The sequence below is a fragment of the Perognathus longimembris genome, chromosome 5 (assembly GCF_023159225.1).
Source record: "Perognathus longimembris pacificus isolate PPM17 chromosome 5, ASM2315922v1, whole genome shotgun sequence".
NCBI lineage: Eukaryota > Metazoa > Chordata > Mammalia > Rodentia > Heteromyidae > Perognathus > Perognathus longimembris.
In genome coordinates, this window is record NC_063165.1 from 51,633,904 (window position 1) to 51,698,349 (window position 64,446).

The 64,446-nt window shown below is 42.4% G+C and overlaps 2 protein-coding genes and 1 pseudogene across 2 annotated transcripts; 1 reads left to right on the forward strand and 2 right to left on the reverse strand.

The window, feature by feature from the left end:
* Positions 1-5,005: 5,005 nt before the first annotated feature.
* LOC125351825 lies at positions 5,006-5,785 on the reverse strand (annotated as a pseudogene).
* A 3,406-nt stretch (positions 5,786-9,191) lies between these two features.
* Wdr53 (WD repeat domain 53) lies at positions 9,192-24,257 on the reverse strand. The gene is made up of 3 exons (XM_048346870.1): positions 24,176-24,257; positions 12,472-12,967; positions 9,192-9,961 (listed from the first exon to the last, which is right to left on the reverse strand). Exons 2-3 carry the CDS (start codon positions 12,949-12,951, stop codon positions 9,359-9,361), a joined length of 1,083 nt encoding a protein of 360 aa, XP_048202827.1. The 5' UTR covers positions 12,952-12,967; positions 24,176-24,257; the 3' UTR covers positions 9,192-9,358.
* A 118-nt stretch (positions 24,258-24,375) lies between these two features.
* On the forward strand, positions 24,376-44,763 carry Fbxo45 (F-box protein 45). The gene is made up of 3 exons (XM_048346871.1): positions 24,376-24,965; positions 34,011-34,367; positions 41,651-44,763. Exons 1-3 carry the CDS (start codon positions 24,642-24,644, stop codon positions 41,834-41,836), a joined length of 867 nt encoding a protein of 288 aa, XP_048202828.1. The 5' UTR covers positions 24,376-24,641; the 3' UTR covers positions 41,837-44,763.
* Positions 44,764-64,446: the final 19,683 nt, after the last annotated feature.

Consider the following 64,446-nt stretch of genomic DNA (forward strand, 5'->3'; position numbering starts at 1 on the left):
AAAAAAAGAAGCACTCTGCCACTAAGCTAAAGTCCAGTAATAATTTTCTTAGAACACGGGGAAATGTGAACATAAAAGAAAACAAGGACAATAAATTAGATCACCAAAACAAAACTTTTGCTCTTTAAAACAGTCTATCAAGGATGGGTGCTGGTAGTTTATGCCTATAATCCTAACTGCTCACGTGGTTGAGATGTGAGGATCCCTGTTCAAAAAGTCAGCCCAGATAGGAAAGTCCATGAGACATTTCTCTCCAACAAACCACTAAAAAGCCAGAAGTGGAGCTGTAGCTCAAGTGGTACAGCACTAGCCTTGAGCACAAAGTTCAGAGACACCACCCAGACTGAGTTCAAGCCTCAGGACCAGCACAAAAACAAAATAGAGCAATCAAGAAGCTAAGTCTTGAGCTGGGCACCAGTGGCTCACACCTGTAATTCCGGCTACTTAGGAGGCTGTGATCTAAGGACTGAGGTTTGAAGCCAGTTGCAGCATTCTTTATTTTCAATTAATTAGAAAAAAGTTGAAAATGGAGTTATGGCTCAAGTGGTAGAATGCTAGCATTGAGTGAGAAAGTGGAGTCCCTCAGTTCAAGCCCCAGTACCATCACACACACTACTAAACCCCCTCCCCCAAAGTTAAGAAAATGAAAGGTAAGCCATAGTCTAGAAGCCATTATTTATGGAATATATATCTGATAAAGGAGTCATATCCAGGATAATGACAAAAACATTAAAAATGAACAAAAGCCTATGTGGTGATACACACACGAATCACAACACTCAGCACTCAGGAGGCTGGGGCAGGAGGATCTTCCGTTTGAGGATAGATAGCCTGGGCTACAGAGTGAGATGCTGTTTCAAACCCCCCCCCCCAAAAAAAAAACACAAAAAAATAACAACCCCAAAACACAGGCAGTTGGGCTAATGAGGTAAAAGATGAATATGGTCCCTATAATTATTGGCATGTATGAAAATACAATGATAAAACGGGAAGTGAGGAGAGTAGTAAGGGACAGTGATAGATGGGGTAGGAACATTGTATACTTGAGTGGAAATGTCTCAATGAAATCCTCCCCTGACACAACTAATGTATACTGATAAAAATGGTCAAAAGATTTGGATACATCACTGAAGTGGATATAGAAATGGCCAGCAAGTAAGTGGAAAGAAGCCTGACACTGATTTTTCAGTAGAAATGCAAATTAAAACCACAATGTAATACCTACTCATAACCACCAGAATAGCTAAAATGATAAAGACAGCACTGATGATGACATTCTGTGTGGAATTTTCATACATTTTAGGAATATTAAAGAGATTCAGCCACTTTGAAAACAGTATAGCAATCCTTATAGTTATAGTTATATATATGCTTAATATATGCCCCAGAAATTCCACTCATAGATATTTACCTAAAGAAATAAATAATGATGTCCCCACAAATATCTCTGCCCAAGTGTTTCAGCTACTTCATTTATTATAACCTGGATGTCAATGAGAACTATTTGAATAACTGGTATGTCTATACCAAACATACACACACAACTTGGTTATAAAAGAAACAAAATATTAAAAAATACAGTAGAGGATGCCCAACAGCTGCAATGGACATTGATGAAAGTAAACTAAGCAACTCAAAGAGGGGGGAAGGAAGAAATGAGATAAAAATAGGGATCAGATTATACTAAGCAAAGGGAAAGAAATGTACTTATCACCTGACCTGGAAGAAGTTGTTTTATTGTTAATGTTTGTAGAGTTCATAAGCATTGTAGATTAGGATGCCTATGTCCACCATTGGGAAGGTAAAAAAAATGATGAAAGCAGGGGGTGGGGAGAGGGGTTGGGAGGAAGGAAGATGGGAGAAAAATGAGGAAGGGGTAACAAGTATGACAAGAAATTACTCACTACCTTAGGCAAGTAACTGTAACCCCTCTGTACATCATCTTGACAATAAAAAAGATAAATATTAAATATAAAAAAGAAACAAAACTTTGATACATGGAACAAGGCCAGGTATCAAAAGTATTAAGATATGTGAACAAGGCCACACAAAAAATATTGCATGACTCGATTTGTGTAACTTTGCAGGAAAGACAAAGCAGAATATAGATCAGAGATTATTCATGGTGAGAGGTGGGAAACAGAATTGACTGCCAAGAAGCATGGGGACTTTTTAGGGTGATAGAGATATTTTATTATTTTTGTCATGATTGTAGAAATAGGTACATGGCTGTAAATATTTCAAAAGCTCACGAAAAAATTCTAAAAATATAAAATACATATTAACATGTTATAATTAACATATAATATACAGTATATACTATAGATTGCATTATTCTTATTGTCCCAGTCCTGTGGCTTGAACTCATGGCCTAGGCACTGTCCCTGAGCTTCATTTTGCTCAAGGCTAGCACTCTACCACTTGAGCCATAGCGCCACTTCTGGCTTTTTCTATGTATGTAGTGCTGAGGAATAGAACCCAGGGCTTCATGCATGCTAGGCAAACAGTCTATCACTAAGCCACATTCCCAGCCACTTTTTAGTGTTATTATAATAGTGATGTACAGAAGAATATATCTGTTATATATGTGTTAGACACACACACACACACACACACACACACACACACAAAGCCAGTTCTGGAACTTGAACTCAGGGCCTAGACACTGTCCCCCTACGTGTTTCAATCAAGCCTAGCATTGTACTTGAGTCACAGCTCCATTTTTGGCTTTAGAAAAAAAATTGGAGATAATAGTCACATGGCTCTATGACACTCATCTCCAATTAACTAGCAAAATGCCTTAGTGAGGCTGCGTATGTCAAGTGGTAGAGAACCAGCAGAAAGCAAAATAGCTCAGAGACAGTGCGCAGGCACTGAATTTAAACTCCAGTACTGGCGCGCGCGCGCACACACACACACACACACACACACACACACGAAGTAGAAAAGAAAACCAATCATCTTTGAGATATAAATTACATGAAATAAAATTAAATAATTTAAAAATATGAGTTGGGTGCCGGTAGGTTACATCTGTAATCTTAGCTACTCAGGAAGATGAGATCTGAAGATTGCAGTTTGAAGCCAGCCCAGCCAGGAAAATCAGTGAACTCTTTCTTTTTTTTTTTTGGCCTTGGACTCAGGGCCTGAGCACTGTCCCTGGCTTCCTTTTTGCTGAAGGCTAGCACTCTGCCACTTGAGCCACAGCACCACTTCTGGCCGTTTTCTGTATATGTGGTGCTGGGGAATCGAACCCAGGGCCTCATGTATACGAGGCAAGCTCTCTCGCCACTAGGCCATATCCCCAGCCCACTGAAACTCTTATCTCCAGTTAATCACCAGAAATCTGGAAATGGTGCTGTGGCTCAACGTTGTAGAGAGCTAGCCTTGAGCAAAAAAGCGCAGGGGCTGTACCCAGGTCCTGCATTTAGGCCCCACAACCAACAACAAGAAGCCTCAAAGACTTAAAAAAATAAATTAGGCTGGGCGCTGGTGGCTCATGCCTGAAATCCTAAGATACTCAGGAAACTGAGCTCTGAGGATCACAGTTTGAAGGCAGCCCAGGCAGGAAAGTCTGTGAGAATCTTATCTCCAATTAACCACCAGAAAAGCAAAAGTGGCACTGTGGCTAAAAGTGGTAGAGCAATAGCCTTGAGCTTAAGCTCGGGGAAAGCGCCCAGGCCTTGAGTTCAAGCCTCATGACTGACAAACAACAATAAGAACAAACTAAAAAGAATTTTTAAAAAATAGTAGGGATATCCATGGTTTCAAGAAGTCTAAATAAAACTGAGAATGCATAAACCAGTTTCTGGATGTAATTCAGAGAAATTTTGTAATTGAGTCATTTCTTCTGCCAAAGATAGTATTAAATTGTCAGATACCAAGGAAGCTGTTCTAAAATAGTGTCATGCCCATGACATGAGAGCTGGTTTGGTTTCTAGAAGCACCGTCTGCCATTATATAGTAATGTTGTCATTTTAGCAGCTGTAATTTGGCTTCTATTTAATATCAAGATTGGTTTTGATTTTATAGTTGCTTAAGAGCAACATACATAAGATGTTGGGTTTGGACACATTTAAGCAACATTACACTAAAAGCAATTTTAGTAATGTAAGTAACTATTAATTTGGGGCATTCTAATATTTTTTTCTCTTTAAAAAGTATGCAGTATACAAGCTTGAGTTCGTAGTATGCTAGAAATACTCAAGTATTCTTTAGTATCTCAGGTGATATTTGGCCTAGGGCAATGTTGTTGCTGGCAATCAGAGGGAATAGCAAGGTGGGAACCCATGGTCTTCTGAAAGTAGAGTAATGCTAATGGATATGAAGTTCCTTTGGGGGAAAGATATTTTTTTTTTCGGTAGTTTGTTGTTGTTTTTTGTCCTGGGCCTTGGACTCAGGGCCTGAGCGCTGTCCCTGGCTTCTTTTTGCTCAAGGCTAGCACTCTACCACTTGAGCCACAGCGCCACTTCTGGCCATTTTCTGTATATGTGGTGCTGGGGAATTGAACCCAGGGCTTCATGTATACGAGGCAAGCACTCTTGCCACTAGGCCATATCCACAGCCTCGGTAGTTTTTTTTTTTTAAAATTATTATTCATATCCACTGTCTTTGGAGGTATAAGAAGTTGACAAGGATGTCACGAACTCTCACATGGCTTTACATGCAGGGGTGAAAATCCTTGGTGTTTTCATCTTTATTTGTCCCATTGTTTTAATTTTAAAGTTAGCTCAAACCATGCACTTTTCTATTATGTTAAAGTACAATGAACGTAAATGAGTTTCAAGGAAACTTTTCAGATCCTAAGTACATCTTACTTAATCATAGAATTTAAGATAAAGTAAAATTTGCATTTAACTCAGGCATGAACTTTTGTGTGTATACGGGCAGGGGGTATGGGGGATGAATGGTATATACAATTTCCATAAAAAAAACCACAATCAATCCAAAGATGGACTTTCTGAGGGCAGTTGATCTGGAAATTGGAAGGGTAAAAAGAAAAACAGAAAACCTGTAACATGAAGAAAAATTCCTCAAAAATATTCTGAGGGTGATATACGACTTTAGAGTAGCCATAAGAACTTCCATCAACTGGATAATTTATTTCCCCCAGCTGATGTGTGAAGAAGGGCATTCCCACATAAGCTCTGTCACTTCAGCCTTCCTCCCACAGGCCTTAGTCCTGTTTCCAAAAGTGACTTCAGTGAGGATGTAAGGTTCATTACCCTACAGCTAACTTCATCCACTTAGCAGCAGGACTCTGAGGAGGGCGGTACAGGCACACACCAGTGGTAAGGGCCAGCTTGGAAATATAAATATGATATTGTGATTGTTGCCCTTAGTCAAGAAGGGTCTTGTTATCTGATTCACATTTAATAGCAAATCAGTTCATCATATGCAGAAACAAGTATCTTCTGGGTTAAGAAACTTCATCATGAGACTTGAGATATACTGGTTTGGAAAGTTTCCTCAGTTTCTTTTGGGTTCAAAATCCTCGGCCTTGTAGTGGGGTGAGGCTCATTGGAGGCAGATGAATTGGTCTTGGGTAAGGGATGTGGTAATGCAGAATTTCAATCCTGGTGGTGCATTCATCCATACACTGTTTAATCAGGTTGATGTCTGTGAGGTTCTTGTTTTTCTGGAACAGTGTTCTGGCTTCACTGAGTATATACTGCTTTTCTTTGATGATGTCTTCCATCTGTCCTGATGCAGCCTGCCATTTCCTTGCAAGTCGGAAAATTTTGCGATAGAGGCTAAGGACTTCCCATCATGTTGCTGTGGTCATCTTCAGACCCACTCTCTGTTGGCCTCCAACCCCTTTATTGCAGCTGGATCTTTCCCACTCAGTGGCTCTGCTTCAGTCCTGCCTTCCCTCACCCACAGCAGCGAGGCAGCCGCCGAAGGGCAGCTAGGAGGCGGTGCTGGAGCTTCGTCACAGCGGTGGCCGTTCAGGGGGAAAGATATTTTCTAAAATTAGGTTGTGTTGAATGTTGACACAGCCATCTCAAGTTAGTAAAAATCAGCAAAATTTACACTTTGGATGAATTGTATGATTTATGAATTATACCTGAAGATGACTGTTTAAAAATATACATAATTGTTGAGTTAAAATTTTTTTGTTTCCCAGTTATATTGTTTCTACCAGCAGTATAAAACAATTGCTGTTTCTAGTGTTTGAAAGAGCAATTGTCGGTCTCCTTTCTGACATATCAAAACATGTTAGGGAAGGGAAAGAAAAATGAGGGTGTAAGATATCACAAGAAATGTACTCACTGCCTTATTATGTAACTGTACCCCTTTTGCACAATACCTTCTCAACAAAATTTAATTGATAAAAAAATGCAAAAAAAATAAGATTGCACTACATTTAACCAAAGTCCATTAAAAATGTTTAAATTGTAAAACACATGCAAACAGTAAAAGTATTGTTTTTTAAGTTTAGAATGCTGGACATCAGTGGCTCATGCCTGTAATCCTAGCTACCCAGGAGGCTGAGATCTGAGGGTCACAGTTCAAAGTCAGCCTGGGCAAAAAATCTTTGAAAGCATCCCCCATTAACTACCAAAACCCCAGAAATGGCACTGTGGCTCAAAGCAGTAGAGCACGAGCCTGGCTTAATGGTACAGTGCTGCCTAGCACACATAAAGCCCTGGGTTTGATTCTTCAGTACCACATAAACAGAAAAAGCTGGATGTGGTGCTGTAGCTCAAGTGGTAGAGTGCTAGCCTTGAGCAAAAAAAAGCTCAGGGACAGTGTTCAGACCCTGAGTTCAAGCCTCAGGACTGGCAAAAAAAAAAAAAAAAAGTCAAGATAAAGTCAATAAGGGGTTTGCCATCATCTGTATCTTTATTTTTCTTTTCTTTCTTTTTTTTTTTTTGGCTAGTCCTGGGCCTTGGACTCAGGGCCTGAGCACTGTCCCTGGCTTCCTTTTGCTCAAGGCTAGCACTCTGCCACTTGAGCCACAGCGCCACTTCTGGCTGTTTTCTGTATATGTGGTGCTGGGGAATCGAACCCAGGGCCTCATGTATACAAGGCAAGCTCTCTTGCCACTAGGCCATATCCCCAGCCCCTGTATTTTTATTTTTCAAAATTGTAACATATGCCTCTGTTCCTCTTACTCTGATTTTTTTTTTTTGGCCAGTCCTGGGCCTTGGACTCAGGGCCTGAGCACTGTCCCTGGCTTCCTTTTGCTCAAGGCTAGCACTCTGCCACTTGAGCCACAGAGCCACTTCTGGCCGTTTTCTGTACATGTGGTACTGGGGACTAGAACCCAGGGCCTCATGTATACAAGGCAAGCTCTCTTGCCACTAGGCCATATCCTCAGCCCCCTTACTCTGATTTTCTTTTAGCTCTTGAATCTGTGTTGTATACTTTGGATTTTTGTGTGTGGGTTGTGTGTGTGTATCTACTGGTGGTTGAACTCAAAACTTCACACTCTTGTTTAGCCTTGAGTTTCTCTTCCAGGTCTAGCTTTTTGCTGATTAATAAGTTTCACAGACTTTGCTGCTGAGGCTGGCTTTGAATGAGATCCTCATATCTAAGCCTCCTGAGTAGCTACAGGTTATAGGTGTGAGACACCTACCAGCCCAGCTTGAGTTGTATTCTTTGGATGCCTATAAACACTTAGACCAGCCCCAGTGCTTGTGGTGATAACAAGTGAAAAAATCTAGGAGTAAGGATGCTACCTTCTACTTCTTCTGTTCAGAGAGGGACCAAATAGCAGAGCTGAATCCAATGGCAAGATGGCACCCTCGTGATCTTCTGCCCCAGCATTATTTACTACAGTTCTCCAAACATATATTCTCAGTTTATTTGCAATTTTACTCAACTTTCTTTCATGAGTTTACCACAGAAAACTATAAAGACTCTCTTAATTAGCATATGGTTATATAAGCCTCTGGAATCTGGCATGATAATCTATTTCAATAGTTTCAAATAAAATATTTAAGTATATCTATTGGCTTATAACAAAATGATCTAAACATCTTGCCATACATTGGTTTATAACATGATTAACAATTTTGTCCATCTGAACTCCTGAGATGCAATATGTGGTTATTTATCATGGCTTACTTATGAATCAACTCAGACCTAAAAATAAATGCAGAGAGGCTCTGAAGTCTCATGCCTGTAATTCTAACTACTCAGCCCAGGCAGGAAAGTCCGTAAGAGTCTTATTGCCAATTAACCATAAAAATCTAGAAGTGGAGCTGTGGCTCAAGTGGCCTTGGTCTCCAGCACCACTATCCACTATCTTGGCTTCCATTACTTTCTTATATATTCTGCTTTTTACATCTGCTCACTCAGAAATTGTTTACTTATAACTTTGAGCAAAGCATCTGTGTGGGGGATGGCTATGCCTTTAAGAGGGGACGGCTGGCTCTAGCCCGTCCCACCTCCTTCTGGCTTCAACCGGAAGAGAAGCCAGGCCAGCCTCCGCCCCTCAGCAGCGAGCACGTGTGTCAGAATGGCGCCGGTTGAGCCAGAGGTGGAGCCAAGAGGTCTCTGCCTCTGTGGGAAGTTCCGTGACATCACCGTGATGGACACGCTCATTAGCCTATCGTTGGCACCTGGCCAGTCCCTCTCCTTCGCGTGTCATTACTGGTATAAGACTGTTAGCCCCTCCCTTATTAAACCAGAACGCCCCTTGACGGTTCTCTGGGACCCCACGCGCCTGTGTTTTCCTTGGGAAGGGGAAGGGGGCAGGGCGTCCCGCAACCACACTCTGACCGAGGCTGCACGTGGCCTTCGCTCCCGCAGTCAATCCCTATTGGCCAGGGGATGTGTTGAGGGCGATAGAGGACCACACGGAAGAGGCAGAGAGGCCCAGGACCTTCACGCAGACGGAGGTAGAGCTTAAGCCCGGCACCTCTGAGCTTCATTAAGAACAAGAACAGACTTCCTTTTCTACCTTGGTAAGGCTCCTCATGACAACCAGTGATCAGAAATAACGAATGTCATAAATAGTGCAGTGACTTCATTTGGGTTGTGCTGTGGGTCTTTAGAAGACAGGAGGTTTGACATGACCACCAACGTCCTTTCTAGGCAAGTAATTATCCTAAAACTCCTGGATCCTCAAGTCACTTACCATTCCCGGGTCTTCATTCCTGTGCCAATCAAAATGGGGGCACCACCAATGTTACTGATTTGGAATCAGAAATAGAATAATTATAAAATGGTGGTATTAGTTTTCTTCCTCCAAATTTTAATGTATCATATGAAATACCCAATTATTTTCTTTTCTTCAAATGTCTTATTAAAGTTTGCACAATAAAATGGTAAATATATGGTAAACAGTTTAAAAGAAGCAGGAGTTTTTAACCTAAAAATAAGTTTGCCACAGTTTTTGCAAATTTTTTTATGACATTTTAAATTCATTTAAAGGGTATACAGATATACAGCTAGTTTGATCAGCAACTAATATACTTTGGTGTCCCTTTATTTGGGTAGTCAAGAGCCAGTTCACTTTTTCCCCATGCTCAATATTTAGCTTTGGTAAAATTTTGCCATGTTCTTTCACATCTGTTATGGGAGCACTGTTTTCCTCCTGTTTGGTGTAAGTTGCTCTTTTGGCTTTCTTCCTGTGAGTATGTTTTGCAGGACTCTTGGTTTTTTCCTCAATTTCACTGCTCACATCCCATATCATTATCTTCCCATCATTCCCTCCAGTGAGCAGCAAGTAGGATTCTGGCAGAAAGCAGACTTGGGACACCCCCAAAGTATGGCCCTTAAATCCCAGCTCTCGTTTGCATTTGACTCCCATCACCCTAAAGATTCGCACTTTACCATCTTCTGCACCACAACTAAAAATATTGCCACATGATGCTACAGAAATAGAGTGTGCTAGGGCAGGATTTAAGAGCTGGCCAGGTGATTGTGGGTTTTCCATTTCTTCTGTTTCATCCTCCTGTAAATTTGTAATCCAGAGCGGGCGAGCTTTCTGAAGATTCCACAGCATCACCTATAAATAAGACCAAGCTTTAGCTTCATAAGGAATTCTAGCCAATTTGCTCAGTTTTTTTTTTTTTTGGCCAGTCCTAGGCTGTGAACCCAAGGCCTGAGCACTGTCCCTGGCTTCTTTTTTGTTCAAGGCTAGCACTCTGCCACTTGAGCCACAGCGCCACTTCTGGCCATTTTCTGTGTATGTGGTGCTGAGGAATTGAACCCAGGGCCTCATGTATACGAGGCAAGCACTCTTGCCACTAGGCCATATTCCCAGCCCTCAACCACAGTTTTTATTCCCTTTGTTGGCCTGGCACCATGATCCTCCCAATCTCAACCTCCCATGTATCTTGGGATGACAAGTACATGTCAGTTTTCCCAGTCTCCGTCTCACAAGCATGAGCCATTGACACCTGGCAAAATTGGTCTATCTTTAGGACGAAGGAATGACTAGTCAAAGACATACTTTAAACTGCTTACTCATAACTGATATCCACCTGGCTCTTTAGGTGCTCTTTACAACCACATAGGCAGGTTACCACCACGAGGATAGAGAAGCTAGGTTTATAAAGAGTTTGATCAAGACCTAGGAGTGGAAAAGGAATTTAGTGTTGTATGGTCGGTGTCCCATAAGTATAAATGAATTCTCATCATGTATAGATGCTTTGGGAGAGGATGCTTTAGTGTTTGGGGGCTGTCTTAGCATTATAGGACATTCATTCTTCCCACTGCCAAACCTTACAACTTTAAATGCTGGTAGCTTAAGGGACAGGGGGGCAGTCATTGTGACAATAACCAAATCAGTGTCTTGCATTCCCAAATGATTACACAGAATTCTACAGAATCTTATCAATGAGATCTTGGATATAACTTGAAAACATTGAACAATGATGGGTACACATTATTAATTAATAATGATTCTATATCTAGATGTCTCCTGATCCCAAACTAAGAAAATTTTCTGTTACACCTGTTTGAGTGTCTCAGGTGTCAGAGAAAAAGCACAGGCTTTAGAGTTAGACAGCTTGCATGAAATTACAATCAGGAGCTGGGGATATGGCCTAGTGGCAAGAGTGCCTGCCTCATATACATGAGGCCCTGGGTTCAATTCCTCAGCACCACATATACAGAAAATGGCCACAAGTGGCGCTGTGGCTCAAGTGGCAGAGTGCTAGCCTTGAACAAAAAAGAAGCCAGGGACAGTGCTTAGGCCCTGAGTCTAAGACCCAGGACTGGCAAAAAAAAAAAAAAAAGAAATTACAATCAGGCAGTTGTGAAGACATTAATTTTAATCTGTTTCCTCACTTATAAAAAAGTCATAAGAATGATCAAGGAAGGTAAGGGTATAATTAAAACCAATGTTTTACATGAAGAAAGCACATAAAGCATTGTCAAGTAGTAAGTACTCAACAGAGTTAAGTCATGATTATTCTCATCTCATTGATGTGATTTACTTTCTTGAATGGGAACACATACCACTATGGCAAAGTTCAAATTACTTGAAAATGCTCATATTAATAAAAAATCTGCTTCCCTGTGACTTTTTTTTTTTTTTTGCCAGTCCTGGGGCTTAAATTCAGGGCCTGGGCACTGTCCCTGAGCTGCTTTTTGCTCAAGGATAGCACTCTACCACTTGAGCCACAGCACCACTTCCAGCTTTTTCTATATATGTGGTACTGAGGAATTGAAATCAGGGCTTCATGCATGCTAAGCAAGCACTCTACAACTAAACAACATTCCCAGTCTTTCCTGTGACTTATGCTGTTTAGATAGCATATACCACTTTCACACTTTAACAAGACTAATAACTTAGTGCCAATGGCTCAAGGTTTGAAGCCATAAAAAATTCAGAAGTAGGCCTGTGGCTCAAGTGGTAGAGTGCCAGTGAAAAGCTAAGAGACATTGCCTAGACCCTAAGATCAAGCCCCAGTTTTGGCACGTATACATACACAAAAAAAAAAGAAAAATAATTTAACTCCTACAAATCCCACATATAATGTGGTTCTAGTTATATTTACCTTCCTACTGGCTTTTCTCTGAAAGTTTTTTTTTTTTTTTCCTTGAAACCTAGAATTGAATACAAGGCTCTGATTCTGGTGACCAATACACAAATATTTCAGTTAATTAAGGACTTGGGTTCAATCCACAGCACTGCCAAAAAAACATCAAACCAAAAAGCCACAATACACACACATACACACACACACACACACACACACACAACTTTTTTTTTTTTTTTTTGTCCTTTGTGGGGCTTGAACTCAGGGCCTGGGAGCTATCCCTGAGCTCTTTCACTAAAGCTAGCACTTTGGGCCACAGCACCACTTCCGGATTGCTGGTATTAATTGGAGATAAGAGTCTTACATTATTTCCTGCCCAGGCTGGCTTTGAACTGTGATCCTCAGATCTCGGCTTCCTGAGTAGTGAGGATTATAGGCTTGATCCATCAGCACCCAACAACACACAAACTCTTGACTGCTGGCAAATCCCATTCAATAATTACCCAAGAGCTCTTTACAAAAGCCTCACCTGCATATCCAGGCCACATGACAACAGGCTCTGAGGCCTCTGAGGTCGAAAAGCTACAGAGGAACAGATATTGGAGTGTCTCTTCAGGGTTCTGGTAACTTTCTTCTTTTCCAAGTCTAGGATTTTGATTGTCCCAGAGTCATCAGCAGAAGCCAGCAGGCTTTCAGTTTCATTCAATGACAGACAATTGATTTCTTCTTCATTCACATGAAAATTATCCAGAGAACCTTTAAGGGACCTGACATCCAAAATGCTAATGGTTTCTCCGTGTGATGCAAAGAGCTTGGTGGGACAGGAAGGAGAAAATATGACACTGGTGACATCATTGGCTTCTTGGAACTGCAGGTGTCCTAATGGAGTCCCATCTTCACCCCAAGCTATGAGATCTCCACCTTCTGCTCCGGAAGCCACTAGCCCATCTTTATTTGCATTCAGGCAGAGAATAGGAGAAGAATGTCCACCAGTCCACTTGACTGCCATGATGGCCCTGAAGACTCTGTGAAGGGAGTTGGGGAATTTTATATAAGAACATGATCCTTGGAAACAAACAGAGAAGGCAGTACTTCATTTAAATATTAAAATAATATTTTGTGGATTAGAATGATGATTTTCATCACTGTGAAGGTTAAAAAGTGTGCTGTGAAATATATATAGTTACTTAATCTCAATTAAAAAATCTTAAAACAATCACTCAAATAAAAGACATTTAAAGATCAAATCTACAAAAACCTGGTTGAAGCTGGGTACCAGGGGCCACACCTATTATCCTAGCTACTCAGAAATTTGAGATCTGAGGATTACAGTTCAAAGTATTTCTAGCCCAGGCAAAAAAATTCTGTGAGATTCTTATCTCCAATAAATGACCAAAAAAGATGGAAGTAGAGCCATGCTCAAGTGGTCGAGTGCCGGCCTTGAGCAAAAGAAGTTCAGAGAGTACTCAAGACCTGAGTTCAAGCCCAAGGACTGACAAAAACAAAAACCCCAACCAACCGAATAAAAAAAACCCTAAACCCTAGTTGAACACAAGATTGTGGTGTCCTGGCTAACACATTCCAAGAAGACTTTGCTTACCGCCAGGTAAGCCTAATTCTCTAGTCTTTGGTGTGAGACTCACGAATAAACACTAGCCAACCTCTGGTGGCATACACCTGTAATCTTAGCTGTTTAGGAGGCTGATATCTGAGGATTGCAGTTTAAAGCTGGTCTGGGCAGGAAAATTCCCGAGACTTTTTTGGGGGGGCAGTCCTGGAGCTTGAATTCAGGACCTGGACATTGTCCCTGAGATTGTTTTGCTCAGGGCTAGCACTATACCACTTGAGCCATACACAGAGCCACTTGTGGCTTGTTTTGTTTGTGTATGTATGTGGTACTGAGGAATCAAACCTAGGGCTTCATGCATGCTAGGAAAGCACTCTACCACTAAGCCACATTCCTAGTCCCCCTGAGACTCTTACCTTCCGTTAACCACAAAAAAGCAGGAAGTGATGCTATGGTTAAAGTGGTAAAACAGCTGGGAATATAGCCTAGTGGCAAGAGCGCTTGCCTTGTATACATGAAGCCTTGGGTTCAATTCCCCAGCACCACATATATAGAAAATGGCCAGAAGTGGCGCTGTGGCTCAAGTGGCAGAGCATTAGCCTTGAGCAAAAAGAAGCCAGGGACAGTGCTCAGGCCCTGAGTCCAAGCGCAGAGACTGGCTATATTCCCAGCTGTTTTACCACTTTAACCATAGCATCACTTCCTGCTTTTTACATGAAGCCCTGGGTTCGAATCCTCAGCACCACATATATAGAAAATGGCCAGAAGTGGTGCTGTGGCTTAAGTGGCAGAGTGCTAGCCTTGAGCATAAAAGTAGCCAGGGACAGTGCTCAGACCCTGAGTTCAAGGCCCAGGACTGTCCCCCCACCCCCCCCCAAAAAAAGAATTCAAGGCTAGCTAAGGCTATGTAGTAAGACTCTGTCTCCAAAAACTAGGAAAACATCTTTGAAAGATGATCACATTAGACGTGAGCGGCAGGGGAACCAAGCGGTGCAGAAGGGGAGAGCCGGGGCTGCCACCACCAAATGACCAATCGCTGCACCCTAGCACTGCAGCCCCGAAGGGCCAACAACAGCATGGAACACATACACAATCCAGGACCAGTAAGCTCCCCATTACCCCCTCCCCCAACGGGAGACTAGCTATCAGAGACCCAAACCCTACAAAGAAGCTAGAGCTCCCTTCCTCCCCCTCCCCACCCTGAGGGAACAAAGAACCCCCAAATCAGGTGGCAAAAGGTCCCTTCAGACTCTGGGAGGACACAGGAGCTAGCAGGGGCGGAGCAGCACCAAGGCAGCAGAGGAGCCTGAACCAGCCGCACCGGCTCCGCCCCCTCCCCAACAGGGGCCCGGGAACTGGCAGGCATTGGAAGCCCCACCTGAGGCGCCTGGACCTCCTGGATGTTTTGAACAAAAGTTACAGGCTAGCTGGTGGGCAACACCAGCACAGCAGGGAAACCTGGGCCCGATCACATGACCCCCTCGCAGCGGAGGTGCAGAGGCTGGGGGCACCAACCTGAGCCCGGACACTTGATCCTACTGGGGCCCACACATACCGCCCCCCCACAGCAAACTTGTGGGAGGGCACAAGCACACCCCAACAACCCGGGGCCTGCTCTGGTAGGCGTACCCCACACAGGTGGGCAGGGCCCCTCAGCCACAGCGCCCTCTCTGATAGGTGCACCCACACAGGAGGGCAGAGCCCCCCAGCGGCAGTGCCCACCCAGATTGGCACATTTCGCACAAGTGGGTGGGCCGCCTCTCAACAACACCAGCCCCAGAGCAATCCACACAGGTGGGCGAACCGCCTGAGAGGTGAGCTTCTCTGACCAAGATACTGAGTGGAAAAAAGAACCAAAGAAGAGATAAGCCTCCATGCCACGCTGAATCAGCGACCAGCAAACCCCCACCAGGGGCACGCTAGGGTCGGCACAACACAGCTGCAGGACACTATCCTGCAAAGACACAGAACCTACCCACCCCCAAGTGCAGTGAGGGTGACCACCTCGGCAACAACCGAGACACTCACGCTCACCCACTGGGCAGTAAGGTTCAACAGCCAAACTCAAACCCAGAGCCAGGACACAAACAAGTCTTCCAGTGACGGACCAGCTGGAACCAGCACAAAGCCAAACCAGGGAAGCCACCCACAGATCTCCAGATGCGCAAATCACAAAGAAATATTACAAATTTCATGAAAGGGCAAGCCAACTCGCCAGCTCCAAAAAGCAGTATGACTGAAAAGGAGATGGAGAATAAAAAAACAACTGAGACTATGATAGCAGAAACGATGGAAAGCCTCAGGAACGAATTCAGAAAACAATCCCAGGAGTTTAGAGTGGAAGTCTTGAAGGACATCCAGGAAGTCAAGAAGGAAATGGAAGCAAAAATGGATACAGTGCAAACCTCCATTAAAGAAGACCTTAACATCCTGAGAAGTGAAATACATGAAAAAATAGATTTAAAATGCAACTCTTTAAAGGAAGAAATTTCCACAATCAGAGCTGATCTGGCAACCATAAATAGCTGCCTGACATCCATAAACTCTGCACTTGAATCCACAGCACAAAGAATTGACCATATTGCAGCCAGAATCTCTCTCGGACAATGATGCAGCCGATAAGAACCAAAAAATTACCACAATCCAAGAAACGGTAAAGCTCCAGGGCAGACTAATCCAGGAGCTAGTGGACAAAGACAAGAGATATAATCTGCGCATAATTGGAATAGAAGGAGCTGAATACCAGAGCAGAGGGCTTCAACATATTTTCAATAAAGTGATTGCAGAAAACTTCCCCAATCTCACAAGGGACCTCATTCAGGTAACTGAAGCCTATAGAACACCTGGCAGACCAGACCCTAGAAAAGCCACGCCCAGGCACATAATAATCAAGACTTCAGATCTCAAGAATAAAGAGCAAATTCTGAATGCAGCCAAAACGAAGAAAGAAATTTATTACAACGGGAAGAGGATCCGAATAACAGCAGACCTCTCCACACAAACCTACCACGCGTGAAGAGAATGGAAGAACACCATCCAAGTCCTACAGGCCAACAACTGCCAACCTAGAACAAAATATCCAGCGAAGCTGGAGTTCATATTTGAGGAAAAAAACAGATCTTTCCATAGCAAAGAGGATCTAAAGGAGTATGTGAATATAAAACCAGCCCTACAGCGAATTCTAAGAGGGGAACTCCTCCCAACAGAAATCATACAGGACACACAGACAGAAACAGAAAGAAACTACAACAGTCAGAGCCCAACAGAAAGAGCAGCTCACTAAAGAGAAGAAAAAAAAGAGAGGAAAAACAGCCTAACAAGAAAATGGAAGTGGAAAAAACACTCTTATTCTTGACTCTTATTCCTGGACTAGCAGCAACCAGCAACACCTAGGAACTTGTTAGAATTATAAATTGTGGGCTGGGAATGTGGCTTAGTGGTAGAGTGCTTGCCTTGCATGCATGAAACCTTGAGTTTGATTCCTCAGTACCACATGAACAGAAAAGGCTGGATGTGGTGCTTTCAAGTGGTAAAGCGCTAGCCTTGATCAAAAGAACCTCAGGGACAGTGCCCTGGCCCTGAGTTCAAAACCCAAGTAAACTATTGGATCCTACCTAAGATCTGATTCTGAATCTCTTGTAGTGGGACCTAACAATGTGTTGATCCTGATGTGTCTAGAACTTGAGAGCTATATTGTATTAATTATCATCTGGGGAACTGGTTAAAAACACAGACCTTTGGGTATTACTACTAGACTTAATCAGTAGTTTAAATAAGTTTAGTCTCAAAAACAACCCTCCTAATTAATTTCATAGATAATAAAGCTGAGTCTCAGTGGTAGAACAGGCCCACCAGGCAGAAAAATGCACAAATGCCTGTGTTCTATCTCTAACAACAACAAAGTTACCTGAATTTATCAAAAATGCTAAACACTTTGCTTGGGTCTCAGGATTTGTTCATGAGATCAAATCTAAAGTTCCCAAGTTTAAATAATGAATATCTCATTCCAAAAACTCCACTTGACCATAGTTTTACGAGTATTCCTTCAAAGTACAGAAACAGACTAAAAGCTGATAATTCATTTCTAGTTTTAAAGGTATTCACATATTTTAATCATATCATCTATTTGTACTTACAATAATATGCATGCGCATATATTTGCCAGTCCTGGGCCTTGAACTCAAGGCCTGGGCACTGTCCCTGAGCTTCTTTTGCTCAAGGCTAGCACCAATTGAGCCACAGTGCCACTTTCATCCTTTTCTGCTTTTGTGGCACTGAAGAATTGAACCCAGTGCTTCATGCATGCTAGGCAAGCACTCTATCACTAAGCCACATTTGCAAACCTACAGTAATATTAGTAAGCAAAATTTAGATTCCTGCTTCCCTAGAAATCCCAGATACATTCACTGAAATTGCCACAAAATAATGACCTGTCCCAATTGTCTATTGGTCAGCAAAAAAAAAAGGGGGGGGGGATATCGAGAAAACTAATATAACTTTAATGGCCAGAGGAAGTAAGGCAAACATCTGTCTGGATACTTTATTTTTCCTTTTTTCTTTTTCCTTTTAATCTGGATAAATTCAGTTTTTAATTTCACAAGACAAGGAAACATTTACCAAGAAAAAACTACCTGAGGGGCTGGGAATGTGGCTTAGCAGAAGAACACTTGCCTAGCATGCATGAAGCCCTGGTTCGATTCTTCAGCACCACATAAATAGAAAAAGCCGAAAGTAGCGCTGTGGCTCAAATGGTAGAGTGCTAGCCCTGAGTGAAAAAAAGCCAGGGACAGGGCTCAGGCCCTGAGTTTAAGCCCCAGGACTGGCAAAAAACAAAACAAAACCTACCCAAGTTTATTATTTTCAGGTAAGATTCTTGAATTTAATTCATTGATACTGTGATAAATTTCCTTACACTGTTTGAAAATAATTAATTTAAAATAATCTTTGGGACTGGGAATGTGGCTTAGCAGTAGAGTGCTTGCCTAACAGGCACGAAGCCCTGGGTTCGATTCCTGGGCACCACATAAACAGAAAAAGCCAGAAGTGGTGTTGTGGCTTAAGACGAAGAGTGGTAGCATTGAGCAAAAAATAAGCCAGTGACAGTGCTCAGGCTCTGAGTCTAAGCCCCAGGACTGGCAAAACAACAATAACAACAACAAAAAAGAAATAAAACAATCTGACAATGCTGTGTGCCAGTGGCTCATGCCTGTAATCCTAGCTACATAGGAGTCTGAGATCTGAGGATCGAGGTTCGAAGCCAGCTGAGGCTAGAAAGCCCATGAGATTCTTATCTCCAGCTAATCAGTAGAAAACCAGAAGTGGCACTGTGGCTCAAAGTGGTAGAGCACTAGCCTTGAGTCAAAAAGCCCATGGACAGTGAGTGCCCAGGCTCTGAGTTCAATACCCATGACCTAAAAGAGAAAATCTGATAAAGTAGTTTTTACTCTCAACACAAAACTGCTTCTCCATGCTGGTGGCTCATCATGACTGTAATCCTACCACCCTTGGCAGAAAAGTCAGTGAGATTCTTATCTCCAATTAACCAGCAAAAATGCAGGAGTGTGGGCTGGGGATATAGCCTAGTGGCAAGAGTGCCTGCCTCGGATACACGAGGCCCTAGGTTCAATTCCCCAGCACCACATATACAGAAAACGGCTAGAAGCGGCGCTGTGGCTCAAGTGGCGGAGTGCTAGCCTTGAGCGGGAAGAAGCCAGGGACAGTGCTCAGGCCCGGAGTCCAAGGCCCAGGACTGGCCAAAAAAAAAAAAAAAAAAAAAAAAATGCAGGAGTGTGTCACTGATTTAGCCGAGTACCAGTCTTGAGCAATAAAGCTGAGCAAGAGTGCCCCCCCCCCATACTTGTGTATTGCCTCCCACCCACACACCAATATCTGGTGCCAGGAATAGGGCTTGAACTCAAGGCCTGTGTGTAGTTCCTTGGCTTTTTAGCTCAAGTCTGGGACTCTACCATGGGCCTGAGATACATAGCAAGACTCATCAAGGAGACAGGAGAATGGAGAGAGGAGGAAAGGAGGGACAGAGAGAAGATTGAGTGTCAAAAATCTGTGTATCAGGGGCTGGGATGTAGCTCAGTGGCAAAGTACTTGCCTAGCAAGTGCAATGTCCTGGGTTCAATCCCTAGTACCAAAAAAGAAAAGAAAAAAAATACAGTTAAAAAAAAATCTATGGATCAGGCTGGGTATCAGTGGCTCACGCCTGTAAGATCCGAGCTATTTAGAAGGCTGAGATCTGAGGATTGTGGGTCAAAGCCAGAGAGGGCAGGAAATGAGACTCTTATTGCGGATACACTACTCAGAAAAGGCCAGAAGTAGCACTGTGGTTCAAGTAGTAGAGCACCAGCCTTGAGCACAAGAGCTCAGGGACAGAGCCCAGCCTCTGAGCTCGCCTCATAACCTACTACAACATCTATACATCAGTATTTATTATTATACAGTACTGATTAGTGAATAATTCAACTAGATCCACCAAATCATGTTTACTTAACATATAAATTGTAGCTGGGCGCTGGTGGCTCACCCCTATAATCCTAGCTACTCAGGAGGCTGAGATCTGAGTATTGTGGTTCAAACCAGCCCAGGCAGGAAAGTCCATGAGACTCTTATCTCCAGTTAACCACCAGAAAACACGAAGTGGCTTTGTGGCTCAAGTGGTAGAATGCTAGCCTTGAGCTGAGGAGCTCAGGGACAGTGCCCAGGCTGAGTTTAAGCCCCACAATCGACAAAACAAAAACAAACAACAACAACAAACCCCAAAAAACAAATCCAACCCTAAAATTGTTTTGCTATTATATGAAATATACCTGCAGAATACCAATAAAAAGCATTAAACGGGCTGGGAATATGGCCTAGTGGCAAGAGTGCTTGCCTCCTACACATGAAGCTCTCGGTTCGATTCCCCAGCACCACATATATGGAAAATGGCCAGAAGGGGCGCTGTGGCTCAGGTGGCAGAGTGCTAGCTTTGAGCGGGATGAAGCCAGGGACAGTGCTCAGGCCCTGAGTCCAAGGCCCAGGACTGGCCAAAAAAAAAAAAAAGCATTAAACAAGCTGGGCACCAGAGGCTCAAACCTGTAATCCTAGCTACTTAGAAAGCTAAAGTCTGAGGATCCCAGTTTAAGCCAGTCCAGGAAGAAAAATCTGAGACTCATTCCCATTTAACCAGTACAAAGCAGAAAGTAGAACTGTGGATCAAGTGGTAGCACCTTGAGTGAAAAAGCTAAGGGAAGAATTTGAGGCCTTGAGTTCAAGCTATCAAAAAAAATGTGTTAAACAAGCCAGGACTGGTGGTGCAGGACTGTAATACTAGCACTTGCAAGGCTGAGGCAGGAAGATCGCAAGTTCAAGGCAATCTTGGGCTACAAAGTTTGAAGCTAGTCTGGGCTACATAGGAAAACTATCGCAAAGATTAACAAAAAGTTTTAAACAAACAAAGTTCTATGCTAGAATAGTACTGAAGCTAACATAATAAATTTAAGCTAAATAACAACTATTTCTTAGAAATGACTTGTTACAAGTCACTCTTTTTCTTTTCCTATTAATTGGATAAAAAGCCTAACAGAAACAGATTGTCAGTATCCCCACATTTATTAAGCAACAAGCTTCTCTCTTCCTGTGCAGTTGCCAAAAGGATCAAGCATAGCAATTAATCATATCTTACTATGAATTACTTTAATTAGATAATAGATTTCTTCCTTTTTTAAATTAAATTTTATTGATAAGGTGTTGTGCAAAGGGGGTACAGTTACATAAGGCAGTGAATACATTTCTTGTGATATCTTACACCCTGATTTTTCTTTCCTTTCCCTAGATCAGGTAGGCATATATACAACATCCAGTGTACCAATATCATATACGGTAACCACGTAGGAGATTCCTTTTAACATCTAATGAGATCATGGAGTGAATGACAGGAGGCAGGGTGCTTTGAGAAAAATTTTTGAGAGGGTAGAGCTAGAAGGTAGAACAAAGGTCCTGATCATGGGGGACATGGCCAGGGGAGAAAGGTGTTGATAAAGTAAGACTTGTAAAAAGATAATGAGTGGTAAAGGTGGTCTCTGGTCAACTTTGAAATTTTACCTGGACCACTTGAGAGACAGTATGTTACTGAAAGTCACCTCATTGCTGGGGCTAAACAATAGAATTATTGCATGGGAGATTTCAAAGGCTCTAGATTTGTTTGTGTGTGGGGGGGGAGGGGGGTTAATGGAGTTTGAAATCAAGATCTCAAACTTGCTAGGTTTATTTGCTTGAATGGAGTTTCTATCATTTGAGCCTGCCTGCAGCCCACCTTTTGGCTGGTTGGAGATGGAGTCTCACAGACTTTTCTACCCAAGCTGGCTTTGAACCTTAGTCCCTCAGGTCTTTCTCCTGACTGGCTAGGATTATAAGCATAAAATTTAAGTGTCTGGTTCCATTTTTATGAGAAACAGAAGATGAAGAACAAAATATTTAAGAACTGATTTCAACACTTATCTAGTCATATCTCCACTTAGCCATTTGTTTTTCAAGTGTTCATGATTCTTTTGTTTTCTACTAGCATACATTAATGAGGCAGGGGGGATTTCATTGAGTTTTCCACACATGAATATATATACATTCCAATCAATTCCTCATTACCCTCTCCCCATCCTTATACAATTTCCATACTGGCTGAAAATCTACTTTAACAATATCCATCCTCTCCCACAAATGTTAGTCCAACTCCTTCTCATTAGTATCCTCCCCAACAGACTGTTTCTCTTTCTTCTCTCCCAGTCAACTATTGATCAACAGCATTCTTTGAGGTTCTTTATGCTATCTTCATAAACTCTTCTCTTTTTAAGAGATAGGGTCTATTTTTTCTAAGTTGGTCTTGAACTCCTGGGATAAAGGGATCCTCCCCCCTCAGTCGCTCAAGTAGCTGTGATTATAGATAGCTGATGCCATGGTGCCTTGCCTGTGGTTTTCAAGCTGATTGTTCTGTATGGTTCTTTCTCAAATGGACTTAATTTAGGAATCAGTACAGGCCAGGCTCCAGTGGTTCATGGCTGTAACCCTAGCTACTCCGGAAGCTGAGATCTGAGAATTGAAGTTTGAAGACAACTGGAGCAGAGAAGTCTGAGAGACTCTTACCTATAATCAACCTGCAAAAAGCTAGAAGTGGAGGTGTGGCTCAAGTGGCAGAGCACCACTTCTTTTTTTGCCAGTCCTGGGGCTTGGACTCAGAGCCTGAGCACTGTCCCTGGTTTTTTCTGTGCAAGGTTAGCACTCTACCACTTGAGCCACAGTGCCACTTCCAGCCTTTTCTGTTTATGTGGTACTGAGGAACTGAACCCAGGACTTCACACATGCAAGACAAGCACTCTACCGCTAAGTCATATTCCCAGCCCCTAGAGAACCACTTTTGAGCAGGAAAAGCTAAGGAAGAGTAGGGGCCCTAAGTTCAAACTCCTGCACCAGTGCTATAGGTCAACTCTTCTTCATAGGTTTGGGCTTTCTCAAGTTGGTCTTCAAATAGAGAAGTTGAGTAGCAACCAAAACAACTGTGGCACTGATATTGCTGAGAATGAAAAGAATTTGGGTTACTGAGCTTGGTGAAAAAGGCATCTGGGGAGAGGGGATGGGCAGGTAGAAAACAGGTCATTACATCTGAGTAAGGAAGTAGTTGTTCGTTTGTTTTTTACTAGAGAACAAGAAAAGAATTACACCATGCCAAAGTTTTGGGCAAGATGTCTTATTACATAAAGATTGCAAGACACTGGAAGTGACTAAGTGATCTGTGAACCCTATTATTATAATTACTTCAGAGTTGCCTTAAGAATTACATAAAAACCAGTGTCAAGGACCTACTGTTTGGCCACGCTGTGGCTATTATTTTTTTTCGAAGTGTTTCTTCAAAGTCTGTCAGAAAACTTCAGAGGCCCCCTCGGAAAACGCAGTACGAGTAAATAATGCCAAAATTCTTTTGCTTCCAAGAAACCATCTACAATTCCAGTCTCTACGTCGCTGTCTAACTCAATAAATACACACTGCCTCAATCTGCCCACTAAGCGATGGATCTGAGAACACTACATATTGTCCAAAAAAGACTATGTCATTTAATTAATACTCAGTACTTTGAAGTTATAGGAACTTTCGGGCTATTTGAGAGGATTCAGTCACGTTACTTTCGAAACTCATGCTGGGACAGAGGTTATGAGAAGTACATGGACCAGGAGGCCATCAAAAGGGAAAGGAGGGGGCTGAGGATATGGCCTAGTGGCAAGAGTGCCTGCCTCATATACATGAGGCCCTGGGTTCGATTCCCCAGCACCACATATACAGAAGTGGCGCTGCGGCTCAAGTGGCAGAGTGCTAGCCTTGAGCAAAAAGAAGCCAGGGACAGTGCTCAGGCCCTGAGTTCAAGCCCCAGGACTGGCCAAAAAAAAAAAAAGGGAAAGGAGGCCTAGCTGGCCAAGAAAGCCGGTGCCGCTCAAACCGGAGGAGATACTATTGGCTCGCGAGAAAAGTAATTTTCATGCATTAAGTTGGAAACCGAAGCAGAAATCAAGGGCACAGGGAAGCTTCATAGGAAAAGGAGCTCAGGAGAGTCGACGCGGGGTAGCTAGACCAAAACAAGAGGAAAAAGTACCGGAAGGCAGCTTAGAACCCACCAACACTCGCCGCCTACCTGCGCTTCCCGGTCCCCTCTGCGGCGCCCTGTGATGACCTCACTCGCGGCGTCCAATCTCCTCAACCACTCGGCGCAGGGCGCCACTGCCGAAGAGTCACATCCGGGGCCAGGAGGAACCGCGCGTGAACTGAGCATGCGCCCTTGTTTCGTGCCCTCACTCGCATGGCGGAGCCCGGGGCGCGCCGTGGGGAGGCCCGCCGAATCGGGCGGTTCCGGCGGCGCCCGCGCTGAGCCGCGGGGGAGGGGAAAGGGACGCTCGTGCAGCCGGGGCGTCTGCCCTCAGTGAGGCGGGGCGCGCAGCGGACGCCCCGGGTAGGGGCGGGAGTGGTGGCGCCGCTGGTGGCTGACACTGAACGGGGTGGTGAGCCAGCCGCTCCGGTCTCGCGGCGAGGCTCGGCCTCTTGCGCCAGGACGGGGGGAAACGGCCGAGGCGGCAGCGGCCCTTGGGCCGGCTGGTGAAGTGATGGCGGCGCCGGGCCCGGGGGCTGGGGCAGCCTCGGGCGGCGCTGGTTGTAGCGGCGGCGGCGGTGGCGCGGGCGCCGGCGCGGGTGCGGGCTCTGGGTCCGCGGGGGTCGGGGGCCGGCTGCCCAGCCGGGTGCTGGAGCTGGTGTTCTCCTACCTGGAGCTGTCCGAGCTTCGGAGCTGCGCCCTGGTGTGCAAGCACTGGTACCGCTGTCTACACGGCGACGAGAATAGCGAGGTGTGGCGGAGCCTGTGCGCCCGCAGCCTGGCAGAAGAGGCTCTGCGCACGGACATCCTTTGCAACCTGCCCAGCTACAAGGCCAAGGTAAGGGAACCCTCGGCCACGGCGCAGCCCTAGGTTTCGTCCTCGTCTCTCTCACCGCGTCCCAAGCTTCTGGGTCAGACTCCTAAAGCCTCACCACCCCGTCTTACCACCGCTCCAGTCAGTACATTCCTCACATCCGCTTCCATAAAGATCTTTGGATTGAAGTTTCCTTTAACCCACTCCACTTTTTAAAAGACTAGTTTCCTATCACTCCTACTTTCGCTAGTCTCTGCCCTCAGAGTAGCCAGACGATTGTACCTTTTAATAACTGTAATTCGTCTCCCTAGTTTTCTAATAGACTTTTTGTTACATTACATTCTCTCTGCTGCTTTTAATACGAATTTAGTTTCTGAGATCTTGCATTTACTTCACGTTTCCTAATCTCCGATTTGTAATCACATTTATTTTCCTTCCTTCTCCTTTTTTTTTTTTTTTGCGCCTAGGTACTCTTTAATTCACTATATTTCAGGCTTACAAGTGAATGTGGTCCTAGGTCTTCTACTAAAGAACTTTTGAGATTACAAGCTTCATTGGTACCGCATAGCTGTCATTCTGCCCTTTGTGACTATTATTGGCTACTTCCTTGCTAACTTTTTCCTAGTTCTACTTTGGGGATGTCTCATCTGTTCCCTTTGTCACAACTGTCTGCATCCTTTGTTTTTTCTAGTTTCTTGTCCATATTCTTGCACCTTCACAGAACAAAGTAAAATGCCAAATAACAGGTTGTGGTGGGGCCGTGGGGATTCTCGAGGCCATGTAAACAAAGAGCCATGGATAGATGCTGTTGTTCAATATTCATCAGTATAGATGAAAGAGGATAAAGTCTGACCGGGAGTGTAATAAACATGTCCTTTTTTAATGCTATGGCAAGAGGGTCAGAGTAAGAAGTCAATTATTTTTCATGTAAAATGTGTGTTTGTGTGTATACTTATTTTTAATTTTTCTTTATTGAGACAGTCTTACTGTGTAGCTCAGTCTGGTCTCCAGCTCACCATCCTGACATCCTTCTGCTGAGTCCTGTGATTATAAGCATGTACTACAACTCCTGGTTTACTCTTCTATAAGGAAAGGCAAATCTTAGTTTAATAAGGTAGAGAATAGTGTTATTAAAGATGTCAAGTATTACAGTTGCTGTTTTTCTCTTGTTAACATTTTCCAGGAGACTATTTGTATATAATAGATACTCAATGGATGCTAGTTTTAGTTTATAGGAGAGTTTAGAAGATTTCAGTTTTGTCCTAATTTGTTTAATGTGTGGATTTTATTAAAATTTTTAATGGAAAAAGTTGCATAAGTTTATTTTTTGGCTTAGTTTAAGCTAAGACTTTTCTCATAATAAATACATTCATGAGTCATGAATATAACTCATGTAAACAAGTAATAGATTACATGCCCATGTGAGTCAAGCTTCAGTAGAAGCAAAACAATATAAAACAAAATGTCTTCCTTTGGTCCTTATCCATGAGTTTCCTTCCTTAGAGGTAACTTACATTATCATTTGTCTTCTACCCTTTCTGAGATATTTTAGTTTTCTTGCCTGCCTGCCTTCCTGTCTTGCCTGCTTGCTTACCTTGCCTACCTGCCTGCTTCCTCCCTCCCTCCCTCCCTCCCTATTCTCCTTGTCCCCCACTTTTCCCTTCCTTTCTTTCTTTTTGTGTCAGTTTCAGGCTTGTATTCAGGGCCTGGATGCTGTCCCTGAGTTTTTTGTTTATTTGTTTGTTTGTTTCCCTCAAGGCTAGCACTCTTCTCAAGTGAGCCAAGCTCCACTTCCAGCTCTTTGGTGTTAAACTGGAGATGAGTTTCATGAACTTTCCTGTCTGGGTTGAGTTTGAACTGTGATTCTCAGATCTGTCTCCTGAGCAGCTAAGATTATAGGCATGAGCTCTTGGTGCTCAGCTTATTTTAGTTTTCTTACGCTTTTAGAATTTTTTTATATGCCTTTCTACTATGTGCACGACACTATTAGTCTTATACTAATGATAGGTACTTTTCTTGTGTTGCATGACCTTTTCTGAAAAGCTTGAGGATGAAAGGTTTATTCAGAAGGGGTCAGATAGTAGGGAACTCCCCAGTGTGATAGAAGAGGGAAAAACATAGAAATAATTTCAGTTCATGGTACACATTGCTCCTTACTGTTAGCTATAAAAAGGTCTACCAGAAACCCAGTGAAAGGAGACAATTATTAGCATTTGAGTGGAGAATTTAAAGATGGGATGAATTTTAGTAGCTTATGAAGAGGAAGTACTCTTAAACAGAACAGTAAGAAGAAATAAAGGCGCAATGGTGAATTAAAAACGCAAATTTATAGACGCTGTTCCCGTTGGGAAGTTGCATGGAAGTGGAAAAAGGGATGTTAATTGAATAATCTTACCGTTGTAAAACTGCATTTGGTAAGTATGGTAAAAGAGAGATATATGATGTTCTAAGAGTCAGTAATGGAAGATTGGACTTAGGTAGGGAGGCTAGGGAAGGCTTTCTTAGTACATGGACTAGGCCGTGGAGGAGAGAAGAGAACATGATAAATATGAGGAAGAAGTATGAGGCTGAAGCATATCCAGCAGAAGTGATGCTGTTATGAGATAAAATAGAAGAAATAGTCTGTGACCAAACTATAGGGAAGACATTTCCAGTTATAAACAATGGATTTAGGGACATGTGGATTGGCAATAGGATTATTTTCTACTTTTCATTTTATACATTACTTACAAAGAAGGAGGAATTTCATTGTGACCTTTCCACGCATATACAGTATATTCTAGTCAGTCTCTTTCCTCTGTTACTCTCCCTACTCCCATTGTCCCTGATTATTTTTCATTTTAAAGAGGTTATTTCTGACTTTAGTGTGGAGGACAGCTTGGATGGGGGTATTATATCAGTTAGGAAGTGGGTAGTGAAGGAAATGGAGATAAATTGGAAGATTTAGGAAATAAAATTACAGAATTTGGCAATAGATTTGAAATATGGATGAGGAAAAGGGAAGTGCTAGGATGACTCGTAGGTATCTGACTTATATAACATAGGGATTTCTTGGGTTAGGTTTTAGAACAATGGCAACAAGTTCAGAAATGGTGGGGAGGAATTCAGTGTTTTTGAGACAGCTAGGAGTGGGTAGCTTATGAGGTTAGAGCTTAGTGAAGGGGTGTACAGGCTAAAAATCTAAAATATTTGTTTAGATTAAATGAAGGAAAATAATGATTATAGAAATAGGCTGGAACTAAATGTATCACGAAGGTCTTTTGAGATACAGTCCTAGATTTGCTGTTAGGACTTTGAAGAGAGGAATGATGAACTAAATAAATACTGTACTTTAAAGAGATTAGGCCATAAAACAAAGAGGGCAGAGGTTAGTCCATATAACTAAGAAACAGTATAGAGAAGAGGATATGGCTAGGAGAACTATTAGAGAACTAGTGACAGCTGACTGAGTGAAATGAGGAAAAAGGCAGAGTCAATAGAACTAAGGATCTAGAGTAACCGAGAAGAATGAGAACAGATGTAGATAGCACAAGGGTGGAAAGTACTTGGAATTGGTCTATGTGGAACCTTTCTTCTTCTCTTCCCCTTTCCTACCTTCCCCCCTTCCATCCTTTTCTCCCTTCCATTTCCTCCCTTCCCTTATTTCCCCTCCTTCCTTTCTTTTCTCTGCCCTTTTTTCCTTTGCTATAGATCATACTTAGACCTAATGCTGTGTCACTGATCTACACCAAGGGATTTTCTTTTTCAAAATACATGGTTTGCATTTTATCAAATAACAAGTAGATATTCTAGCCATACTTAGCATCTAACTATTGTTCTCTAAATTTCAGACCTAGTCTAAGCTAGGTCTTAAGGCTGTTTTCTACAATGTGAAATTCATGAAACAGAGAAACTATGGATTGTTTTTATTTATTAATTTGGTAGTTTTCCATTGCATCTGAAATTTTCAGTATACATTTCTACAAAACAATGACACATGGTGTGGGCCCTGGCTCAAGTGGTGTAGAGTATTTGCCTAACATGCTAGGCAACCTAGCTCTGGGTTCATTCCTAAGTACTGATGCCGGGGGGCGGGGGGAGCGTTATGTATATATTTTGTGTGTTTTTGTTTTTTTTGGCAGTCCTGGGCTTGAACTCAGGGCCTGAGCACTGTCCCTGGCTTCTGTTTGCTCAAGGCTAGCACTCTGCCACTTGAGCCACAGCGCCATTTCTGGCCATTTTCTATGTGGTGCTAGGGAATCGAACCCAGGGCTTCATGTATATGAGGCAAGCACTCTTGCCACTAGGCCATATTCCCAGCCCTAGTTGTTTATTTTTGCCAGTCCTAGAGCTTGAACTCAGGGCCTGAGCACTGTCCCTGAGCTTCTTTTACTCAAGGCTAGCGCTCTACTACTTGAGCCACAGTGCCACTTCTAGCATTTTCTGTTTATATGGTACTGAGGAATCAAAGCCAGGGCTTTTATGCATGCTAGGCAAGCATTCTACCACTAAGCCACATTCCCAGCCCCAGATGGAGATATTTTATATAGTTATGATACTTTTAAAAGGAAATTTGCAATAATTTCCTTCCCTTCCTCTCGTCTTCTCTTCCTTCCTTCCTTTACTTTTTTGTGATGGTTTTGGGGTTTGACCTCAGGGTCTGGATGCCGTCTCTGATCTTTTTTTGCTCAAGGCTTGCACTCTACCACTTGAGCTCCACTTCCAGGTTTTTGGTGATTTCTTGGAGATAAGAATCTCACAGACCTTCCTGCCTGGGTTCTTGACTTGAAATAGCCATCCTCATAGTCTCCTTAGTAGAATGAATTATCAGTGTGAGCCACCAGTGCCCAGCTATAATAATTTCTTAATACTAGAAATTCACTGTCTGATTTCCATTTTGTCTCATAAATGTCAAATACTATACTTTTAACTTATAGTTTATTTAAGACTTATATGAAAAATAAAAAGAAAAAGAAAAGACTTATATGAGATTTCCATGAAAATATGTCTCTTGAGGCTGTTTTAGTTTGTAGATTGACTCTCTACCTCTTACCTGTGCAACACATTTGTTGTCATCTTAGATTTTACTGATTTCATTCCCATGCTCTTCTGTTCCCTGCATTTCCTATAGAGTGTTAATTAATTTAGATTTTTTGCAAGTTTTTTTCTTATTAGAATCAAGTTCAGAAGTGTATTAGAAAAAAAAGATCTATAAAATTAAATATAAGGTGAAGTAGACAATGGTTGGTAGGAATTCAAAAGAGAAATGAAGGAGATTGAGTGGCCCAGGTTAAGAATAGCTTTATGGAGGTGGTGTTAGGGAATGTGTGGGAAGAGGAAAGCAGATATGATATTGTATACAAGAAAAGTAGAAAAGGAAATAGAAGGACTGATCTGGAGGACAAAGAATTTATAGTTGATGTAGGTCTAAATATGAAACTGTCAGAGGTTATTGAAACAGGCATAAGATATATTAAAAGTGTTATTTTAGAATTCGAAGGGGCAGAAAAAGGGTGGTCACAAAAAAGAATGTAGTAGAAGTTATTCCAGTGAAATAGGAAGATATCATAGATGTTTGTGGAAGAGATTGTCAGTACTGTTAATGTGACAAGTGAAATAAAAAACAACTAGAATTCATATGATTTAAGAATAAAAGGAAGTATTAAATCTTTCATAATGAGGAATTCTCTTGATGGTATTCCTTTGAGTAGTCTTTTTTGTAGTTATTGGTCGTGGGGCTTGAATTTAGGGCCTGGGTGCTGTCCCTGAGCTCTTTTGCTCAAAAATAGCACTCTACTACTTTGAGCCACAGCTCCACTTCCAGTTTTCTAGTGGTTAATTGGAGATAAGTCTCATGGACTTTCCTGGTTGGACTGGTATTAATTGGCAGTCCTCAGATCTCAGCCTCCTGAGTAGCTAGGGTTACAGATGTGATCTACTAGTGCCTGGCTTCTTGAGTAACTCTTCTTGAGTAATTTACGCCATACTTGTTTGGGACATTTTTCTCCCTCATCTACTTTATTTTTGGTGGTGCTGGGGATTGAATCCAGAGCATTGAGCCTGCTAAGCAAATGCTCTACCATTCAGCTATATCACCCAGCCTTCCTCTCATTAACTCTTATATTCTGACTCCTTAGCTGCTTAAATGTGTATACTAATACAGATAGAGAAAAAAAAAACACGGAATACTTCAGCTTTACAGTTTTCTTTGGAAAATATGAGATGCTTGAAAGAAGCAGTTAAAAAATTGCTATACAACAATGAAACAGTTAAGTATGGCTAATAATAAATGAACACACTTTATGAAGAGACTTAAGTTCCTGATTTCTGGGCTCCTGCACTAATTAGCTGTTAACTTTAAGGTCTGTGTTCTCATTCCTGATTTGGACTAGTCTTTCTCTATGCTGACTGAGACTCTTGGAGTCCTAGCAAATAGGTCCTAGCCTTCTTCTACTGCTGTGTGATATTTTTAAAAATTATTAAGTGATGTACAAAGAGGTTACAATTGTGTATGTCAAGTTATCAGTACAGTGCATTGTGATCAGTGACATTTCTTCCATCCTGCTCCATTCTCTCTTGCTATCCCTACTTTCAAGTTATAGTAGTTCAGTTTTTACATATGTACGTTGAATATAATGACTGCATTTGCTCAGCCTGCTTCTCTCCTTTTGTATGTGCTGTGGGATATTTTGATTTAAGTAAAGAAGGGATTATTTATTTTTTTATTATTTTTAATTTTTTAAAGTTTACTATAAAGATGATGTACAGAGGGTTACTGGTTCATAAGTTTGGTAATGAATACATTTCTTTTTGGACAATATCACCCCTTTATTCTCTCCCAGTTTTTCTCTCCCATCCTTGCCCACAAGTTGTTAATTCATTTTCAACATAAATTCTTCTGAGAAGTTTTTTTTTTTTTTTTGCCAGTCCTGGGCCTTGGACTCAGGGCCTGAGCACTGTCCCTGGCTTCTTTTTGCTCAAGGCTAGCACTCTGCCACTTGAGCCACAGCGCCACTTCTGGCCATTTTCTATATATGTGGTGCTGGGGAATTGAACCCAGGGCTTCATGTATACGAGGCAAGCACTCTTGCCACTAGGCCATATTCCCAGCCCCAAGTTTTTTTGTTTTTTTTTTTTAAAGTAAGGTACAAAGATTTATTTTAGGGGTGATGGTAGTCCTGGGGCTTGATCTTGGGGCCTGGGACCTGACCCTGGGCTATTTTGCTCAAAGCTAGCACTCTACCACTTTGAGCAATATGCCACTTCTGGTTTTCTGATGGTTAACTAGATACAAGAGTCTTGGAGACTTTGATGCCTGGGCTGGCTTTGAACAGTGATCCTCAGATCTCAGCCTCTTGAGTAGCTAGGATTACAGGTGTGAGCTACCAGCACCTGGCCAAAAGTTTTAAATTATTAAAAATGCAAATTGTTACTATTTTTATGAAGTAGCTGCTTTTATACTGTTTGTTTTTTTTGGAGCTTAAACCTGCAATTATTGAAGAGTTAATCTGTCTTTTTGGTAGTTTGCTCTTAGTGGCTACAAGTCCTACTGATTGAATTTAATGCTATCTAGAGGAATCTTTATTTGGTAAAATGAGAGTGGCAATGTCTCAATGTATGAGTAATACCTAGCAAGTATGCTAAGGACCTACGTTAGTTTGTGGTTACCAAAAATTTTCATAAACTGTCAAGCTGTTATGACTAAAGTCTATTTTATGTAAAATAGATTTTTTTTCAGTGCTGAGGATAGAAGCCAGTGTCTTGTGCATGCCAGGCATACTCTCTGTCACTGAGCTATACTCCCAGCTCCAGAGTATAATTTGTTTTTTTTTTGTTTGTTTTTTAAACAGTCTTGTATAATTTGTTTTGGTGATAGAATTGTCAGTATGAAAAATGTGCATCTCTTGGGGTTGAGGAGGGGATCAAGTGGTAGAGCATCCATTTGGCAAGCAGGAAGTCCTGAGTTCAATCTCCAGTACCATACACACCAACGAAAACAAAATGCTTTTAAAAAAAATGTACATCACCTAACTTTTTGATTAAAAAATGTCAAGCATAAAAGTGGAAAAAATGCTTTGAGGAATTTCCTTATACTGATCAGCAAGCTTTACCAGTGACTCATGAAAAATCTAGTTTTATGTTTATTCAACACACTATCCTACTGTGCCCCTGCATATTTCTAAGCAATTCCTACATACCATTGTTTCATCCAAAAAAAAATTTTTTTTTTTTTGCCAATCCTGGGCCTTGGACTCAGGGCCTGAGCACTGTCCCTGGCTTCTTTTTGCTCAAGGCTAGCGCTCTGCCACTTGAGTCATAGTGCTACTTCTGGCCGTTTTCTGCATATGTGGTGCTGGGGAATCGAACCCAGGGCTTCATGTATATGAGGCAAGCGCTCTTGCCACTAGGCTATATCCCCAGCCCAAAAACTTTTTAATTTCTAAAGTAACAGGATTCTTGTGCATATCTTTTGAGATTTTAAGAAGTCTACTTGAAGAAATTATACAACAGTTTAGAATATGGTAGCTACAAGACAGGTTGGCAGTTATTTGTTTGCTATACAGCTCTCATTATGTTTCCCAGGATGATCACAAACTCCTGGTTGAAGTGGTCCTTTTTTAGTCTTCAGAGATGACTACATGTGTTAATATGCCTAACTCCAGTTGGCAGTTATTTTTAGTGTACAATCTTTTTTTTTTTTTAACTTTTTTTTTCCCCATCCCCATTTGTGGGGAGCTTGACCTCAGCCTGGGCCTTGTCCCTGACCTCTTCAGCTCAAGGCTAGTGTCCACATCTCTACTTCTGGTTTTCTGGTGGTTAATTGGAGATAAGGGTGTGATGGCTTTGAACCATGATCCTGCGATCTCAGCCTCCTAAGTAGCTAAGATTACAGGAGTGAGCCATGAGCACCTGGCATGTTGTACCATCTTAATGTTAGGTTCCTGCCCTAAAACTTAAGCCATTATTTGGAAATACTTGGTTATTTAAAAATGTAGCTTTATTATTTAAAAACATAAGCCTCAAATTTGGGTACTTTTTAATATTTAAGAAAAATTAAATTCCTGTTTGATATGTTTCTTATCTTTCTAGGTACGTGCTTTCCAACATGCCTTCAGCACTAATGACTGCTCCAGGAATGTCTATATCAAGAAAAATGGCTTTACTTTACACCGAAACCCCATTGCTCAGAGCACTGATGGTGCAAGGACCAAGATTGGTTTTAGTGAGGGCCGCCATGCATGGGAAGTATGGTGGGAGGGCCCTCTAGGCACTGTGGCAGTAATTGGAATTGCTACAAAACGGGCCCCCATGCAGTGCCAAGGTTATGTGGCATTGCTGGGCAGTGATGACCAGAGCTGGGGCTGGAATCTGGTGGACAATAATCTACTGCATAATGGAGAAGTCAATGGCAGTTTTCCACAGTGTAATAATGCACCAAAATACCAGGTGAGAAACAAGTATTTTCTCAACTATGGACCTTGGTGAAGTCACCCATAAATTTGTTTTAAACTTACAAATTTTTAGATAGCAGCTATGGTGGTATTTTTGTTGTAATTGTTTAAATCATGTATCTCAATATTTTTTTCCTAATGTATATTTAACCTTGATCAATTTGTCTTTGATATAGATCAGTGGTTGCCAAGCTTTTTCTGAACAGAGCCAGGGTAGATACTTTAGGCTTTGTAATCCATATAGTCTCTGTCACAGCTTTTCAACTAGCATAAACCTAACTGTAGATATTGTGAATACGTGAATATGACTGTACCCCAGTAAGACTATTTATAGTCTGCACAGCAGATTTGGTCTAGTGACTATAGTTTGCCTGCTCATCTCTTGCTTGAAATTTTCATCTTTCCTATGTTGTGGCACATCTAAATCTTTTTGTGTGTATGCTGGTACTAAGTCTTGAGCTCAGGGCCTGTTGCTTTTGGTCAGGTTTTGTGCTCTTAGCTGGTATTCTACCATTTGTACTGCACTTCCACTTTCAGCTTTTTTCTGGCTAATTGGAGGTAAGAGTCTCAAGATTTTGTCTTCCTAGGCTGATTCCAAACTTTGATCCTTAGATTTCAGCCTCCTGAGTAGCAAGAATTACAGATGTAAGACACAGGTGCCTGCCCCAAATATAGTTTTAGATATCTTAGATATCTCAGTTTATCAAATACACCTGTGTATATATGTATACATAGGCCTATTTACCCTCTGATATTACTAGTTTGTGGATTCAAAGCCCTTAGGGGAACTTGAATGTAGAGACAGGCAAGTTCAGGCAAACTTGTATATTTTTAAAAATTCTTTCCATTTTGGCCTTAAACCATATTCATTCTATTCTAGAGACAATTTAGGTGCTTTTGTTTTGTTTTGCTTTTTGTCAGTCCTGGGGCTTGAACTCAGGGCCTGAGCACTGTCCCTGGCTTCTTTTTGCTCAAGGCTAGCACTCTACCACTTGAGCCACAGTGCCACTTCCAGCTTTTTTCTATATATGTGGTGCTGAGGAATCGAACCCAGGGCTTCATATATACAAGGCGAGCATTTTACCACTAAGCCATATTCCCAGCCCAATGTAGGTGCTTTTTAATATTTAATTCCTGTTGCTAAAAGCCTGCTACAGATTTGGCTGAGGGTAAAATACAAAAATCTGATAAGCATTTAAAGTCTTAAGGAACTAAGACTTTTGCTTGATTTATTTTTTTAATTTTTACTTTTACTTGTACTTTTTTTTTTTTTTTTTTTTTTTTTGTGCCAGTGCTGGGGCTTGGACCTAGGACCTGGGCAATGTCCCTGAGCTTTTTTTTTTTCCTTTTTTTTGCTCAAGGTTAGCACCCTACCAGTTGAGCCACATCACCACTTCCAGCTTTTTCTGTTTATTTGATACTGAGGAATCGAAGCTAGGGCTTTATGCATGCTGGGCAAGCACTAAGCCACATTCCCAGACCAGATGTAGTATTCTTTAAAAATTAGGTCAATTTTGTTGATAGAGTTCAAGTCTATATTATTAATAATTTTTCTTTTTTTGGCCAGTCCTGGGGCTTGGACTCAGGGCCTGAGCACTGTCCCTGGCTTCTTTTTGCTCAAGGCTAGCACACTGCCACTTGAGCCACAGCCCCACTTGTGGCCATTTTCTGTATATGTGGTGCTGGGGAATTGAACCCAGGGCCTCATGTATACGAGGGAAGCACTCTTGCCACTAGGCCATATCCCCAGCCCCAATGATTTTTCTTTTTATCTGATTGACACTGTTTGAAAATGCTTAATATTACAGAACACCTTTCTCTTACTCTTTCACTTTTAATCAGTCTTTACTTAAAGCGGTTTCCTAGATCACTCTAAATGGATATTGCTTTTTGTGTGTGTGTGCCAATCCTGGAGCTTGAACTCTGGGCCTGGGTGCTATCCTTGAACTTTTTGCCCAAGGCTAGCACTTTACCACTTGAGCCACAGTGCCACTTCTGGCTAGAGTCTCATGCACTTTCTGCCCTGGGCTGGCTTCAAACCCCATATTCAATTTCAATGTTGTTGTTGTTGCTGCTGTTACTATTATTTTGCCCATCCTGGGGCTTAAACTGTGGGCCTGGTGCACCCCCTGAGCTTTTGTGCTTAAGGCTAGAACTCTACCACTTGAGCTATAGCTCCACTTTTGGCTTTTTTGGTAGTTTTCATGGAGGTAAGAGTCTTACAGATTCTGCTCAGGCTGTCTTTGAACCATGATCCTCAGATCTTAGCCTCGTGGGTAGAATTATAGTCATGAATCACTAGTACCCAGCTAGTGGCATTATTTTTGTCTGCTTATTTTTATTTCCTGTAAAATAGTACTAAACCTGAGATTGATGTGAGGATTAAATAAGAAAGGCAAAAAGCAATCATACAACAAAACATTAATATTTCTTGGTAATAAGGATTGAACACTTCCGATAGCACTTTAGCTATGTCCCCAGCTCTTTTGTTTGTATTTTGTTTCTGAGATAGGTTCTTCCTTACTTTGCTTGACTGACCTGGAAGTTGGGAACCTCTTGCTTTGGCCTCTCAAGTAGGTGGCATTAAAGGTGTGTGCCATCACATGTTTTTGTTTATATATTGTAAGGAGCCATGGTGATGATGGTGATTTGGAGAGTTTTAGGCCCCTAAAACAGATTGTGGGTTAATTTGTTAGTTGGGCAAAGGGAGGCAAAAAGCAGACATTTGTAGTTATTTGTGAGAATATCATGAAAAAATTGATTTTTATTATAAATGTTAAAACTTTCTACCTCTTCATTATATAGATACAGCATTCTTTTTGCAAATACAAACTATAAAGACAAAATATTCTTCTTTACTTTTCAGCATAGTAAAAGCACTGTATATATTGAGTTTACAGTTTAGTTTAGCAATCAGTGCTGCTGTTCCTAAAGCAATTAAATGTTTAATAGACCACAAACTGACTGTTTAATAAGTGTCTATCGTGTCTGTGTCCCCCCGTGCCCCCCCGTCCCCCTGTCCCCCAGCTTCTTTTGCACTCTACCACTTGAGCCACAGTACCACTTCTGGCTTTTTCTGAGTAGTGTATTGGAAATAAATGTCACATAGACTTTTCTGCCTGGACTGGCTTTGAACTATGATCCTCAGATCTCAGCGTCCTGAGTAGCTAGGATTATAGGAGTAAGCCACCAGCACCCAGTTGCATTTTTTTGTGTGGTAGTAAAAATGGTAAAGTTTTGTTTTTTTTTTTTTTTTTTTTTTTTTTTTTTTTTTTTTTTTTTTTTTTTGGGGGGGGGGTTTTTATTAATTGGACATAAATTTTTTTACAAGGTGTTGTGCAAAGAGGGTGCAGTTACATAGTAGGGCAGTGTGTACATTTCTTATGATATCTTACAACCTGTTTTTCTATCCCTTGTCTAGGTCAGGTTGACATATATGCAATATACAATGTATCAAGAACATATACAGTATTCACAGACTTGGTCTCTACTGTCTCTCCGTCTCCCTTTGTTAACAGTCATATATCAGGGAGATCATGCCCCTTTGTTTTCTGTGTTCTAGGCTTGTCTCACTCAACATTATTTGTTCGAGTTCCGACCATTTCCCTGCAAATAACAATATTTCACCATTCCTACTCGCTATGTAGTATTCCATTGTGTATAAGTACCATATTTTTTGGATCCATTCGTCTGTGGAGGGGCATCTGGGTTGTTTCCATATTTTAGCTATTGTGAATTGTGCCGCAATAAACATGGTAGTACAAATGCCTTTTTGATATCTTGGATTTTGCTGTTTAGGATAGATGCCTAGGAGTGGTATGGCTGGGTCATAGGGTAGGTCTATATTGAGCTTTTTGAGAAACCTCCATACTGTTCTCCAAAGTGGTTGTACTAATTTGCACTCCCACCAACAATGGAGAAGGGTTCCTCTTTCCCCACAGCCCCTCCAGCATTTGTTGTTTCCTGAGTTCAGAGTATAGGCCATTCTAACTGGGGTGAGGTGGTATCTCAGGGTTGTTTTTATTTGCATTTCCTTTACTAGCAGGGATGTTGAGCATTTCCTCATATGTTTCTTTGCCATTTTTATATCTTCTCTTGTGAAGTCTCTCTTTAGCTCTTTTGCCCATTTCCTAATAGGTTTATTGGGCTTGGAGGGGCTTAGTTTTTTGAGTTCTCTGTAGATGACCGATATCAGGCCTTTGTCTGTTGCTGTGCTGGTAAATATCCTTTCCCATATCGTTGGCTGTCTTTCTATTTTGGTGGCTATGTCCTTAGCTGTGCAGAAACTTTTTAATTTGTAGTAGTCCCATTTGTCGAGTCTTTCTCCTATTTGTTGTGCCCCTGGGACTCTATTCAGGAAGTTCCTTCCTGTGCCTATAAGTTCTAGTGTCTTTCCTACTCTGTCCTTCAGTAGTTTCAAGGATTCAGGTCTGATGTTGAGGTCCTTGATCCATTTTGAGTTGATCTTGGTGCATGGTGATAGGCTTGGGTCTACTTTGAGTTTTCTGCATATGGCTGCCCAGTTCTCCCAGCACCAGTAGTTGAAGAGGCTATGTTTATTCCATTGTATGTCTTTAGCTCCTTTGTCGAATATCAGTTGGCTGTAAGAGTGCGGTTTTATTTCTGGGTCTTCAGTTCTAATCCATTGGTCTTCCGATCTGTTTTTATACCAATACCATGCTGTTTTTGTTATGATGGCCTTGTAGAAGATCTTGAAGTCAGGTATTGTGATACCTCCTGCATTGCTTTTTTTGCCTAGAATTGCTTTGGCTATTCTAGGTTTTTTGCTGTTCCATATGAATTTATGGATTGGTTTCTCTATTTCAGTGAAGAATGTGGCTGGGATTTTGATAGGTATTGCATTGAATTTGTATAACAATTTGGGCAATATGGCCATTTTCACTATATTGATTCTGCCTACCCATGAGCATGGGAGGTCTTTCCATCTCCTTGTGTCTTCTTTGATTTCCCTTATTAGATTTTTGTAGTTTTCATTGAATAGGTCCGTCACGTCCTTGGTTAAGTTGATCCCTAGGTACTTTATTCTTTTTTTGGCTACTGTAAATGGAATTGTTTCCATAATTTCCTTTTCTGTTTGTCTATTGCTGGTGTACAGAAAAGCTGCTGACTTTTGTGGGTTGATTTTGTATCCTGCTACTTTGCCAAATTGGTTTATTAGGTGTAGGAGTTTGGGTACTGAGGTTTTTGGGTCCTTCAGATACAAGATCATGTCGTCTGCGAATAGGGATAACTTGATTTCTTCCTTGCCGATGTGGATCCCTTTGATGTCCTCCTCTTGCCTTATTGCTATGGCTAGGGATTCCAGCACTATGTTGAACAGAAGTGGGGAGAGTGGGCATCCTTGTCTTGTTCCTGATGTAAAAATGGTAAAGTTTATTAGGAAAATATATGGAAGAGAAGGGAGCTTGCATGGCACAATGTTATGGGAACCATTCTATACTTTTATCATCTACAGTAAGGATTATTCATGATCATATGAATTCTGCATTGCCTTACAAACTTTAAAACCATTATTACTACAGTGATTTTTTTTACTCTTACATTATTTTAACCTTTTCATGTCATAAAAATTGTTATTCTAACTGAAATTCCTTTTTTTTTTTTTAATTTCTTTTTTTTTTGGTGCCAGTCCTGGGGCTTGAACTCAGGGATTGTGTACTGTCCCCAAGCTTTTATGCTCAATGCTAGTACTCTGTCACCTGAGCTCCCTTTCTGACTTTTTTTTTTTTTTTTTTTTTTTTGCCAGTCCTGGGGCTTGGACTCAGGGCCTGAGCACTGTCCCTGGCTTCTTCTTGCTCAAGGCTAGCACTCTGCCACTTGAGCCACAGCGCCACTTCTGGCCATTTTCTGTATATGTGGTGCTGGGGAATCGAACCCAAGGCCTCATGTATACGAGGCAAGCACTCTTGCCACTAGGCCATATCCCCAGCCCCCCTTTCTGACTTTTTGAGATAAGAGTTTCATGGACTTTCCTGCCCAGGTTGTCTTTGAACCACAATCCTCAGATCTTAGCCTCCTAAGTTGTTAGCTATGATGAGCCACTGGAGAAAGCACCTCCTCCCCCCTTAAGCTAGGGTGATACTTGGTTTGAATTCAGAGCCTTACACTTACTAGGCTGGAACAATATCATGGATCCATCCCTCCAGCGTGTGTGTGTGTGTGTGTGTGTGTGTGTGTGTGTGTGTGTGTGTTTCCCCATTATATTTAGGATAGAATCTCTCTTCTTTATCTTTTTTTTTTTTTTTCCTCGACCTTTCTGCCCAGGTTGGCTTCAAATCCAACCATCAAATCTTAGCCTCCTGAGTAGTTAGGATTACTGGCTTGAGTTACCAGCACACACAGGTTCTAGCCAACCTGGTCCCACTTACCTTCTGTGGTCTCTTGGACTTCTCTGTTTGATCTAGCTTGGCATCAGGATTCTTCTCATTGTAGCTAGGATTATAGGCATGAGCCACAGGTATCGGGCCCTGTTAATCTAATTATTTTTAAGTGTACAATTAAATGGCATTAAACACATTTACAATATGTAATCATAACACTACACCCAAAACTTCCTTCATCTTCAATATAAACTCTATTCACTAAACAGTAGCTCCCCATGTCTCCTGTTCCTCAGCCCCTGGAAATCTGTATTCTATTTGTGTCTCTGGTTATACTAAAAACTTCATATAAATGGAATCGCTATAAAGACAGTATTTGTCTTTTTATGTGTGGCTTATTTTATTTAGCACAGTGATTTTCTGTTTCATCCGTGTTGTAGCATGTCAAAAATTTTTTGTATGTGTATGCTATAGTAATTTTTAAAGATAATTTAGATAGACTTCTTAGTAAAATATGCCAAGTTATAGAAAAGCCTTTAGATGAATAACAGGTGAAAATGCAGGGGCTGTTTAGGGGAGCATTTGAGGGCTTTTGTTGGTTTTTTTTTTTTTTGCCAGGCCTGGGGCTTGGATTCAGGGCCTGAGCACTGTCCCTGGCTTCTTTTTGCTCAAGGCTAGCGCACTCTACCACTTGAGCCACAGCGCCACGTCTGGCTTTTTCTATATATGTGGTGCTGAGGGATCAAACCTAGGGTTTCATGCATTCGAGGCAAGCACTCTACCGCTAAGCCACATTCCCAGCCCCTCCTGATTTTTTTCTAGATAACTTTTAAGGTATATATTCTTAGTTATATTTTCAACTTAATTGGTGTCATGTTTTTTCCTAGTTGTGCCTTTGGTGGATTTTCTTATAACTTTGTGTAATGTCTATTTACAGATAGGAGAAAGAATTCGAGTCATCTTGGACATGGAAGATAAGACTTTAGCATTTGAACGTGGATATGAGTTCCTGGGGGTGGCCTTCAGAGGACTTCCAAAAGCCTGCTTATATCCAGCAGTCTCTGCTGTATACGGCAACACAGAAGTGACTTTGGTTTACCTTGGAAAACCTTTGGATGGATGACAGTGGCTTTTTAGCGTTGAAGGACAGAGTAGAGGAGACCTACTTGTGGAAAGTAGAATCATGAAGTGACAGTCATGTGTGCATGTCCAAGAAACATCCTGAAAACACATGAAGTTGTAAACTGGAGAAGCAACTCTACATCAGAGATTATCTTAGTGTTTCCTCTTTCCACTGGGCCAGAATAATCCTCAGGGTTGCAGTTGGTTGAGTGGGCAGTTGACATATGCATGTTACAACAGATTTATCTCTTAAGTTATCAATGTGTTTTTTCCAGCGTTAAAGGTGAGATGTTAGAGGTGCTGTAAAGGGATAAGATAAAGAAATAGCAAGATTTTTAAGTAGTTTGTTTGTAAAGGAAGATTGATTCCATCTTACAACTGCCTGTTCTTTCTCCAGTCCTTTTTGGTTTTGGTTTTGGGTTTTTTTGGGGTTTTTTTTTTTGCCAGCCAGCTTGACTATTAGATAAGTATGAAACTGGTTGGGGTTTATTTAATATTTTTAATATATTGAGAAGCATGGTCTGCCTGGACTGCACTTCTCTAGCAATGAGAAATAAAATTGTGCAGCTATTTTAAAAGTTGTATATACAATATGTGTGTAAAAAAAAACTATAAAAAAAAGGACAAAGGGGTTGCTTTGTTCTAGTTAAATTTCTTAAACAAAAAACCAAAAACCACTACATGGTACAAAATTAGGATAACATTCGGGGACAATTGGGTAACCACAAAAGAAGAGGGCTTTAAGAGGACATATGTTGTGTTGCCTCATTTTGTATTATTTTTGGTTTACAGTACCTATAGCTATTACAGTTGTCTTTTTTTTAAACCATCATGATAATGGTAAAGATTTCTCACCTCCTGACTTAAGATTGAGTAAAGGTAATTCTTCTAATTATACCTATATTGGTAAGAATGATTTTAAAACATAATAGTAATGCACATCTTTTGGTACCTGGCTTCATTTTCTTGGCCTTCTGAGAAAGTGTCTCATTTTATAGGACAATGCCATGTGCTCTTATAGTCCTCAAATATGAGAGCTGTTCACCATAAACCATAGGAAAGGAAATGGTTAATGGTTCTTTTATTTTCTAACCTTATAATGGTGTAGATGTTGTCAGATAATCTTAATTTAATATTGTTTACATCATGCAACAGTCTAAGCCTCAAACCCTGCATTGGGGCTATCAAGAAAATGTTTACTCACCCATCCGAAATATAGCGCCAACCTGAGCTCAGGTTAAGAATATTCTTAATCTCATTATAGGTAAATGCTCCCGTGGGACTTGAAATACAACACATTGTGCTGAAAATTTAGTGTTGGCAATATTTTGAAAGTTATACTGGAGAAGAGTTTAACATTTCCTACTTTGATAAATCTTATGTCTTCACTAACTCTTGAGTTAATCCAACAAGCTGAGATTTTTCTTTTGTTAGAAGAGAAACATCTTTCTGTATGGAAGTATAAATTGTATGGTTTCAGATATATAAGAATTGATCAAAGCAAGTGAAATCTTTGTACTTTTTAGATTATTGCTCTATTTATATTTTGTTCCAAATCTAACAAAATTAGGGACAGCAAGCAGCTTGCTGAGGTAGAGAGTTAAAATGAACAATACTCCTGTGAAGCAGGAGATTTCAGCCATAGAACAAAAATTTGTTGTTGCTACCTGAAAGGTTTACAAGTATTTATTATGTTTCTGGTACATTGCTTGAAAAGTGAAATTTGTTAACATTTCTTTTTAATAGCCATGTTAAGAACTTAGTTGTACAGAGTGAAGTTGTATGTTAAACGTATTTGAGATCATAGTTGACACAGAAATTGATGTTTCAACTCAACTCAATTTGATGAGATGTAAAATTTGATTAACAATGAGAACTGGTTCAGGATGAAAAATGACTAGTTAGAAAATGATGAAGTCCTTTAAGTACTTGTTGCATTTTCAGGTGTGATACAGCCAATTTCAAGAGCTTTTGCAGATAGTTTTGTTTGTTACTTCTTCTTGTCTTATTAGTAAGCATTTGTAACCTGGTTTTGAAGGTGCTGGTTGGAAAAACACATGGGTGTTTCATATTGAACCTAGGATCAAATCATTACCTAACTATTTAACAAGCCATTTGGATCTGAGATTCAGCTTGCAAGTTTTATAAAATAGAAGTTGCTAGTTAGTTTGAACATTGGGGAAATGAAGAATCTTCACTTATAAACTGATAAAAATGAATTTGTTACTAGGGACTAATAGTAGCTATCCAGATGATTAAAACAAACTGTTCAATGTTCAAGGAATTCCCTTTTTTCATTGGTGCTGAGAGAGCATTTAGATAGAAGACAGTTGCACCTGAAGGTGACACATAAATCACCCTAAATCAGTGCTTCTCAGCCTTGGTTGTGCTTTGGAATCACTTCAGAATGTATTTTTTGAAATATTTATGCTTGGATCCCATCCCATACCCTAAATGTCTGATGTTGGTCTGGGATGTGACCTGGCCATAAGGGTTTTTAAAAACTTTCTGGTGATGTCAGTATGAAATGGAGAACAATTGATCTAAAATTCACATAGCGTTTTCTCATCTGCAAAACAGAAAATTCTTGCTCCCTCCCTTCACTACTTCCCAAGGATATTGAAGGACAAAAAGTGCTATTGGGAGGCAAAGTAGTATTTGTATTTCAGCCACAACAATGATCAGAAAAAAATGTGTAATCCAAGTTTTGGTGTTGCCTTGGGAGATGGGGAGCATTCCTTTGGTTCTTTAATGAAACATGCAGATGTGGAAGCAGACATTACTATTCCTCTGAATCATACTGTGGTCTTCTGTTATACTTGAGATCAGCTGTTTTAATTATCTGGTTTGATGTAGGAAAGAAGAAATATTAAGGGGGAAAGTATGTAATGTTCATTGCTCATAATTCATTAAAATTTTTTTATACAAGGAATTCTGTTGTTTAGAACTCATTTCATAGTTGCCATTACTGTTTCATTGACTTTTGAATGTTCAGTTGTTTATTTCATCTTACTCTAATTCCTGTTCATTTATATGCAGATTTGATAATGCGCCTAAAGTGGGCTTTGCTCGTTTGAATGTTTGAAATCATGGCTCAATGATCTTTTGCCCTTTAGATATAACTTGACTATGGAGTTTTTAAATTAACAAAGATCTAAACCCTACTGAATTTACAATTTTAACTCCCTAAAGTACTGTTTATATGTATGTAGGCTGTAACATTACTATTTTAATTGTTTCAAGAAATGAGAAGTTTTAAGAGACAGAAGCTTAAAGAGATTTAAATATTGGTGTTGAAATCAAGACCACAAATGGGCCTGTAGGATTCAGGACCACTTTGAAGCCTCGTGTTTTAGGAAAGAATAGTCCATCCCCATCCCAGATGCCATCCTCAGAAAACACTCTGCATATACACTCTGAATGTAATTGCTCCTTTGACATTGTTCTTATTTTATATTTTATCTGTAGTAACTCATGTATGTGACTTGTACCTTGTACAAAATATTTGTATTTATTGATTATTTATTGGTGTCTTAGTTCCCCTACATTAGGATAGGACCTTTGATGGACTCATCTTTGTGCTCACATCTCTAAGCTCAGTAGAAAGGTGCTCACATACTTGCTGTGGAACAGACAAAAGCTCCTCTAAACTTAAGCTGTAGCAGCAAAGACGGGTGAGAAAGACATTCTCTGTCCTAGGTCAAGGAACAAGGAAGCTACCCTTAAACTGAGGCTAGCAAAGAAGTAATTACTACAGATGCAAAGAAGTAATTACTACAGATGCATTTTAGCCATTCCTCTTTATTTACAAATATTGTAGATTTCATATTTGTTTAGAATTAAAGTTAGAATTCTGTATTTTAATTTTTGGGGGATTCTGTTGTTTTACTTTAGTTTCCTAATAAAAAGTTAAAACAAACATTAACTACCTGTGATTGCTTACATCTTATAAAGGAAATTATTAACTCTTTGATTAAAATTGGGTTGCTTTAGTGGCTAATGATACTGATGAGATTTACGTAAATTCCATGGCATCTAGTTTCCCACCTTCACAAGGGAACACTATAGAGAACAGTAATCCCTGGGGCCCTGGCCTTACTGGCTTTCCCTGCACCTCCCTGGCCTTACTGGCTTTCCCTGCACCTAACAGTTGATTGTGGTATTGGTTGCTAACTCCTCTACTGGATAGACAAGGGTTTTCTGTGAGGCAAAACCTTACCAGAGAATCGGTTCATGTTGCTAGAAGTTGTTTGATATATCAGTATGTTAAAATTTATAGAAACCATTTTAATTTTCTAAAAGTAGGTGTGAAATTTCTCTGTTGAGTGAAAAGAGACATCAGGAACAGCTTTACTAGACTGTTGTCCTAGTTTCTTTTTTGGATCCTCCCTCAAAACAATTGCTTTTTATTTAATGTATTCATTAAAATACTGTTGACAGCAATATGTTCTCTCATTTTAAGAATACATTTTGATAGAAGTATTCCCTTGGGATTTAAGACATGCTGGTAGGATTTCATGATGAGTGACACAAGAATCATTTAGTGAGTCTTCTAAGGTCACCCTACTAACAGCTCAATTTATGTTCTTTGTGGCTCATGCTTATAATCCTAGCTACTCACTGAGGCTGACATCTGAGGATTGCAGTTTGAAGCCAGCCTGGGCAGGAAAATCTGTAAGACTCTTAGTTCCAATAAACTGCTCAGAAAAAGCCAGAAGTGGTCCTGTGGCTCAAGTGCTAGATTGCTAGCCTTAGTCAAAAGAAGCTCAGGGACAGTGCCCAGACCGAGTTCAAGCCCTCAGACTGGAAAAAATAAAAAAAAAAAAGGGTCAGGGAAGTCAAGTCCTGCCTATTCTATGTGTAAGGCACAATTGTGTTTTTGATCCCTTCTTTCCTCCAAATAAAATGAGGGGGGTGTGTGGTTTTGAGTTTCAGTCTTCCTTGGGAAAAGGCTCTGTGAGGTTATTTACTAAAATGCTAATGTCCCAAGTTGGTTAATTAGAGGCATATTATCATGGGAATAAGCCAAATAGCTTTGTTTATTTTAACATAGCTAACTTTTTACCTTTTCCTAACCAATGTTTAAAGGGTAGTAAAATATTAAGACTATATTTTTTTGGCCACCTACACCTTTGAAGGAGAGGAGACATAAGGTTGGAATGAGAGTTGCCATGCCATCTTTCCCTCTTACAGGCCAAAGAGTGATATTGTTCATGGCCAAACCTCCAGAGCAGTATTGGGCATGGACAGATGGCTGCTTGCTGAACAAGCACGGTGGTAGCAGAGACTAGCTGCATTAAATTTCTGGAAGCAGCTGAATGCATGCATCCATCCTTCCCAACACAGCCTAATGGAACAGTGAACTGAAGTAGTTATGGGACCTCATGGAACTATTAATGACTCAGCCACACTGGATTTCGTTTGTCCTATGGTTGAGAAGTTGTCTGAAGTTATGAAGTAATCTTCCTGGATACCCAGCCACTAGTCACCCACTTAGTAAGTTAAAAAGAACAAAAGATAATTCAGAATTCACTAAATACCTCCCAGCACCCATTATGTACCAGGCTCTTGCCAGGTACTAGGGATGGAGGAATAAGAAAAAACAAAAAACACTGAAAACAAAACAGCCTGTTCTTAGGTTACTCACGCTGCTACTCACGCTGCTACGAGAACAAATGTAGAAGTTGGCTACCATAAAGCAGAGGAGTAATTGTGTTAGTGGGATTTTGTTTAGGTCCATTGTGGCATAGTAGAGTGGATATATTCAACTTAAACTGGAATAATATCTAGTTGGTATTGCAGAAGATGAGTAGAAAATGTGTGTGTGTGTGTGTGTGTGTGTGTGTGTGTGTGTGTGTGAGAGAGAGAGAGAGAGAGAGAGAGAGAGAGAGAATAAAGTCTCAAGAGACTTTTCTACCTGGACTGACTCCGAACCTCTGTCCTCAGATCTCAGCCTTCTGAGTAGCTAGAATTAGAGTCATGAGGCACCAGGGCCCTGCATCCTGTTATTTGGTGGGAGCCCAGCCTGCATAGAAATATGGGAAGCAAGGCTAAGATATAGGCTGGAGCCAGTCTCTAGATTTTGGAATAAGGTATAAGGGAAGGATTATTGAGCATTATTCTCTTAGCAATATAGTCTTTGAAGACTTTTTCCTCATAATAAACACTGGCTTTAGGAAAGTTACTATGCTGCTGCTAAGTTAAAAAAAAAAAAAAAAAAAGGCCAGATAATTTAGGCCTTATTCAAAGTCTTTCACTGGGTACCAGTGTCTCACACCTCTAAGCTACTCAGGAGCCTGAGATCTGAGAATCAAAGTTGGAAGCCAGTCCAGACAGAATAACATGTGAGAATCTGTCTCCAATTAATGGTCTGTCTCCAATCAGGTCTGGAGGCATGATTCATGTGGTAAACACCAGCTGTGAGCAATAAAATTGAGTAAGCTTTGAAGTCCTGAGTTTTTAAGCAATGGTTTCCGCCCTCTCACACACAACACACACGTTTGACCTCAGGTGATTACTATCCCCTTTGCTCTTCTTGACCCCTTTTGGACAGGCCTGTACACACAAGCCAGATGTTGGAGACATTTCCCACACAAGTTTGTGCATAGCTCTATTTAAATACTTTTATTTCCTGCACCCAGTCTACCCTTTCAGGCTTTCCCTGGGGTCCAGCATCATCGTTTCAGCAGGGGGCAGCAGCAGCACACTTTTGGTGCTCAAGGTAGGGTGCTGGAGGGTACCCCTTGGGGAGGAGCTTGCAGAAGGAAACCCATAATGTGAAAGAAGCTAGGTAGTTCCTCCTTCCTCCTTGCACCCTGTGGTGAGTTGAACCACGTATTTCCTGCCAAAAGGGGAGGAGGGTGCCTCCTGTACTTTTACGGAGCTCCCTGACCTTTTTCCAAATTCAGCATCCTCTACTTTGGTCATGAAAGTTGTAGTTCCTCTTACCTTCCCTTCTTCCATTTCCAACATTTTTCCGTGTTTCTCATAGTTATGATTGTGGGTCAGTCCGCATAGTTCCTTTCCAGTGGCTGTGGGAGGCCAGGGCAATCTGTCAGGCTCCCCATGTCCTCATGCAGGACAAGGGGTGTCATAGTGATCTCCAGCTGGAGAGCAAAGGCCTGGAGCCTCTCACACATCTCTCTTCCTCACGCACCTGCTGGATGTTCCGCTGAATAGACAGAACAGGGGCACGTACCTGCCATGTGCAAGCACCTTTGCCCATGACTGGATGTTACAGTGAGGAGGCCTGAGGGCAGGACATGCAAGGTTGAGGGCCCAAGTATAGAGTAAAGAAAAGCTCTGCAGGGATCCCCAAGAAATGTGATCCCTAGGATCTTCTCAGTACATCTCTCTGCAGTCTACTACAATGCCCAGGTGTGTCCTCAAAATTTTTGATAGTTTTGTATACATAATGTGTAGTCTTCTGGCTGCCATTGTTGCTTTGGGGTGGAGCAGAGTCTCTTTTTATATCCTGCCCAGGCCTTGAGCACAGCGGGCCCCAGGGTCCAATTTGTTCTCCTCTTCTGCATTATTCCTTCCTGCTAGGAGATAATAGGCTGGTCACTATTCTTTGTCAGCTTTAACTACTACGTTTACAAAGTTCCAAACAACTGTCCAATACCAGCGTGCAGCTTCTCTCCTCTTCAGTCTTGCAGCTTTCAGGATAGACTAGGACAGTGAGAGGAGCGTCAGGAGGGGCAGCATTGAACTCCTGTTTCTGCTCTCAGACACTCTGTCCCTGAGCTGTGGCTTCTGGGCTGGGAAATTAAAATGAAATCTGATATTGAAGGAAAGTGCTTTCTCCAAGTTGTGAGAGATGGGAAGCAGCTTGGAGGAGCAGGATTATAAAAGCAAAAGAGGAGGCCAGAGAATTAGCTCAAGGCCCAGACCATCTGCCTCCTCCTAGCCAACAGGGCGGCCTCAGGCCTACCTGCCTTTTCCCGGGTCCTGGTAGCTGAGGCTGTGGAGGACTGTGGAAGCCACAGTCCACCCTCCACCACTAAGTCACTCCCCAAGACATCCAGCCTGGGAGAGACATGTGACTCTCTGTTTCCCACAAATCAGCTGTTTGACCTTTTCGCCATCTGAAATCTTCCTCCTCCAGTGCACCCCACCATCTCCCTGGGCCTCTCTCTCTTTCCATGGCCTAACCTCTTGTAACTGCTTCTCTTGAAAGCAGTGGTTTCTTAGAAACCCATAAATCCAAAGGGAGTCGAGTCAGTCAGGAAGGCTGAGCAGGAAGGAAATGTGGAAAACAATGGCTGTTGCCTTCCCTTGCCCAGAGCAACATGCTAGTACAGGCGATGGTTTAACCTTCATGTTTCTACATCAAGTACTATCCTCCCTCCTGGTTCCCAGAGCCTCAAGGGACAAGGGAGCCTGGTCCTACTTTTATTTATTTTTGGGGGGTAGAGAAGGGAGATGGTGTGATATTTATTTGTTCTATTATGTAGCCCAAGCTGGTGGATCTTCCTTGCCTGGATCTTATGATGCCCTTTGCTCAGCCTACCAAGAGTTCGATTGCAGACATGCACCACCAGGCCTGGCTCACTCCTTTCTTGCTTAATTTTTTTTTTAATTTTAGTAGTACCAGGATTTAAATTCAGGGCTTCATGCTTGCTAGGGAGGTATTCTATACTGAACCATGCCTCTAGCCCTAATTGCTTTACGTTGTTTTTCAGTGTCTCACTTTTGCCCAGGTTGGTCTGGAACCATGATTCTCCCATCTCTCCTTCTTGAGTATCTGGGGTTGTAGAAATGAGCTAATGTGCCCAGCCAGTGTTTTCATGTGTGTGCATGCTTAGGCACTGTCCCAAGCTTCTTTTGCTCAGGGCTAGTACTCTACCACTCAAGCCACAGCTCTATTTTAAGCTTTGTGGTAGTTATTTGGAGATAAGAGTCTCATGGACTTTCCTGTGTGGGCTGGCTTTGAACCACAATCCTCAGGTCTTAGCTTCCTGAGAAGGTAGGATTACAGGCATGAACTAACAGTGCCAATCATACTACCTCTTTAAAGAGACATGTTTCACAATATAAGTCTATCTAGGAGAGACCTTTGAGGTCTTGTACAGCTTCAGTTTGCCCGTGGAAAATGAGACCCATTGATGGCAGCAGGTCTGAGTCTGCAGAATAGATCTTCTCCCTACCCAGTCAGGGCTCATCATCATTCAGCTCTACAGGTTTCCTGGTTACTTGAATGAGCTCCTCAGGAAACAAAACCAATTACAGGAAGAGACAGGCTGTTAGAGGGAATTTTATTTTACTGAAACCCTGTTATGGAAAGTTACATGTGTTTGTTGTAGGTAACCTATTTACATGTTCAAAATGATTTTTTTTTTTTACTGAGTACAGTGGCTCATGTTTATAATCCCAGCTACTTAGAAATTGGGATCTAGGGCTGGGAATATGGCCTAGTGGTAAAGTGCTCGTCTCGTATACATGAAGCCTTGGGTTTGATTCCTCAGCACCACAAATATAGGAAAAGCTGGAAGTAACACTGTGGCTCAAGTGGTAGAGTGCTAGCCTGGAGCAAAAAGAATCCAGGGACAGTGCTCGGGTCCTGAATCCAAGCCCCAGGCCTGGCAAAAAAAAAAAAGAATGAAAGCAAGAAATTGGGATCTAGAGGATTAGGGCTCAAAAGTAGCCTAAGCAGAGTTAGCAAGATCTTATTTGAACAAACAAGTTGCTAGTGGTAATTCTGATCTGTAATCCAGCTACCTGGGAGATGTAGGTAGGATAATCACCATCTAAGGTAAGCCCTAAAGTCAAGGAGATGTGAGAAACTACCTGAAAAATAACTAAAGCAAAAGAGGGCTAGGCCTAAGTGCCAGTGGCTCATGTCTGTAGTATTAGCTACTCAGGAGGCAGGAAAGTCTGTGAGACTCCAATTAACCACCAGAAAACTGGAAATGGCACTGTGGCTCAAGTAGTAGAGCACTAGCCTTGAGCTGAAGAGTTCAGGGACAGCAACCAGGCACAGAGTTCAGGCTTCAGGACTGACCAAAAAAATAAATGAAGTTGCAGAGGGTAGTCATTGTTTCTATCTGCCAGCCTCCTCCCACCTGATAAGAGCACCCTGCTTTTCTTTGGGGTGTGATTCCTTCTCCACATTTAGATGATGTACTTTGGGCAGAGCTTCAGGAGTAGGCAATGACCTGAACCAGAAAATTCAACCCATTTCACCCCCGTATCCCCACATGGCTGATGTTGGGAAGAGGCAGGCCCCCAGGGCACACCCAGGAGGCCTCTTTCCAGGGGTTGCTACACTGATAGGGCCTTGGCCTGAGCCTTCCTCCACGGGCCCCCAGAGGATTCTGTTGCTATGGAGTGAAGGAGGGAGCAGACCCAGAGGCAGAGACATTTCTTTTTCAAAGCACTGATTAAGTATAAGTACTGCACCCAGCTGGGCCTGCCACCAGGCATTTCACCAGGGTGTGTGTGTGTGTGTGTGTGTGTGTGTGTGTGTGTGCGTGTGTGTGCTGGTACTGCGGTTGGGCTTTTTTGCTCAAGGTTGGCACTCTACCATTTGATCCAAAACCCCATTTCTGGCATTTTTTCTGGTTAATTGCATGTAAGCATCTCCTGGACTTTTCTGGTTTGGATGATCAGATCTCAAGCTCTTGAGTAGATAGAATTACAGGCATGAGCCACCAGTGCCTGGCCTAATAAGTTCCCTCTTCACTGTTTTGGAATTTCTTTCCATTTTTCTTTTTAAAAGTTGTTTGTTTGTTTTTGTTTTTGTTGCCAGTCCTGGGGCATGGACTCAGGGCCTGAGCACTGTCCCTGGCTTCTTTTTGCTCAAGGCTAGCACTCACCACTTGAGCCACAGCGCCACTTCGGGCTTTTTTCTATATATGTGGTGCTGAGGAATCGAACCCAGGGCTTCATGTATACGAGGCGAGCACTTTTACCACTAGGCCATATTCCCAGCCTTTAAAAGTTGTTGTTTGGGGGTGGGGCACTGGGAATGTGGCTTGGTGATAGAGCGTTTGCCTAGCATGCATAAGTCCTGGGCTCAATTCCTCAGTACCACATAAACAGAAAAAGCCAGAAGTGGTGCTGTGGCTCAAGTGGTAGAGCGCTAGCCTTGAGCACAGAGAGGCTCCAGGACAGAGCCCAGGCCTTAAGGTCAAGCCCCAGGACACACTTGCTAGGAGCGCTCCCTATTACTTGAGCCATGACTTGAGCCCTGCTGTTGCTTTAGTTTTCCAGAAAAGTCCTAGTGTTTCTGCTTGGGGCCAACCTCAGACCACAGTCCTCCTGCTTATTCCTTCCAGTTGCTGGTCTTATAGAGACAGATGCCATAATGCCTGGCTTATTTGTTGAAACAGAGGTCTCAGGGCTGGGAATATGGCTTAGTGGTAAAGTGCTCACCTCGTATACATGAAGCCCTGGGTTTGAGTCCTCAACACCACATATATAGAAAAAGCTGAAGTGGCACTGTGGCTCAAGTGGTAGAGTGCTAGCCTTGAGCAAAAAGAAGCCAGGGACAGTACTCAGGCCCTGAGTTCAAGCCCCAGAACTGGCAAAAAAAAAAACAAAACCAACAGAGGTCTCACTAACTTTTTGCCTGGACTGGCCTCAAAGTTCAGTCTTACCCATCTCTGCTTCCTGAGTAGTTGGGAGAATAGGTGTATGCCACCATACCTGGTCTTAATTTCTTTTTCCAGTCCTGGCCCTTGGGCTCAGGGCCTGAGCACTGTCCCTGGCTTCTTTTTGCTCAAGGCTAGCACTCTACCACTTGAGCCACAGCACCACTTTCTATATACATGGTGCTGAGGAATCGAGCCCAGGGCTTCATGTAAGCGAGGTGAGCACTAGGCCATATTCCTAGCCCCTTGAATTCTTTTACCTAATACAAAATGGAACTAATGGGAATCATTTTTCTGGGTGTTTTGTGGTTTTTTTTAATTTCCAACCCAGGGATGTGCACATACTAAGTAAATAACACTGAGCTACTACCTCAGCCCCCTTTCCCGGGAAATGGTATGAAATTATGTTAGAGAAAAGAAAAATGACCGGGGTTAAATTTCAGTCCAAGCAAACAGCTGGCAACACATTCTGAAAATCATTTAAATTTGATTCATAGTATGATAAATTGCAAAGCAAAGGGAACTAATTTAACTACAAACATACTGTTACCCTGATGCATTAGAAAATCAGAGGAGAGAGAAAGCTTCCTTCCTCCCCCATTGCCCATCCTCCACTGCATCCTCCCTTGCCATCTTCCAAATCTCCTCTCCACTTCCCTCCTCGGGATGGTGGCGCTGTACTGACTGTATCAAGTGTGTGTGGCATTTGGTTTCTCATAGGCATTTCCTAAGGGGAAGCCCTGGTAAGAGATGAGGGGAAGGTTCCTATCTCCTGCTCCTGCTCTTGGGTTTCAAACCACCTGGGTCCTGCCTTCCTGGAGCAGTATTCAGGACTCAGAGAGGAGTGTGTCTCTATGCACCTCCCCCACCCCCAATATGTCATATGGATGTCACCTTCTGGTTGTGATCATCACTGTCTCCCTAGCTGGGGGGTCAGCAGCTCTGTGTGGAAAGTCCTGGCTCTGGTGACCACCTCACATGCCAGTCCCTCTACCAACACCTTCAACTGCTCAGTTTGCCTGTGCCAGCTCTTTCTGTAATGTCACATTGTATCATAATGTACTCAGGGACAGTGCCCAGATCCTGAGTTCAAGCCCCAGTATCAACACACACACACACACACACACACACACACACACACACACACACACACACACACACACTGCATCAAAAAAGTCCCACTCCCTGGGGTCAAAATAGCAGGGACCTGAATGTTCTCCAGCCCTAGACACTGACACTGGGTGACCCCTGTCTCTTTGAGGTACACATCAGCATCTCATTAATTTGTTCTGGTTCTGAGGCCCCACAAACACAAAGGCTAGTGGAGCTGAATTTCCTTACGGCCTGTGAGTCCCATGCAGCTAGATCCCTGGATTAGAGTATGTCCCATTCAGATCCCAGGACGCCGGCTAAGACCCTGGAGAGATCTCTTGTCATTTTCCCTTCTTTCTGCTGGGCTTTTCTTCCCTTTGACAGAGAAAAACAGAAGCTGAGGACACATTTTGAGTTCTGTTTTCTCTGATGTGACAACAGTGACCACAAGCAGAGGATCCCTGTTCTGCTTTGAACATGACTTTACGACACCCCACTCGGGTCTCCATTGCCATGTGCCTTTCACTTTCTTCAAGGCATGTTCTCACTCCTGTCCTCATAGTTGGGATGTACCTTGACCTTCCTTTCCAGTCAGAGAAACAGAAGATCCACAGTGGCAACCAGGGGCTTCCTTTGGCCCTTTCTTTTTTGTCACTGCCTTGAGATCTCTCAGGAAGGGAGAGTTCTCCCAAGAAGGGAGTAGAATTTGGGATGTAGCTAAGTGGTACAGCACTTGCTTAGCATACAAGACCATGGATTCCATCCTTACTTTCCCCTCCTTTAAATTTTTTTGTTGTACTGGGCTTTGAACTCAAGGCTGAGTGCTTGCTAGGCGGGCACTCTACTACTGAAGTCACACCCCTATCCTTCTCACTTTAGTTTTTTTTTTCTCACAGCTAGCACTTTACCACTTAAGCCACAGCACCACTTCTGGCATTTTCTATTTATGTGGTGCTGAGGAATCAAACCCAGGGCTTCATGTATATGAGGCAAGCACTCTACCACTAGGCCATATCTCCAGCCCCTCACTTTAGTTTGTTTATAGATAGGGTCTTCACTTTTTTCCCCTTTTTTTCTCTATTGTGGGGCTTGAACTCAGGGCCTGGGTGCTGTCCCTGAGCTCTTTTGCTCAAGGCTAGCACTCTACCACTTGGAGCCATAGCTCCACGTGTGTGTGTGTGTGTGTGTGTGTGTGTGTGTGTGTGTATGTATGTGTGTGTGTGTGTTTTGCCAATTCTGGGGCTTGAATTCAGGGCCTGAGCACTGTCCCTGGCTTATTTTTTGCTCAAGGCTAGCACTCCTCTTGAGCCACAGCGCCACTTCTGGTTTTTTCTGTTTATGTGGTACTGAGGAATCAAACCCAGGGCTTCATACATGCTAGGCAAGCACTCTACCACTAAGCCACATTCCCAGCCCTCCACTTCTGGTTTTTGAGTGATCAATTGGAAATAGGAGTCTCATGGATTTTTTTTGCCTGGGCTGGCTTTGAACTGTGATCCTCAGATCTCAGCCTCCTGAATAGCTAGGATTGCAGGCATGGGCCACCAATGCCTAGCAGTCTTCACTTTTGTTTAGGTCCATCTTGGACCATGATCTTCCTAACCCCGCTTTATGAGTAGCTGGGATGACAGGTGTGAAAAGGTACTAAAGACTTTTGAGCTTCTTCCTATTATCTTGAATTGTAATATTTGGAATGAATTAAAATTCAACAAACATCTAATTGCTCTGTCACTGCTCATAGTCACCGGCTTGAAGACAATAGCTGCTTTCTCCCAAGCTTTCTGTACTTCCACTCTGCCATCCAATTCCTCCTTTTGGCCAAATTTAGACTGAGAATGGCAGTTCCCCTTATTACTTCCCCTGCTCCCTGGAAGATGAAATTGCCAGCAACAATGACACTAGCTAACATACCGAGTTCTGGGGTGGAAGGCCCTAACCCACAGGTGAGGAAGGCACAGAGAAGCTACACACCTTGCTCAATTTTGTCCAGCTGGAAGGTAGTGAAGCTTGAGCACAGCACCTGTCATAGTCTGGATAGACTTGCAGGTTGGCAAGGTCTCCCATCCCCTGCTCCTACCCTTGGAGTTGCTTTTAGCATTGTGGAGGAGGGGAGGGGGGTGCACATGCACCCATGCGCATGGACAGGCACTGGAGCTTAAACTCAGAGATTCCCATTCTTGCTTGGTCTTTTTGCTCAAGGCTGGCACTTGACTGCTTGAGTTACACTTTCATTTTTTGCTGGTTAATTGGAGATAAGAGTGCTGTAGCTTTTTTTCTGCTTGGATTGACTTCACACCACAAACCTCATGTCTCAGCCTCCAGAGTAGCTAGGATTGTAGGCAAACCACCAGTGCCAACCTCACCTTTTGGGTTTCTTAGGTAATTTTGTTTCATCTGAATCACTGCCCAAAGCCACTTGTGCTTCCATAATCATTACGAGTACATTGACTTTACCCCCATTAACTAGTCCATCAACAATCCCAAGAACAAGGAACACTTACTCAGATCAGGCATGGTTACAGGATTTACAGAATTGACAATGTTTCATTAAAAATTTTCTGAAGGGGGCTGGGGATATGGCCCTGTGGCAAGAGTGCTTGCCTCGTATATATGAGGCCCTGGGTTCGATTCCCCAGCACCACATATATAGAAAACGGCCAGAAGTGGCGCTGTGGCTCAAGTGGCAGAGTGCTAGCCTTGTGAAAAAACAAGCCAGGGACAGTGCTCAGGCCGAGTCCAAAGCCCAGGATTGGCAAAAAAAAAAAAAAAAAAAAAAAAAAAAAAAAAAAAAAATCTGAAGGGGAGGAAAGGGAAAGGGAAAGGGGGAGGGGGGCAGGGGGAAAATGAGGGAGGAGGTAACAAGTTGAACAAAAATTTTTAAAAGAAATTTAAAAAATTCTCTGAAGTATATGTTGTTTTCAGTGTCTTATAAGTGTGAAACTGAGCCACAGAGAGGCCATCTAACCACTGACTGGCTAACTTCTGCTAATAATCTATCCAGTGTGAACCTAAAATAGGGCAGTTTATGCAAATCTTTTTCCTTCACAAACTTTCTATTAATTGTTTTCAACAAGTCCATATGGCTGACTTGTGCCAAGGTAGAAAGAAGTATTACTTCACTGAAATTATCTTAAACTTAGTTTTACTGGCTGGTTACCAATCTGTTGCTGGGCACTAGTGGCTCATGCCCAAAAATATTACCAGGAACATTAACAAACAATAAATGTATATAAGTAAAGTAATTGCAGACCAAACATAAAATTCAGAATTAACAAGCCGGGTGCCAGTGGTTCACATCTGTGATCCTAGATACTCAGGAAGCTGAGATCTGAGGATTGCTCAGCCCAGGCAAGAAAGTCCGTGGGACTCTTATCTCCAATTAACCACCAAAGAAGCCAGAAGGGGAGCTATGGCTCACGTGGTAGAGCACAAGCCTGGAGTGAATAAAATAAGGAATGGCACTCAGGCACTGAGTGCAAACCCTGATGTGTGCAGGCGTGTGCGTGCGCACGCACACACACACATCAACCTGTAAAACACTATAAGCTCAAAGTTTTATTTTCTTGTCAATAATTAGAGTAATTATGTTTGCTATTATAATTACATAGAGTTAGAATGTTTGACTACACTAAGCAGTATTTATAGGTGAAACTGCAAATAGTCCTATCACATAATCAATGGTAAGTAAAGTCTGTTTACTTTATTTTATTTTATTTTTGGTCAGTTGTCCAGCCAGTTCATTGGTCCTGGTTGAGTATCCCCTTACTTCTGGTTCTGGGAGGGGTTACAGAAAAGTTATTGCTGGGGCTGGGAATGTGGTTTAGTGGTAGAGTGCTTGCCTAGCATGCATGAAGCCCTGGGTTCGATTAATCAGCACCACATAAACAGAAAAGGCCAGAACTGGTGCTGTAGTCAAGTGGTAGAGTGCTAGCCTTGAGCAAAAAGAAGCCAGGGACAGTGCTCAGGCCTGAGTTCAAATCCCAGGACTGGCAAAAAAAGAAAGTTATTGCTGTCATCACTTGAGGGGAGCAATCTGGTACCCATGAGGTGTTTACTCCTCCTCTGGGGTGAAGGCACAGCATAATGGGTAACTGCCTCACTTTGAGTTGTTATCTCATCTTGGGGGTGATTTGTCTGTTGGGGGTGCTTTGGGGGTGCCTTGCTGTTCCTTGGAGGTAGTTTCTGCCTCTTGTCACAAGATGTTTATCAGTGTTCCTCAAGAGAAAGACTCGGGATGAAGAGAAAGACTCAGGATGAAAGAAAACTAAAGAGGCAAAAGTGGACAAAATGGAGTCATTTATCGCAAGGACAGGTGCCTTGCTTCAGTAGATCTTTTGACAAAACACATAGTCACATCCTTCACTCATTTTTTAGGTTGGATTATTATTGAGTCATAAGAATTTTTTCTTTTCCAGTGTTGAGAATTAAATCAATGATTTGGAGCATGTGAACTCTGAATGTAAGTAAATTTGTTCTTGTTTCAGCGTACCCATGACAGAGGGACTGTGTGATGAAGGAGGCTCTCAGGAAGAGCCTGAAAGTCTGCAATCCAGTGCTGTCAAGAAGAAGAAAGCGGGTAGCAGAGCACATACTTATTCATTTGCGGATATATATATATATATATATATATATGTATATGTATATATATATAATTTTTTTTTTTTTTTTGCAGAGCTGAGGACTGAACTCAGAGCTCTTCCACTGAGCTAAATCTCCAACCCCTTGTGGGTATCTTTTGTCTTACTTTCCCCTGGGGTATTGTTCTCATAGCTTTAAATACTCCCCACAATATGGTGCCCAGGCCTGGCTGTGATTTGGGCAAGTGTAGCTGCCAGAAGTCTGAGTTCTAGAAGAGTTAGGTGGCATTTTACATAAGTATAAATAATAGGTTCACTAGTTACTCCTTGGTACTGGGGAGATGAATCTTGTGTTCTGGAAGGAATGGGGAGGAACTGACAGAGAAGAGGAGAGCCCAAGGGGTGTGTGTGTGTGTGTGTGTGTGTGTGTGTGTGTGTGTGTTGGGGTGCAAAGAGGCATTTGAACACTGAGTCCTGGAGGAGGGGGTTCACGAGGTAAATGAAATGAGAACCACATTATTCTATCTTGATGACTGTGGGGAGAGTGATAAAAAGAAAGAGTCCCTTTCAGGGTGGTGGAGTCTGAATTTAGCCTCTGAGCTCAGAGCTAAGCTGATGATAACTGGTTCTGATAGGCTTGGCTTTCTTTGGTTTTAGGTGTAGAAACAGAGTGATCGCTCCTCCATTTCCTCCTCACCAGTCCCCTTCCTCTGCTGCCCCACCCAGCCCCAATTTGTGGCTAAACTGTTCAACTGCCAATTAAAACCCACATTCCCCAGCATGCCTTGCACCACCCAGAAGACCCAGTCCCCACCATTCACCTTGGTCCTCAGCTGAAAGGAGTTCTAGCAAATCATCTTCTGGTCCCTGTAGGGCTTCTCCCTCTCTGGGAATCTCTATTCCAACCCCTTGACATCCCACAACATTCCTGACTGTGGCTGAGCTTGCTACCACCTGACAGCAAACCATATTTGATCAAGAACCTGGTCGATTTCCCTAGGCCTTTGAAATTATGCCCAGCTACCCATCCCTCTGCAGGCAGCTGCTAGGCCTTCACCCACTTTTTCTTCCTTCGTTCCTTCGTTCCTTCGTTCCTTCCTTCTTCCCTCCTGCCCTCCCTCCCTCCCTTCCTCCTTTCCTTCTTGGGGCCTCAGGAGACCCAGCAAGGGACCCTCTAGAATCTTATCCCTAACACCCAGAGCTTCTAGGTGGGAAATGAACTTGGGAGCTTTGGGCCTCTGCTTCGTGTCAGTTTGTCCTCTGTCCCACTTTGGCAAGGCCCCTCTAGTGTGTGACCAGGCTTTATTTCCCCACAGCTCTGGAACCTTTAGATGACCCCTCCTGCACCCCTCCCTGTTCTAGGAACCCGCCACCACTCTTTTGCTTCCTTTGCTTTTCTGAGCAGCCAGTACTGGCCTCATGGGTGTGCCTTCCTCTCAACTGCCATGCCACTATGCCACAGCTGTTGGCAACACAGGCAGGCTGGGGAACAAGGCAGGTTTCAGGTCCACAATTCTGAACTCTACAAAGCTCTGAAAGCCAAAGAGGTGGTTTTTGTTGTTATTGTTTTTTTTTTTTTTTATGTGTGTGTGTGATTTTGGTGCAAATTCATTTGTCTACAAAACCTAAACTCAAGTGGGAAAACCTACTCTATTTTCTGGCTAATGTAGGTACTTACATTTACTGTGGAAACATTATGCATGGATTGGTGGTTTTGATTCTGAACCCTGTTGGAGAAATCGGGTTCCCACCTTACATACATGTGTGTATAAATACAGCATTACCTATCATGGAAAAAGCTTGGAAGGCAACATGCCTTAATGTTAACTATGGGTTCCATCTGTGTGATGTGGGCCTGTGATTTCTTCTTTTATGCTTTTCTTTACCAGTAACCATAAAATATTACTATACTCAGAAACTTGAAAAAAAAGATTATTCTAAAACTAAGCTGGTACTCATACTTACCACTGTGTGGCCTCTATAAGTTGAGTCTATTAATGACTACCCAGCATTCATTGGGGGTGGGGGGTGAATCATGTGTATCCCTGGATGGAGGCAGCTAAGATTGAGAGCCCTATGTCAAAAATCTGCTTTCTACCCCATCTGGGGACACTCACGAGTGGTCATAAAACAATGCAGGCCAAGTCTCCCCCACATTGCCTGCCATTTTCCAAGTGGATCTTTGCTGATGATCACCATGTCTTTGTGGCTTCTTTTTCTCTCCCTATCACACTGCCTTGGTTCCATATGCACCAAGCAGGTTTTCCTCTTTGCTAAGGTCAAACTTCACATTACAGACACTTCCATCTCTACGCTTCTTTCCCTTCCCTGCCAAGGACAATGGGTATGCTTCCATTGTATATGAATATACTGATCCTTCCCTTCACTTTTCCTTCCTTCTTTTTTCCCTTTCTTTTTCTCTTTTCTTCTCTCCTTTCCTTCCTTTTTCCTTCTTCCTCTCTTTCATTCCATCTTCCTTTGTCCTTCCTTTCTTTCTTCTTTCCTTCATCTTACTTTTATGTTCCTTCCTTATGTTCTTGAACTCTTGGGCTCAAATAATCCTCCATTCCAGCATCTAGAGTGGCTGGGGCTTTAAGTACCACCATTTCTGGCTAAATTACCTAATTTCTTGAAAGAACATTTGTTCTTCCCTGTTTTTACTTCAGTAACGCCATTTAGTAACTAATCAACATGTCAGCTTGGCTCCCAGCCCTGTCATTCTACTGAAACTTCTCTTTGTTTTTTTGTTTTGTTTTTTGCCAGTCCTGGGCCTTGGACTCTTGGCCTGAGCACTGTCCTTGGCTTCTTTTTGCTCCAGGCTAGCACTCTGCCACTTGAGCCATAGCGCCACTTCTGGCCCTTTTCTATATACGTGGTGCTGAGGAATCAAACCCAAGGCTTCATGTATATGAGGCAAGCACTCTTGCCACTAGGCCATATTCCTAGCCCTGAAACTTCACTTTGTAAAATCAAGTACTTCCTTAGTCCCCCTCACTCATGGAGTCCAAAGACATTTATGGACAGCTGGTCTACATCAGATTCTGTCCTAAGGCCTACGATAAATAGCCATTAATAAATAGACAAGGTTCTTTCCCTCAAGAGCACATAGTGTATGGAGTTAGGCACATAATTAGCAACTATGTATGTATGTATATATGTAATATCAGACAGTGATCTAAGTTTTTAAAATATTATGAAGGAATAATAACCCCTTTGTACAACTACTTTTTTTGTTTGTTTGTTTCTTTTTGGCCAGTCCTGGGGCTTGGACTCAGGGCCTGAGCACTGTCCCTGGCTTCTTTTTTGCTCAAGGCTAGCACTCTGCCACTTGAGCCACAGCACCACTTCTGGCCGTTTTCTGTATATGTGGTGCTGGGGAATTGAACCCAGGGCCTCATGTATACGAGGCAAGCACTCTTGCCACTAGGCCATATCCCCAGCCCCAAGAGTGTTTTTTTTTTTGTTTTTTTTTGGGGGGGGGGCCAGTCCTGGGGCTTGGACTCAGGGCCTGAGCACTGTCCCTGGCTTCCTTTTGCTCAAGGCTAGCACTCTGCCACTTGAGCCACAGCGCCACTTCTGGCCATTTTCTGTATATGTGGTGCTGGGGAATCCAACCAAGGCCTCATGTATATGAGGCAGGCACTCTTGCCACTAGGCCATATCCTCAGCCCCCCTGCTTGCCTTGAATGGAGAGCTTCCAGGAGGACTTCCATAGAGGAAATGGGGAAATAGGCAGGGGGTATAGCCAGATGGAGCTGGAGCTGATGAGGGATGGGGTGATTTTGATGGTGAGGATGATTTTTTTCTTTTTTTTTCTTTTTTTTTTTTTTTTGTCAGCCATGGGGCTTTAACTCTGGGCCTGGGCATGAGCTATCCCTGAGCTCTTCAACTCAAGGCTAGTACTCTATCACTTTGAGCCACAACGCCACTTCCAGTTTTTCTGGTGGTTAATGTCTCACGGTCTTCCCTGCCCAGGCTGACTTTGAACCTTGATCCTCAGATCTCAGCCTCCTGAACAGCTAGGATTACAAGCATGAGTCACTGGTGCCTGGCTTGATTCTTAGGATTATTATTATTATTATTATTTTTGCCATCCTAAGGCTTGAACTCAGGGCCAGGGCACTGTCATTGACCTGCTTTTTGCTCAAGGCTAGCTCTCTACCACTTGAGTCATAACTCTACTTCTGGATTTTTCCATTTATGTGGTACTGAGGAATTGAACCCAGAGCTTCATGCATGCTAGCAAGCACTTTACCACTAAGCTACATTCCCAGCCCTCTTAGGATTCTTTTTTTTTTTTTTTTTGGCCAGTCCTGGGCCTTGGACTCAGGGCCTGAGCACTGTCCCTGGCTTCCTTTTTGCTCAAGGCTAGCACTCTGCCACTTGAGCCACAGCGCCACTTCTGGCCGTTTTCTGTATATGTGGTGCTGGGGAATCGAACCCAGGGCCTCATGTATACGAGGCAAGCTCTCTTGCCACTAGGCCATATCCCCAGCCCCCCCTCTTAGGATTCTTAGACCTTAGGTTTCTAAGGTTCTGGGGTTTATGTTTTTTTTTTTTTTTTTTTTTTTTGGCCAGTCCTGGGCCTTGGACTCAGGGCCTGAGCACTGTCCCTGGCTTCTTCCCGCTCAAGGCTAGCACTCCGCCACTTGAGCCACAGCGCCGCTTCTGGCCGTTTTCTGTATATGTGGTGCTGGGGAATCGAACCTAGGGCCTCGTGTATCCGAGACAGGCACTCTTGCCACTAGGCTATATCCCCAGCCCCTGGGGTTTATGTTTTTTAAGTTATGATAAAGGACTTTGAAATGAGTAACAGTCTTCAACCTGTCCAGGTACTCTAAAGCAAGCCTAAGCCCTACAAGGCCCAACACTGAGGATTGCTTGTTCACATGCAAACAAAAGAACAACAGATCATAGTCCCAACCTACCCAGACTCAGTGTCCCAGGGAAAATCCTCAATACCTACGATCCCCATGAAGCGCTGGACAGAGCCGTGGACAAAGTCCTATAGAAACACGAAGATATGCCATGCTCCTCCTGGGCATGGTCTTCTCCTGATTGTCATTGTCCTCACATCTTCTCCAGTCTCTGACTGGACATTCTAGTTTAGATCTTTCAGAAAGTCTTGCTGGACATCTTCCATTGCTGTTCTCTTCTACCACAAAGCTCCCAACCCTTCCTGTTTCTCCATTTCTTCCCAGGCTGTCCTGATCAGTACCATGGTTATTGTGTGACCCGTCTCCCCACTGGCCCACTGCTAGCCATGCAGTCGACAGGATGCTTCCATGAACATCTTGCTCTCTTTGTACAATGTGAAATCTTTGATTGTATGTTGATACTTTTGATAT

Excerpts from the sequence above, each read along its gene's own strand:
- Fbxo45 (XM_048346871.1), top strand. The coding sequence starts at position 24,642 with ATGGCGGCGCCGGGCCCGGGGGCTGGGGCAGCCTCGGGCGGCGCTGGT. Across the intron at positions 24,966-34,010 it reads TGCCCAGCTACAAGGCCAAG|GTACGTGCTTTCCAACATGC; the intron begins GTAAGGGAACCC and ends TTATCTTTCTAG. Across the intron at positions 34,368-41,650 it reads ATAATGCACCAAAATACCAG|ATAGGAGAAAGAATTCGAGT; the intron begins GTGAGAAACAAG and ends GTCTATTTACAG.
- Wdr53 (XM_048346870.1), bottom strand. The coding sequence starts at position 12,951 with ATGGCAGTCAAGTGGACTGGTGGACATTCTTCTCCTATTCTCTGCCTG. Across the intron at positions 9,962-12,471 it reads CATGTGGCCTGGATATGCAG|GTGATGCTGTGGAATCTTCA; the intron begins GTGAGGCTTTTG and ends TCTTATTTATAG.